General features: G+C 51.8%; 1 protein-coding gene across 1 annotated transcript; it reads left to right on the top strand.

Annotated features, from left to right (window-relative positions):
• Positions 1–21,847: 21,847 nt before the first annotated feature.
• Positions 21,848–69,587, top strand: LOC140729826 (polyunsaturated fatty acid 5-lipoxygenase-like). The gene is made up of 14 exons (XM_073050038.1): positions 21,848–21,979; positions 24,339–24,522; positions 42,375–42,456; positions 43,627–43,749; positions 44,909–44,958; positions 45,178–45,350; positions 52,919–53,059; positions 56,382–56,585; positions 57,424–57,510; positions 61,126–61,295; positions 64,261–64,382; positions 66,131–66,231; positions 67,602–67,772; positions 68,761–69,587. Exons 1-14 carry the CDS (start codon positions 21,848–21,850, stop codon positions 68,938–68,940), a joined length of 1,920 nt encoding a protein of 639 aa, XP_072906139.1. The 3' UTR covers positions 68,941–69,587.
• Positions 69,588–70,738: the final 1,151 nt, after the last annotated feature.

Below are 70,738 nucleotides of genomic sequence, written 5' to 3'. Positions count from 1 at the left end.
GACCCTGCCTGGAGCCTTGCCTCGCCCCTGCCTGGAGCATTGACTCACCCCTGCCTGGAGCCTTGCCTCGCCTTGCCTCTGCCTGAAGCCTTGCCTCGCCTCGCCTCGCCTCGCCTCGCCTCGACTCTGCCTGGATCCTAACCTTGCCTCGCCCTGCCTGGAGCCTTGCCTCGCCTCACCCCTGCCTGGAGCCTAGCCTCGCCTCGCCTCTGCCTGGAGCCTAGCCTCGCCCCTGTCTGGAGCCTAGCCTCATCACTGCCTGGAGCCTAGCCTCGCCTCGCCTCTGCCTGGAGCCTTGCCTCGCCTCGCCTCTGCCTGGAGCCTAGCCTCGCCTCGCCTCTGCCTGGAGCCTTGCCTTGCCTCGGCCTGGAGCCTCGCCTCGCCTCTGCCTGGAGCCTAGCCTCGCCTCGCCTCGGCCTGGATCCTAACCTTGCCTCGACCCTGCCTGGTGCATTGACTCACCCCTGCCTGGAGCCCAGCCTCGACCCTGCCTGGAGCCTTGCCTTGCCCCTGCCTGGAGCCTAGCCTCGCCTCGCATCGGCCTGGATCCTAACCTTGCCTCGACCCTGCCTGGAGCCTAGCCTTGCCTCGCCTCTGCCTGGAGCCTTGCCTCGCCTTGCCTCGGCCTGGAGCCTAACCTCGCCCCTGCCTGGAGCCTAGCCTCGCCCCTGCCTGGAGCCTAGCCTCGCCTCTGCCTGGAGCCTTGCCTCGCCTTGCCTCTGCCTGAAGCCTTGCCTCGCCTCGCCTCGCCTCGCCTCGCCTCTGCCTGGATCCTAACCTTGCCTCGCCCTGCCTGGAGCCTTGCCTCGCCTCACCCCTGCCTGGAGCCTCGCCTCGCCCCTGGCTGGAGCCTCGCCTCACCTCTGCCTGGAGCCTCGCCTCGCCCCTGCCTGGAGCCTCACCTCGCCTCTGCCTGGAGCCTTGCCTCACCCCTGCCTGGAGCCTTGCCTCACCTCGCCCCTGCCTGGAGCCTCACCTCGCCTCTGCCTGGAGCCTTGCCTCACCCCTGCCTGGAGCCTTGCCTCGCCTCGCCTCTGCCTGGAGCCTTGCCTCGCCTCTGCCTGGAGCCTTGCCTCGCCCCTGCCTGGAGCCTTGCCTCACCCCTGCCTGGAGCCTTGCCTCACCTCGCCTCTGCCTGGAGCCTAGCCTCGCCTCGGCCTGGAGCCTTGCCTCGCCTTGCCTCTGCCTGGAGCCTATCCTCGCCCCTGCCTGGAGCCTAGCCTCACCTTTCCTCTGCCTGGAGCCTAGCCTCGCCACGCCTCTGCCTGGAGCCTCACCTCGTCTCTGCCTGAAGCCTCGCCTCACCTCTGCCTGGAGCCTAGCCTCACCTCGCCTCTGCCTGGAGCCTAGCCTCGCCTCGCCTCTGCCTGGAGCCTCACCTCGCCTCTGCCTGGAGACTTGCCTCACCTCTGCCTGGAACCTCGCCTCACCTCTGCATGGAGCCTAGACTCGCCTCGCCTCTGCCTGGAGCCTAGCCTCGCCTCGCCTCTGCCTAAAGCCTCGCCTCGCCTCTGCCTGGAGCCTCACCTCGCCTCTGCCTGGAGCGTAGCCTCGCCTCGCCTCTGCCTGGAGCCTAGCCTCGCCTCGCCTCTGCCTGGAACCTTGCCTTGCCTCGCTTCTGCCTGGAGCCTAGCCTCGCCCCTGCCTGGAGCCTCGCCTCGCCTCTGCCTGGAGCCTCGCCTCGCCTCTGCCTGGAGCCTTGCCTCGCCTCGCCTCTGCCTGGAGCCTAGCCTCGCCCCTGCCTGGAGCCTCGCCTCGCCTCTGCCTGGAGCCTAGCCTCGCCTCGCCTCTGCCTGGAGCCTTGCCTCGCCTCACCTCTGCCTGGAGCCTAGCCTCGCCTCGCCTCTGCCTGGAGCCTAGCCTCGCCCCTGCCTGGAGCCTAGCCTCGCCTCGCCTCGCCTCTGCCTGGAGCCTCGCCTCGCCTCTGCCTGGAGCCTTGCTTCGCCCCTGCCTGGAGCCTTGCCTCGCCTCGGCCTGGAGCCTCGCCTTGCCTCTGCCTGGAGCCTAGCCTCGCTTCGCCTCGGCCTGGATCCTAACCTTGCCTCGACCCTGCCTGGAGCCTTGCCTCGCCTCGCCTCGGCCTGGATCCTAACCTTGCCTCGCCATGCCTGGAGCCTTGCCTCGCCTCGCCTCTGCCTGGAGCATTGACTCACCTCTGCCTGGAGCCCAGCCTCACCCCTGCCTGGAGCCTCGACTCGCCCCTGCCTGGAGCCTCGCTTCGCCGTATCTCGCCTCTGCCTGGAGCCTCGCCTCGCCTCTGCCTGGAGCCTTGCTTCGCCTCGCCTCTACCTGGAGCCTCGCCTCGCCGCGCCCCTGCCTGGAGCCTTGCCTCGCCCCTGCCTGGAGCCTAGCCTCGCCTCGCCTCGGCCTGGATCCTAACCTTGCCTCGACCCTGCCTGGAGCCTTGCCTCGCCTCGGCCTGGAGCATTGACTCGCCTCGGACTGGAGCCTCGCCTCGCCCCTGCCTGGAGCCTTGCTTCACCTCGCCGCGGCCTGGAGCATTGACTCGCCTCGGCCTGGAGCCTTGCCTCGCCTCGGCCTGGAGCATTGACTCACCTCGGCCTGGAGCATTGACTCACCTCGGCCTGGAGCCTCACCTCGCCTCTGCCTGGATCCTTGCCTCGCCTCACCTCGCCTCGGCCTGGAGCCTTCCCTCGCCTCGTCTCTGCCTGGAGCCTTGCCTCGCCCCTGCCTGGAGCCTTGCCTCGCCTCGGCCTGGAGCCTCGCCTCGCCTCTGCCTGGAGACTTGCTTCGCCTCGCCTCGGCCTGGAACATTGACACGCCTCGGCCTGGAGCCTCACCTCGCCTTTGCCTGGAGCCTTGCCTCGCCACACCTCGCCTCTGCCTGGAGCCTTGCCTCGCCTCACCTCGCCTCTGCCTGGAGCCTCGCCTCGCCTTGGCCTGGAGCATTGACATGCCTCGGCCTGGAGCCTCACCTCGCCTGTGCCTGGAGCCTTCCCTCGCCTTGCCTCTGCCTGGAGCCTAGCCTCGCCTCGCCTCTGCCTGGAGCCTCGCCTCGCCTCTGCCTGGAGCCTCACCTCGCCTCTGCCTGGAGCCTTGCCTCGCCTCTGCCTGGAGCCTTGCCTCGCCTCACCTCACCTCGTCCTGGAGCCTTGCCTTGCCTCGCGTCTTCCTGGAGCCTTGCCTCGCCTCGCCTCTGCCTGGAGCCTAGCCTCGCCCCTGCCTGGAGCCTCGCCTCGCCTCTGCCTGGAGCCTAGCCTCACCTCGCCTCTGCCTGGAGCCTAGCCTCGCCTCACCTCGGCCTGGATCTTAACCTTGCCTCGACCCTGCCTGGAGCCTTGCTTCGCCTCGGCCTGGAGCATTGACTCGCCTCGGCCTGGAGCCTCGCCTCGCCCCTGCCTGGAGCCTTGCTTCACCTCGCCTCGGCCTGGAGCATTGACTCTCCTCGGCCTGGAGCATTGACTCGCCTCGGCCTGGAGCCTCACCTCGCCTCGGCCTGGAGCCTTCCCTCGCCTCGTCTCTGCCTGGAGCCTTGCCTCGCCCCTGCCTGGAGCCTTGCCTCGCCTCGGCCTGGAGCCTCGCCTCGCCTCTGCCTGGAGCCTAGCCTCGCCCCTGCCTGGAGCCTCGCCTCGCCTCTGCCTGGAGCCTAGCCTCACCTCGCCTCTGCCTGGAGCCTAGCCTCGCCTCACCTCGGCCTGGATCTTAACCTTGCCTCGACCCTGCCTGGAGCCTTGCTTCGCCTCGGCCTGGAGCATTGACTCGCCTCGGCCTGGAGCCTCGCCTCGCCCCTGCCTGGAGCCTTGCTTCACCTCGCCTCGGCCTGGAGCATTGACTCTCCTCGGCCTGGAGCATTGACTCGCCTCGGCCTGGAGCCTCACCTCGCCTCGGCCTGGAGCCTTCCCTCGCCTCGTCTCTGCCTGGAGCCTTGCCTCGCCCCTGCCTGGAGCCTTGCCTCGCCTCGGCCTGGAGCCTCGCCTCGCCTCTGCCTGGAGCCTAGCCTCGCCTCGCCTCTGCCTGGAGCCTTGCTTCGCCTCGCCTCGGCCTGGAGCATTGACACGCCTCGGCCTGGAGCCTCACCTCGCCTGTGCCTGGAGCCTTGCCTCGCCTCACCTCGCCTCTGCCTGGAGCCTTGCCTCGCCTCACCTCGCCTCTGCCTGGAGCCTCGCCTCGCCTCGGCCTGGAGCATTGACATGCCTCGGCCTGGAGCCTCACGTCTCCCCTGCCTGGAGCCTTGCCTCGACCCTGCCTGGAGCCTTGCCTCACCCCTGCCTGGAGCCTTGCCTCGCCTCACCCCTGCCTGGAACCTCGCCTCACCCCTGCCTGGAGCCTCGCCTCGCCCCTGCCTGGAGCCTCGCCTCGCCTCTGCCTGGAGCCTCGCCTCGCCCCTGCCTGGAGCCTCGCCTCGCCTCTGCCTGGAGCCTCGCCTCACCCCTGCCTGGAGCCTCGCCTCGCCCCTGCCTGGAGCCTCGCCTCGCCCTGCCTGGAGCCTCACCTCGCCTCTGCCTGGAGCCTCGCTTTGCTCGCCCCTGCCTGTAGCCTCGCTTCGCGTCGCCTTGGCCTGGAGCCTCGTCTCGCCTCTGCCTGGAGCCTAGCCTTGCCTCGCCTCTGCCTGGAGCCTACCCTCGCCTCGCCTCTGCCTGGAGACTTGCCTCGCCTCGCCTCTGCCTGGAGCCTAGCCTCGCCTCGCCCCTGCCTGGAGCCTAGCCTCGCCTCGCCTCTGCCTGGAGCCTTCCCTCGCCTCGTCTCTGCCTGGAGCCTTGCCTCGCCCCTGCCTGGAGCCTTGCCTCGCCTCGGCCTGGAGCCTCGCCTCGCCTCTGCCTGGAGCCTAGCCTCGCCTCGCCTCTGCCTGGAGCCTTGCTTCGCCTCGCCTCGGCCTGGAGCATTGACACGCCTCGGCCTGGAGCCTCACCTCGCCTGTGCCTGGAGCCTTGCCTCGCCTCACCTCGCCTCTGCCTGGAGCCTTGCCTCGCCTCACCTCGCCTCTGCCTGGAGCCTCGCCTCGCCTCGGCCTGGAGCATTGACATGCCTCGGCCTGGAGCCTCACGTCTCCCCTGCCTGGAGCCTTGCCTCGACCCTGCCTGGAGCCTTGCCTCACCCCTGCCTGGAGCCTTGCCTCGCCTCACCCCTGCCTGGAACCTCGCCTCACCCCTGCCTGGAGCCTCGCCTCGCCCCTGCCTGGAGCCTCGCCTCGCCTCTGCCTGGAGCCTCGCCTCGCCCCTGCCTGGAGCCTCGCCTCGCCTCTGCCTGGAGCCTCGCCTCACCCCTGCCTGGAGCCTCGCCTCGCCCCTGCCTGGAGCCTCGCCTCGCCCTGCCTGGAGCCTCACCTCGCCTCTGCCTGGAGCCTCGCTTTGCTCGCCCCTGCCTGTAGCCTCGCTTCGCGTCGCCTTGGCCTGGAGCCTCGTCTCGCCTCTGCCTGGAGCCTAGCCTTGCCTCGCCTCTGCCTGGAGCCTACCCTCGCCTCGCCTCTGCCTGGAGACTTGCCTCGCCTCGCCTCTGCCTGGAGCCTAGCCTCGCCTCGCCCCTGCCTGGAGCCTAGCCTCGCCTCGCCTCTGCCTGGAGCCTTGCCTCGCCTCGGCCTGGAGCCTCGCCTCGCCTCTGCCTGGAGCCTTGCTTCGCCTCGCCTCGGCCTGGAGCCTTGCTTCGCCTCGCCTCGGCCTGGAGCATTGACACGCCTCGGCCTGGAGCCTCACCTCGCCTGTGCCTGGACCCTTGCCTCGCCTCACCTCGCCTCTGCCTGTAGCCTTGCCTTGCCTCGCCTCGCCTCTGCCTGGAGCCTAGCCTCGCCTCGCCTCTGCCTGGAGCCTCGCCTCGCCTCTGCCTGGAGCCTCACCTCGCCTCGGCCTGGAGCCTTGCCTTGCCTCGCGTCTTCCTGGAGCCTTGCCTCGCCTCGCCTCTGCCTGGAGCCTAGCCTCGCCTCGCCTCTGCCTGGATCTTAACCTTGCCTCGACCCTGCCTGGAGCCTTGCCTTTGCCTCGGCCTGGAGCCTCGCCTCGCCCCTGCCTGGAGCCTTGCTTCACCTCGCCTCGGCCTGGAGCCTTGCCTCGCCTCGGCCTGGAGCATTGACTCACCTCGGCCTGGAGCATTGACTCGCCTCGGACTGGAGCCTCGCCTCGCCCCTGCGTGGAGCCTTGCTTCACCTCGCCTCGGCCTGGAGCATTGACTCGCCTCGGCCTGGAGCCTTGCCTCGCCTCTGCCTGGATCCTTGCCTCGCCTCACCTCGCCTCTGCCTGGAGCCTTCCCTCGCCTCGTCTCTGCCTGGAGCCTTGCCTCGCCCCTGCCTGGAGCCTTGCCTCGCCTCGGCCTGGAGCCTCGCCTCGCCTCTGCCTGGAGCCTTGCTTCGCCTCGCCTCGGCCTGGAACATTGACACGCCTCGGCCTGGAGCCTCACCTCGCCTGTGCCTGGAGCCTTGCCTCGCCTCACCTCGCCTCTGCCTGGAGCCTTGCCTCGCCTCACCTCGCCTCTGCCTGGAGCCTCGCCTCGCCTCGGCCTGGAGCATTGACATGCCTCGGCCTGGAGCCTCACCTCGCCTGTGCCTGGAGCCTTCCCTCGCCTCGCCTCTGCCAGGAGCCTAGCCTCGCCTCGCCTCTGCCTGGAGCCTCGCCTCGCCTCTGCCTGGAGCCTCACCTCGCCTCTGCCTGGAGCCTTGCCTCGCCTCTGCCTGGAGCCTTGCCTCGCCTCACCTCGCCTCGGCCTGGAGCCTTGCCTTGCCTCGCGTCTTCCTGGAGCCTTGCCTCGCCTCGCCTCTGCCTGGAGCCTAGCCTCGCCCCTGCCTGGAGCCTCGCCTCGCCTCTGCCTGGAGCCTAACCTCGCCTCGCCTCTGCCTGGAGCCTAGCCTCGCCTCACCTCGGCCTGGATCTTAACCTTGCCTCGCCTCGGCCTGGAGCCTCGCCTCGCCTCTGCCTGGAGCCTAGCCTCGCCTCGCCTCTGCCTGGAGCCTTGCTTCGCCTCGCCTCGGCCTGGAGCATTGACACGCCTCGGCCTGGAGTCTCACCTCGCCTGTGCCTGGAGCCTTGCCTCGCCTCACCTCGCCTCTGCCTGGAGCCTTGCCTCGCCTCACCTCGCCTCTGCCTGGAGCCTCGCCTCGCCTCGGCCTGGAGCATTGACATGCCTCGGCCTGGAGCCTCACCTCGCCCCTGCCTGGAGCCTTGCCTCGACCCTGCCTGGAGCCTTGCCTCGCCTCACCCCTGCCTGGAACCTCGCCTCACCCCTGCCTGAAGCCTCGCCTCGCCCCTGCCTGGAGCCTCGCCTCGCCTCTGCCTGGAGCCTCGCCTCACCCCTGCCTGGAGCCTCGCCTCGCCTCTGCCTGGAGCCTCGCCTCACCCCTGCCTGGAGCCTCGCCTCGCCTCGGCCTGGAGCATTGACATGCCTCGGCCTGGAGCCTCACGTCTCCCCTGCCTGGAGCCTTGCCTCGACCCTGCCTGGAGCCTTGCCTCACCCCTGCCTGGAGCCTTGCCTCGCCTCACCCCTGCCTGGAACCTCGCCTCACCCCTGCCTGGAGCCTCGCCTCGCCCCTGCCTGGAGCCTCGCCTCGCCTCTGCCTGGAGCCTCGCCTCGCCCCTGCCTGGAGCCTCGCCTCGCCTCTGCCTGGAGCCTCGCCTCACCCCTGCCTGGAGCCTCGCCTCGCCCCTGCCTGGAGCCTCGCCTCGCCCTGCCTGGAGCCTCACCTCGCCTCTGCCTGGAGCCTCGCTTTGCTCGCCCCTGCCTGTAGCCTCGCTTCGCGTCGCCTTGGCCTGGAGCCAAGTCTCGCCTCTGCCTGGAGCCTAGCCTCGCCTCGCCTCTGCCTGGAGCCTAGCCTCGCCTCGCCTCTGCCTGGAGCCTTGCCTCGCCTCACCTCTGCCTGGAGCCTAGCCTCGCCTCGCCTCTGCCTGGAGCCTAGCCTCGCCCCTGCCTGGAGCCTAGCCTCACCACTGCCTGGAGCCTAGCCTCGCCTCGCCTCGACTCGGCCTGGAGCCTCGCCTCGCCCCTGCCTGGAGCCTAGCCTCACCACTGCCTGGAGCCTAGCCTCGCCTCGCCTCGCCTCGGCCTGGAGCCTCGCCTCGCCCCTGCCTGGAGCCTAGCCTCACCACTGCCTGGAGCCTAGCCTCGCCTCGCCTCGCCTCGGCCTGGAGCCTCGCCTTGCCTCTGCCTGGAGCCTAGCCTCGCTTCGCCTCGGCCTGGATCCTAACCTTGCCTCGACCCTGCCTGGAGCCTTGCCTCGCCCCTGCCTGGAGCATTGACTCACCCCTGCCTGGAGCCCAGCCTCGACCCTGCCTGGAGCCTAGCCTCGCCTCGCCTCGGCCTGGATCCTAACCTTGCCTCGCCCTGCCTGGAGCCTTGCCTCGCCTCGCCTCTGCCTGGAGCATTGACTCACCTCTGCCTGGAGCCCAGCCTCACCCCTGCCTGGAGCCTCGACTCGCCCCTGCCTGGAGCCTCGCTTCGCCTCATCTCGCCTCTGCCTGGAGCCTCGCCTCGCCTCTGCCTGGAGCCTTGCTTCGCCTCGCCTCTACCTGGAGCCTCGCCTCGCCGCGCCCCTGCCTGGAGCCTTGCCTCGCCTCTGCCTGGAGCCTAGCCTCGCCTCGCCTCGGCCTGGATCCTAACCTTGCCTCGACCCTGCCTGGAGCCTTGCCTCGCCTCGGCCTGGAGCATTGACTCGCCTCGGACTGGAGCCTCGCCTCGCCCCTGCGTGGAGCCTTGCTTCACCTCGCCTCGGCCTGGAGCATTGACTCGCCTCGGCCTGGAGCCTTGCCTCGCCTCTGCCTGGATCCTTGCCTCGCCTCACCTCGCCTCTGCCTGGAGCCTTCCCTCGCCTCGTCTCTGCCTGGAGCCTTGCCTCGCCCCTGCCTGGAGCCTTGCCTCGCCTCGGCCTGGAGCCTCGCCTCGCCTCTGCCTGGAGCCTTGCTTCGCCTCGCCTCGGCCTGGAACATTGACACGCCTCGGCCTGGAGCCTCACCTCGCCTGTGCCTGGAGCCTTGCCTCGCCTCACCTCGCCTCTGCCTGGAGCCTTGCCTCGCCTCACCTCGCCTCTGCCTGGAGCCTCGCCTCGCCTCGCCTCTGCCTGGAGCCTCGCCTCGCCTCTGCCTGGAGCCTCACCTCGCCTCTGCCTGGAGCCTTGCCTCGCCTCTGCCTGGAGCCTTGCCTCGCCTCACCTCGCCTCGGCCTGGAGCCTTGCCTTGCCTCGCGTCTTCCTGGAGCCTTGCCTCGCCTCGCCTCTGCCTGGAGCCTAGCCTCGCCCCTGCCTGGAGCCTCGCCTCGCCTCTGCCTGGAGCCTAGCCTCGCCTCGCCTCTGCCTGGAGCCTAGCTTCGCCTCACCTCGGCCTGGATCTTAACCTTGCCTCGACCCTGCCTGGAGCCTTGCCTCGCCTCGGCCTGGAGCATTGACTCGCCTCGGCCTGGAGCCTCGCCTCGCCCCTGCCTGGAGCCTTGCTTCACCTCGCCTCGGCCTGGAGCCTCACCTCGCCTGTGCCTGGACCCTTGCCTCGCCTCACCTCGCCTCTGCCTGTAGCCTTGCCTTGCCTCGCCTCGCCTCTGCCTGGAGCCTAGCCTCGCCTCGCCTCTGCCTGGAGCCTCGCCTCGCCTCTGCCTGGAGCCTCACCTCGCCTCGGCCTGGAGCCTTGCCTTGCCTCGCGTCTTCCTGGAGCCTTGCCTCGCCTCGCCTCTGCCTGGAGCCTAGCCTCGCCTCGCCTCTGCCTGGATCTTAACCTTGCCTCGACCCTGCCTGGAGCCTTGCCTCGCCTCGGCCTGGAGCATTGACTCGCCTCAGCCTGGAGCCTCGCCTCGCCCCTGCCTGGAGCCTTGCTTCACCTCGCCTCGGCCTGGAGCATTGACTCGTGTCGGCCTGGAGCCTTGCCTCGCCTCGGCCTGGAGCATTGACTCACCTCGGCCTGGAGCATTGACTCGCCTCACCTCGCCTCAGCCTGGAGCCTCACCTCGCCTCGGCCTGGAGCCTTCCCTCGCCTCGTCTCTGCCTGGAGCCTTGCCTCGCCCCTGCCTGGAGCCTTGCCTCGCCTCGGCCTGGAGCCTCGCCTCGCCTCTGCCTGGAGCCTTGCCTCGCCTCGGCCTGGAGCCTCGCCTCGCCCCTGCCTGGAGCCTTGCCTCGCCTCGGCCTGGAGCCTCGCCTCGCCTCTGCCTGGAGCCTAGCCTCGCCTCGCCTCTGCCTGGAGCCTTGCTTCGCCTCGCCTCGGCCTGGAGCATTGACACGCCTCGGCCTGGAGCCTCACCTCGCCTGTGCCTGGAGCCTTGCCTCGCCTCACCTCGCCTCTGCCTGGAGCCTTGCCTCGCCTCACCTCGCCTCTGCCTGGAGCCTCGCCTCGCCTCGGCCTGGAGCATTGACATGCCTCGGCCTGGAGCCTCACCTCGCCCCTGCCTGGAGCCTTGCCTCGACCCTACCTGGAGCCTTGCCTCACCCCTGCCTGGAGCCTTGCCTCGCCTCACCCCTGCCTGGAACCTCGCCTCACCCCTGCCTGGAGCCTCGCCTCGCCCCTGCCTGGAGCCTCGCCTCGCCTCTGCCTGGAGCCTCGCCTCACCCCTGCCTGGAGCCTCGCCTCGCCTCTGCCTGGAGCCTCGCCTCACCCCTGCCTGGAGCCTCGCCTCGCCTCGGCCTGGAGCATTGACATGCCTCGGCCTGGAGCCTCACGTCTCCCCTGCCTGGAGCCTTGCCTCGACCCTGCCTGGAGCCTTGCCTCACCCCTGCCTGGAGCCTTGCCTCGCCTCACCCCTGCCTGGAACCTCGCCTCACCCCTGCCTGGAGCCTCGCCTCGCCCCTGCCTGGAGCCTCGCCTCGCCTCTGCCTGGAGCCTCGCCTCGCCCCTGCCTGGAGCCTCGCCTCGCCTCTGCCTGGAGCCTCGCCTCACCCCTGCCTGGAGCCTCGCCTCGCCCCTGCCTGGAGCCTCGCCTCGCCCTGCCTGGAGCCTCACCTCGCCTCTGCCTGGAGCCTCGCTTTGCTCGCCCCTGCCTGTAGCCTCGCTTCGCGTCGCCTTGGCCTGGAGCCAGGTCTCGCCTCTGCCTGGAGCCTAGCCTCGCCTCGCCTCTGCCTGGAGCCTACCCTCGCCTCGCCTCTGCCTGGAGACTTGCCTCGCCTCGCCTCTGCCTGGAGCCTAGCCTCGCCTCGCCCCTGCCTGGAGCCTAGCCTCGCCTCGCCTCTGCCTGGAGCCTTGCCTTGCCCCTGCCTGGAGCCTTGCCTCGCCTCGGCCTGGAGCCTCGCCTCGCCTCTGCCTGGAGCCTTGCTTCGCCTCGCCTCGGCCTGGAGCATTGACACGCCTCGGCCTGGAGCCTCACCTCGCCTGTGCCTGGACCCTTGCCTCGCCTCACCTCGCCTCTGCCTGTAGCCTTGCCTTGCCTCGCCTCGCCTCTGCCTGGAGCCTAGCCTCGCCTCGCCTCTGCCTGGAGCCTCGCCTCGCCTCTGCCTGGAGCCTCACCTCGCCTCTGCCTGGAGCCTTGCCTCGCCTCTGCCTGGAGCCTTGCCTCGCCTCACCTCGCCTCGGCCTGGAGCCTTGCCTTGCCTCGCGTCTTCCTGGAGCCTTGCCTCGCCTCGCCTCTGCCTGGAGCATAGCCTCGCCCCTGCCTGGAGCCTCGCCTCGCCTCTGCCTGGAGCCTAGCCTCGCCTCGCCTCTGCCTGGATCTTAACCTTGCCTCGACCCTGCCTGGAGCCTTGCCTCGCCTCGGCCTGGAGCATTGACTCGCCTCAGCCTGGAGCCTCGCCTCGCCCCTGCCTGGAGCCTTGCTTCACCTCGCCTCGGCCTGGAGCATTGACTCGCCTCGGCCTGGAGCCTTGCCTCGCCTCGGCCTGGAGCATTGACTTGCCTCACCTCGCCTCAGCCTGGAGCCTCACCTCGCCTCGGCCTGGAGCCTTCCCTCGCCTCGTCTCTGCCTGGAGCCTTGCCTCGCCCCTGCCTGGAGCCTTGCCTCGCCTCGGCCTGGAGCCTCGCCTCGCCTCTGCCTGGAGCCTAGCCTCGCCTCGCCTCTGCCTGGAGCCTTGCTTCGCCTCGCCTCGGCCTGGAGCATTGACACGCCTCGGCCTGGAGCCTCACCTCGCCTGTGCCTGGAGCCTTGCCTCGCCTCACCTCGCCTCTGCCTGGAGCCTTGCCTCGCCTCACCTCGCCTCTGCCTGGAGCCTCGCCTCGCCTCGGCCTGGAGCATTGACATGCCTCGGCCTGGAGCCTCACCTCGCCCCTGCCTGGAGCCTTGCCTCGACCCTGCCTGGAGCCTTGCCTCACCCCTGCCTGGAGCCTTACCTCGCCTCACCCCTGCCTGGAACCTTGCCTCACCCCTGCCTGGAGCCTCGCCTCGCCCCTGCCTGGAGCCTCGCCTCGCCTCTGCCTGGAGCCTCGCCTCACCCCTGCCTGGAGCCTCGCCTCGCCTCTGCCTGGAGCCTCGCCTCACCCCTGCCTGGTGCCTCGCCTCGCCCCTGCCTGGAGCCTCGCCTCGCCCTGTCTGGAGCTTCACCTCGCCTCGGCCTGGAGCATTGACTCGCCTCGGCCTGGAGCCTTGCCTCGCCTCGGCCTGGAGCATTGACTCACCTCGGCCTGGAGCATTGACTCGCCTCACCTCGCCTCAGCCTGGAGCCTCACCTCGCCTCGGCCTGGAGCCTTCCCTCGCCTCGTCTCTGCCTGGAGCCTTGCCTCGCCCCTGCCTGGAGCCTTGCCTCGCCTCGGCCTGGAGCCTCGCCTCGCCTGTGCCTGGAGCCTTGCCTCGCCTCACCTCGCATCTGCCTGGAGCCTTGCCTCGCCTCACCTCGCCTCTGCCTGGAGCCTCGCCTCGCCTCGGCCTGGAGCATTGACATGCCTCGGCCTGGAGCCTCACCTCGCCCCTGCCTGGAGCCTTGCCTCGCCTCGGCCTGGAGCCTCGCCTCGCCTCTGCCTGGAGCCTAGCCTCGCCTCGCCTCTGCCTGGAGCCTTGCTTCGCCTCGCCTCGGCCTGGAGCATTGACACGCCTCGGCCTGGAGCCTCACCTCGCCTGTGCCTGGAGCCTTGCCTCGCCTCACCTCGCCTCTGCCTGGAGCCTTGCCTCGCCTCACCTCGCCTCTGCCTGGAGCCTCGCCTCGCCTCGGCCTGGAGCATTGACATGCCTCGGCCTGGAGCCTCACCTCGCCCCTGCCTGGAGCCTTGCCTCGACCCTGCCTGGAGCCTTGCCTCACCCCTGCCTGGAGCCTTACCTCGCCTCACCCCTGCCTGGAACCTCGCCTCACCCCTGCCTGGAGCCTCGCCTCGCCCCTGCCTGGAGCCTCGCCTCGCCTCTGCCTGGAGCCTCGCCTCACCCCTGCCTGGAGCCTCGCCTCGCCTCTGCCTGGAGCCTCGCCTCACCCCTGCCTGGTGCCTCGCCTCGCCCCTGCCTGGAGCCTCGCCTCGCCCTGTCTGGAGCCTCACCTCACCTCTGCCTGGAGCCTCGCCTCGCCCCTGCCTGGAGCCTCGCTTCGCCCTGCCTGGAGCCTCACCTCGCCTCTGCCTGGAGCCTCGCTTTGCCTCGCCCCTGCCTGGAGCCTCGCTTCACGTCGCCTTGGCCTGGAGCCTCGTCTCGCCTCTGCCTGGAGCCTAGCCTCGCCTCGCCTCCCCCTGGAGCCTACCCTCGCCTCGCCTCTGCCTGGAGCCTTGCCTCGCCTCGCCTCTGCCTGGAGCCTAGCCTCGCCTCGCCCCTGCCTGGAGCCTAGCCTCGCCTCGCCTCTGCCTGGTGCCTTGCCTCGCCTCGCCTCGGCCTGGAGCCTAACCTTGCCTCGCCTCTGCCTGGAGCTTTGCCTCGCCTCGCCTCTGCCTGGAGCCTAGCCTCGCCTCGCCCCTGCCTGGAGCCTAGCCTCGCCTCGCCTCTGCCTGGAGCCTAGCCTCGCCTCGCCTCTGCTTGGAGCCTCGCCTCGCCTCTGCCTGGAGCCTTGCCTCGCCCCTGCCTGGAGCCTTGCCTCGCCTCGCCTCTGCCTTGTGCCTCGCTTCACCTCGGCCTGGAGCCTCGCCTCGCCTCTGCCTGGAGCCTCGCCTCGCCTCTGCCTGGAGCCTTGCCTCGCCTCACCTCGCCTCGGCCTGGAGCCTTGCCTCGCCTCACCTCTGCCTGGAGCCTTGCCTCGCCTCGCCTCTGCCTGAAGCCTTGCCTCGCCTCGCCTCTGCCTGTAGCCTTGCCTCGCCTCGCCTTGGCCTGGATCCTAACCTCGCCTCACCCTGCCTGGAGCCTTGCCTCGCCTCGCCTCTGCCTGAAGCCTTGCCTCGCCTCGCCTCTGCCTGTAGCCTTGCCTCGCCTCGCCTTGGCCTGGATCCTAACCTCGCCTCACCCTGCCTGGAGCCTTGCCTCGCCCCTGCCTGGATTCTTGCTTCGCCTCGCCGCTGCCTGGAGCCTCACCTCACCTCTGCCTGGAGCCTTGCCTCGCCTCACCTTGCCCCTGCCTGGAGCCTCGCCTCGCCTCTGCCTGGAGCCTAGCCTCGCCTCGCCCCTGCCTGGAGCCTAGCCTCGCCTCGCCTCTGCCTGGTGCCTTGCCTCGCCTCGCCTCGGCCTGGAGCCTAACCTTGCCTCGCCTCTGCCTGGAGCTTTGCCTCGCCTCGCCTCTGCCTGGAGCCTAGCCTCGCCTCGCCCCTGCCTGGAGCCTAGCCTCGCCTCGCCTCTGCCTGGAGCCTAGCCTCGCCTCGCCCCTGCCTGGAGCCTTGCCTCGCCTCGCCTCTGCCTTGTGCCTCGCTTCACCTCGGCCTGGAGCCTCGCCTCGCCTCTGCCTGGAGCCTCGCCTCGCCTCTGCCTGGAGCCTCGCCTCACCCCTGCCTGGAGCCTCGCCTCGCCTCTGCCTGGAGCCTCGCCTCACCCCTGCCTGGTGCCTCGCCTCGCCCCTGCCTGGAGCCTCGCCTCGCCCTGTCTGGAGCCTCACCTCACCTCTGCCTGGAGCCTCGCCTCGCCCCTGCCTGGAGCCTCGCTTCGCCCTGCCTGGAGCCTCACCTCGCCTCTGCCTGGAGCCTCGCTTTGCCTCGCCCCTGCCTGGAGCCTCGCTTCACGTCGCCTTGGCCTGGAGCCTCGTCTCGCCTCTGCCTGGAGCCTAGCCTCGCCTCGCCTCCCCCTGGAGCCTACCCTCGCCTCGCCTCTGCCTGGAGCCTTGCCTCGCCTCGCCTCTGCCTGGAGCCTAGCCTCGCCTCGCCCCTGCCTGGAGCCTAGCCTCGCCTCGCCTCTGCCTGGTGCCTTGCCTCGCCTCGCCTCGGCCTGGAGCCTAACCTTGCCTCGCCTCTGCCTGGAGCTTTGCCTCGCCTCGCCTCTGCCTGGAGCCTAGCCTCGCCTCGCCCCTGCCTGGAGCCTAGCCTCGCCTCGCCTCTGCCTGGAGCCTAGCCTCGCCTCGCCTCTGCTTGGAGCCTCGCCTCGCCTCTGCCTGGAGCCTTGCCTCGCCCCTGCCTGGAGCCTTGCCTCGCCTCGCCTCTGCCTTGTGCCTCGCTTCACCTCGGCCTGGAGCCTCGCCTCGCCTCTGCCTGGAGCCTCGCCTCGCCTCTGCCTGGAGCCTTGCCTCGCCTCACCTCGCCTCGGCCTGGAGCCTTGCCTCGCCTCACCTCTGCCTGGAGCCTTGCCTCGCCTCGCCTCTGCCTGAAGCCTTGCCTCGCCTCGCCTCTGCCTGTAGCCTTGCCTCGCCTCGCCTTGGCCTGGATCCTAACCTCGCCTCACCCTGCCTGGAGCCTTGCCTCGCCCCTGCCTGGATTCTTGCTTCGCCTCGCCGCTGCCTGGAGCCTCACCTCACCTCTGCCTGGAGCCTTGCCTCGCCTCACCTTGCCCCTGCCTGGAGCCTCGCCTCGCCTCTGCCTGGAGCCTCGCCTCGCCTCTGCCTGGAGCCTAGCTTCGCCTCGCCTCTACCTGGAGCCTCGCTTAGCCTCGCCCCTGCCTGGAGCCTCGCCTCGCCCCTGCCTGGAGCCTCGCCTCGCCTCTGCCTGGAGCCTCGCCTCACCCCTGCCTGGAGCCTCGCCTCGCCTCTGCCTGGAGCCTCGCCTCACCCCTGCCTGGTGCCTCGCCTCGCCCCTGCCTGGAGCCTCGCCTCGCCCTGTCTGGAGCCTCACCTCACCTCTGCCTGGAGCCTCGCCTCGCCTCTGCCTGGAGCCTCGCCTCACCCCTGCCTGGAGCCTCGCCTCGCCTCTGCCTGGAGCCTCGCCTCACCCCTGCCTGGTGCCTCGCCTCGCCCCTGCCTGGAGCCTCGCCTCGCCCTGTCTGGAGCCTCACCTCACCTCTGCCTGGAGCCTCGCCTCACCCCTGCCTGGAGCCTCGCTTCGCCCTGCCTGGAGCCTCACCTCGCCTCTGCCTGGAGCCTCGCTTTGCCTCGCCCCTGCCTGGAGCCTCGCTTCACGTCGCCTTGGCCTGGAGCCTCGTCTCGCCTCTGCCTGGAGCCTAGCCTCGCCTCGCCTCCCCCTGGAGCCTACCCTCGCCTCGCCTCTGCCTGGAGCCTTGCCTCGCCTCGCCTCTGCCTGGAGCCTAGCCTCGCCTCGCCCCTGCCTGGAGCCTAGCCTCGCCTCGCCTCTGCCTGGTGCCTTGCCTCGCCTCGCCTCGGCCTGGAGCCTAACCTTGCCTCGCCTCTGCCTGGAGCTTTGCCTCGCCTCGCCTCTGCCTGGAGCCTAGCCTCGCCTCGCCCCTGCCTGGAGCCTAGCCTCGCCTCGCCTCTGCCTGGAGCCTAGCCTCGCCTCTGCCTGGAGCCTTGCCTCGCCCCTGCCTGGAGCCTTGCCTCGCCTCGCCTCTGCCTTGTGCCTCGCTTCACCTCGGCCTGGAGCCTCGCCTCGCCTCTGCCTGGAGCCTTGCCTCGCCTCACCTCGCCTCGGACTGGAGCCTTGCCTCGCCTCACCTCTGCCTGGAGCCTTGCCTCGCCTCGCCTCTGCCTGAAGCCTTGCCTCGCCTCGCCTCTGCCTGTAGCCTTGCCTCGCCTCGCCTTGGCCTGGATCCTAACCTCGCCTCACCCTGCCTGGAGCCTTGCCTCGCCCCTGCCTGGATTCTTGCTTCGCCTCGCCGCTGCCTGGAGCCTCACCTCACCTCTGCCTGGAGCCTTGCCTCGCCTCACCTTGCCCCTGCCTGGAGCCTCGCCTCGCCTCTGCCTGGAGCCTCGCCTCGCCTCTGCCTGGAGCCTAGCTTCGCCTCGCCTCTACCTGGAGCCTCGCTTAGCCTCGCCCCTGCCTGGAGCCTCGCCTCGCCTCGGCCTGGAGCATTGACTCGCCTCGGCCTGGAGCATTGACTCGCCTCGGCCTGGAGCCTCACCTCGCCTCTGCCTGGAGCCTTGCCTCGCCTCACCTCGCCTCGGCCTGGAGCCTTGCCTCGCCTCGTCTCTGCCTGAAGCCTTGCCTTGCCTCACCTCTGCCTGGAGTCTTGCCTCGCCTCTGCCTGGAGCCTTGCCTCGCCTCACCTCTGCCTGGAGCCTCGCCTCGCCTCTGCCTGAAGCCTTGCCTTACCTCACCTCTGCCTGGAGCCTTGCCTCGCCTCGCCTCTGCATGGATCCTAACCTTGCCTCGCTCTGCCTGGAGCCTAGCCTCGACTCTGCCTGGAGCCTTGCCTCGCCTCGCCTTGGCCTGGATCCTAACCTTGCCTCGCCCCTGCCTGGAGCCTCGCCTCGCCTCTGCCTGGAGCCTTGCTTCGCCTCTGCTCGCCTTTGCCTGGAGCCTCGCCTCACCTTGCCTCACCTCACCTTGCCTGTGCCTGGAGCTTTGCCTCGCTTCGCCTCTGCCTGGGGCCTTGCCTCGCCTCGCCTCGGCCTGGAGCCTCGCCTCGCCTCTCTTCGCCTCGCCTCGGCCTGGAGCCTTGCCTCACCTCACCTTGCCTGTGCCTGAAGCTTTGCCCTGTTTGGAACTGTCTGTCTGTGTCCACACCTTCGCTAGGAAGGACCGGCCATTTGCCACTTCCTTGCGTTGGGAACTGTCTGTGTCCATGCCTCGCTAGGTAGTTCTGGCCGTTTTGCCGCTACCTAACGTTGGGAACTGTCTCATCATGTTTAGCATTCTGAGTAATGAGTCCTGGTCCTACGTCCTGTACCCAAGGAGGGGTCCCAACTCGGTGTTCCATGATCCAGTTTCTCCCTCAACCTAGGCTCTGGGTTCTCATCAAGTTCATGTGCCTCGCCCAGCACAGGAGTACCTTGCCCAACCCGGTGCTGGGATTCCCTTGTCCAGGAGTCTCACGTCCAGCCCTGTGTCTCTCCTCGTCCTGTAGCCACGTCTTGTCCTCGCTGGGTTCTGGAGTCCAAGCCCAAATCAAGACCCAGGTTCTGGGTCGTTGTCCAGTCTCTGGTTCGGAGTCCAAGCCCAGGCTCCTAGTCCCCAGTTCCCTGTCCTGGTTCCCTATCCTTGTCAAGTCCTAGCCCAGGTCCAGAATCCTTGTCTGTTCCCCAGCCTGTTTCATGTCCAGCGTCCTTTCTTCCCCACTTTCCTTGCTTCCTTCTCATGTCTAGTTCTGTTCCTGGTAGATCAGTGTCTGTGTCTTGTTTTAGGGTCCTCTCCCTATGCCCCCATTATGACACAAGATTGTATAATTTATACATTCTTTGATAATAAATGTACTTGAATCTTTTATCATTGTTAATGTGCAATAGTTGAATAGTTCCATTTGATATCAGAGAATGTATACAATATACAACCTGAAATTCTTTCTCTTGAACAACTACCTCGAAACAGAAGAAAACCCTCCAAAGAATCAATGACAGAAGAAAGACGTGAGAATCCCAAAGCCTCGTACGTCCTTCCCACGCACAAACAGCAGTAAGCAGCATCAACCAGACCCTTCTCCCTCCTCTAAATTATTCCAGCATAAAGCATCAGCATTCCCACCACCCACCCTGCAAGACACAGCAAAGCCCCCAAAGAGAGACCATGGTCTATAGTCCATCAAAAACTAACTGTTCACTCCAACATTTCAACATCCTGCAGGCTCTCTCTCACCAACAAGGAAAAGACAGATATCGCCCTTCTACAGCGACAGGGGAGACAACACTCGCTATTTTGATGTTTCAGTCACTCTGAAACATTGCTTTTTTATTTCAGGTTCCCTGTTTCTAGAGTAGCTTACATGGTCAGCACAACATTGTGGACCCAAGTGCCTGTAATGTGCTGTAGATTTCTATGAAAGTTTCTCCCTCTCTCCCTCCCTCTCCCCCCTCACCTTCTTGCTCTGTTCCTCTCCCCCCTCTCCCCCTCTCTTTTCCCCATCCCTCACTCTCCCCCCTCTCTTCCTGTCTCTGGTCACTAGCCTAAGATTCCCACTGGCATAACAAAATTATCCCTTTTTATAAGCTTTGGGATCCCTTTAAACATCTAAAATGACTTTTACCCCAGTACTTTTCCATCTCCTAGTATACTTTCCTGTTGCTAGTGAGCTTCGGTCTTGATGCATCACTTAGAATCAAACACGATATGTATTCAAGGAGAAAAACATTCTTTGCCAGTATCTAATTTCAGGCCTGTACATTCATTCACATCTCCAGCCTGTCACAACTTTCCAAGCTGACACCATCTTGGCTTGCAATCATTGATTTTGTGATATACCCTTAGCAAAAACCAAGGAGGAAACTAAATGTAACTCTTTCCTTACAGTGGTGTTACTTGCACTTGGTTGTTGTGCATCTCAGATTTCACAATGTGAATTATCCAGATTACAGGAACAGAATCCAGGAGGAGGAAATGGAGGTTCATAAACCAGTCCCAATCAGGCATCAGGAATGAAGAAGGTCAGCAACTTTAAATTCCTTGGCATTATCATATCAGTGGATCGGTCCTGGATCCTGCATTGTGAAAACAACATGGCAGCACCTCTACTTTTTCAGAAGTCTGCGAAGGTTTGGCATGACTTCTAAAACTTTGACAAACTTCTATAGATGCGTGGTGGGGTATAGGACTGGTCGTATCGTGGCCCGTTTTGAAAACATCAATGCCCTTGAACAGAGAAACCTACAGAGAGTGGATAGAGCCTAGTTTATTTTGGGTAAAACCCTCCCTAAAACTGAGCACATTTACAAGGAGCACTGTCAGAGGGAAGCGGCATCCAGCAATAATGACCCCTACCATCCAAGCCATGCTCTCTTCCTGCTGCTGCCATCACGAAGGAGGTACCGAGCCTCAGGACCTGTTCCACCAGGTTCAGGAGCATTTATTAGCTCTCAGCCAACAGGCTCTTGAACCAGAGGAAAAACTTCACAAAATTTCAATCATCACTACACTGAACTGTTCCCATACCTATGGACTCACTTCCATTAACTCTTCATCTCATGTTCTCTGTGTTTATTTATTATTATTTTGTGGGTTTTTTTTCTTTCTTTTTGTATCAACACAGCTTGTTGCCTTTGTTCATTGTTTTTGTATGTATGGAACCAGAGGAGATAGCAGAGGAACTTAATGAATACTTTGCTTCACTATTCACTACAGAAAAGGATCTTGGTGATTGTAGTGATGACTTACAGTGGACTGAAAAGCTTGAGCATATAGACATTACGAAAGAGGATGTGATGGAGATTTTGGAAAACATCAAGTTGGATAAGTCATTGTGACCGGATGAGATAGACTGCAGGCTACTGTGGGTCAGAGAAAGGGAAGCGGAAATTCGGTCCACCTGCTCCCTGACCTTCCGTACATTCGTGGACAGCGTCCGAAGGTTTTCCATGACCTCCTTAAATAGTTGGTCCTGTGCTTCCAGTAGGGAGCCCTGACTGGCAAGGGCTAGTTGTATGGGATCTATGTCCACTGGGTTCATTATGGCCAGTTCGTTCTATTACACAAGCATGGATGTGGGAGAACCCAAGTGCAGAACATGGGCACGGAGTCAGAGTCGGGAGGCGTTATTGACGTAGTGAGCGTGGAATCAGTATCCAGGAATGATGCTAGACTTAGAACTGCTAGTCCTAAGAACCATGAAACGAGTTTACTCACACCAGAGTTGACCAACGAACTGGCAGCTCCTTGTTGTGATCACAGGGTCTTTATCCTGCATTTTCTGGTGGAAAGCAGGTGTGTGTAGTTAGTGGAACCTGGGAGTGATTGGTAACTAAACGAGGGGATTGAGGCCCAATTCCTGAGGTAAATAGCCAGGTGGGGGATTGCCAGAAGGGACCATGACAGTACCCCTCCCTCAATGGGAACCTCCAGGCCTGTCTGGATGGGCCCGATGAATAATAAATAAACTGAAATATGAACTGCAGAGTCTTTGAAAGTGAGTCCATAGGTTGTGTCCAATGCTCAATTCAGTGTTGATGTGAGTGACATTACTGATGCTGGTTCAGGAGCCTGATGCTTGTCACATATAACTGTTCCTGAAACTGGCTGTGTGGGACCTAAGGCTCTTTACCTTCTAGCCAAGTGGGGTTGAGCAGAATACCCTGGCCTCCATATTCCTTGTGTGTGCTTTCAGAGGGAGGGAGAGCTCTTAAAACAGGGGTAGACATTCCTTGTATTCAGAGTGAGCCCCTGTGAAACTGAGCCCTGACCCAAGCCCTCACTCGCAGTCTTTGAGGGGCTGTGTCCGGCGGGAAAGCCCGTCAGCTGGAGTCTGAATTGGCCAGGAATCTGTTAGCCCCTGTTCTTGCGTCAACTGAAACGTTTTTAGTTATTTTAAAACAGACTTTATTCAGATGATGAATTATTTACGAGAATTATTTTCATTCTGACATTCACAGTCAATGTTGTCAGTACTGTTGTATTAGTTTTGGTAAAACCAACAGGATTATTGCCACTCCTTGGTCCCCTGGGGTGGTTCACGACTATAATAATCGAGGGGCTTACTCACCCAACCCGGCCACACCATCTGCAGCTGCGGAAGAACATGTATCGTGGTGTTTTCCCACCGAGTCCTTGCAGTGGCGACACGACTTTCTCCGGCCTGGAATGTGCCAGTTGGCAGCATTTCCTGACGGATATCTCGAAGTGCTGACAGACCAGGGTGGCTCCACCCCCTATTCTATCCAATATAAAGAAGCAGAGCCACCTCCACACCCCGTCGTCTTCACCTCAGTGTCGAGATGTCCATCAGTTACCACGTTACCCTGCGCTTCGCAGGCACAATCACTAAAATTTCCCTGTCTTTAGTGGGGTCGCTTCGGGGCTCGAAAACATTTCGTTTCTGGAGCCTGACTCCGTTTAAAAGAGGGGGCGTGAGTATCTCCTTACTTTCGAATACTTTCTTTGATTGATAATGAAAGAACTGCCGAGGACGGAGTGCTGGGGTGGAGTCGCAGACCTCGCTCTGTGTGGTACAGAGCACAGCTCACGTACGCAGCTACTCCGGTTGGGTCTGTGCTCAGTGTTCCCGGTGCCGGACACAGTCGCGTTGGTATCTTCCCCTCCAGAGATTCCTGGCTAATTCTGCCTCCTAGTGACGGACTTTCCCACCGGGCACAGCCCCTCGAAGACCGCGAGTGAGGGTTTGGGTCAGGACTCAGCGTATGGCGTACAGTGGTTAGCGTATGGTGAGGGTGAGGGTTTGTGGTCACCGTACAGTGAGTTCAGTGCTCAGCGTAGCTGAGGCTCGGGGTCAGTGTACAATCATAGACCACTACAGCACATAAACAGATTCACCAGCCCAACTAGTCTGTGCCTAGTACCACCAAGCCGCAGCTACTGCAGCCTCACTCAGGGTCACGTACTTATCGAAACTTTACTTAAATGTTGCAATCGAACCCACATCCATCAATTCCACCGGCAGCTCGTTTCACATTCACACCACCTTCTGAGTGAAGATGTTCCTCCTCATTTTCCCTTAAATATTTCATCCTCTACCCTTAACCTGCGTCACTAACGTCTTATCCAACTTCAACATAGCGCCCCGACCCCTGTACTCAGTACTTTGATTAATAAAAGCCAACGAGCCCACAGCTCTTCCCATGACCCTATGTACCCGTGACACCGTTTTTAAGGAATTATAGATCTGTATTCCTGGACCCCTCCGTCCTATCTCACTCCTCAGCACCCTCCCATAGACTGTGTACGCCATAGAGTGGCTCGTTCTCCCAGAAGGGGAGACACGACAGTGTAACGGTTAGCATAACGCTTTAGTGCGACAGTGAACCGGATTCAACACTTGATGCTCTCTGTAAGTAGTTGATACGTTATCCCCATGACTATGTGGGTTTCCTCCGGGTGCTCCGAATTCCTCCTCAATTCTAAAAACTTTCGGGTTAGGATAAGTAAATTGTAAACATCCAATGTTGAACCCGGAAGTGTCGTTACACTGGGGTCTGTCCCCAGCTTAATCCTCGCTGACTTGACAGAGGTATTTTGCTATGTACATGTGACAAATAAAGCTGATCTTTATCAAAGAGCGACACTGAACAGTGAGGGCTCAGCAGACTTCGCAATGTGAAGGTCGGTATAGAGTGAGGGTGGAGAACACAGCACAGTGCAGGCGTTTCACACACTGTCTTGTACCGATCTTTTAAATGACTCTAAGGTCAGTCTAACCTGCCCTCCTATATTGCACTCCATTGTCCTGTCACCCATGTGCCTATCCAAGAGTTTCTTAAATGTCCATATTGTATCTACCTCAAACCACCACCCCCGGCAGCACGTTCCATGTACCTGTCACTCTCTGTATTAAAACACTTACCCCTATAATTCCAACATTCAACGTTTAAAGTAATTTATTATTAAAGTAAATACACATATATCGAATCATATACAACCCTGAGGTTTATTTCCTGCGGGCAATCACAACAAATACAAACAAATTGAATCAATGAAAGACCTCGGCCAACTGAATGGACAACAGCCAACGTGCAAATAAGAACAAATGTGCAAATACAAAATGTAATAATAACAAAGAAATAAGTAATAAATATCGAGAAGACGAGATGAAGAGTCCTTCAAAGTGAGTTTGAAGGCCGTGGGTACAGTTCAGTGATGGTGCCAGTGAAGTTATCCCGTCTAGTTGTTGAGGGGCTGATGACTGAGGGATAATAACTCTTCCTGAACATGGTGGTGTGCGTCCTGAGGCTCCTGCACCTTCTCACTGATGGCAGCAGTGAGAAGAGAGTCTGGCCTGGATGGTGGTGTCACTGATGATGAATGCTGCTTTCCTGTGATAGCTCTCTGTACAGAAATGCTCATTAGTGGGGAGGGCGTTACCCATGATGGACTGGGCCATATCATTACTTATTGTAGGCTATTCCATGCAAGAGCATTGGTGTTTCCTTACCAGGATAATGATGCATCACAGTAGATGTAAGCGCCCCCTGGACGGTAGACGTTGAGGCAGGTTACTGCAATCTTCTTAGGCACCGCTATCATTGCACGCTGCTCGAAGCAGGTGGGTTCCTCAGACTGCCGAAGCGAGAGGGTACGGATATCGGTGATCACTCCCGCAGTTGATCGTTGGCCTCAAAAACTGAAATCACTGGGCCATCAGGGGCAGTTGCAGTCGTGAACGTTCCTCCATGTTTTGATGGTCAACATGTCTTGAACTTACCTGGGAGCAAAACCTTGCTGTCACCTCTGTTGTTCGATTTCACTTTATAGGACGTGATAGAATTCAAGACCTACCACGGCTGTTTAGCATCCTTCAGTGGTTCAGGTTTGCTCCGGATTTGTCCCATCGCAAGTCTGATGACTTTCCAGCGATCGTACCTGGATCTCTTGTACTTCAGTGGGTCGCCAGATCTGAATGCCTCTGATCTCTACCCAGCAGACAGCCGATCTCAAGGTTCATCCAAGGAATCTCGTTAGGGAAAACTCTGAATAATTTTGTGGGGACACGCTTGTCTACGACTGTTTTCATAAAATAGGTGACAACAATGAACCCTTGAACACAGCCCTGTCTACCAACCCGAGGCCATCCCGTGCCACTCCTTAGCCTCCCGCAACTCTCTCTATGCTGTCCTTAACAAGAGTGCAGAAGACAAAAACTGTGCAAATAGAATTAAAAAGAATACATAAATAAATCAACAAACAAATAGATAGATAAATAAGCCTGATGGTTAAGGGGTAGTAACTGTTCTGAATCTGGTGGTGTGAATCCTGAGGCTGCTGTACCTTCTTCCAGGGAGTAGCAGCCAGAAGAGTACATGTCCCAGGAGTACAGGTCTCTGATGATGGATGCTACTTTCCTGCGACAACATTTTGTGTATATTTACTCTTGATAGACTGGGACGTATCCACTAATTTTGGTAGGATTTCCCGTTGAAAGGCATTGGTGGCTCCATACCAGGCTGTGATGGAGCCAGAAAATATTCTCTCCACTACATATCTATAGAAGCTAATCAAAGATTTAGGTGTCATTCCGATTATATCGTTAAAATTTAACAGGATGTAAATGTAAATGTTTTAAAGTTTTTTCCTTGTTTCTTACTGATTCAGCAACAGGAAGTATGCGCAAACAGATGAGGCGCTGTACGCTGTTGAACGTTATAAGTAATGACCTTCTAAGCAACGTTCCTCAAATTTTTAGCAATCTTGTGTTGTGCAATTATTTTCCTGTGACAAAAGTATGTGCACACTGAATGCATACATGGCAGAGTTTATGTAGGTTTACAAAACATTTGACATAAAACTGCACAGAATAAGAGCAAAATAACATAAATATTTAAGTCAATCAGTTAATGTTTCTCTCTCCTGTCTTTGGCATTTACCCATTCTTTGTAAACTCTATCTAGACTAATAGAACTTCCATCATTTGCCACCATTTGAGCAAAGTTTGAAATCAGTTTCTACGTAATAAGTTAATGGAACAGTAAATCGTCGTACAGACCCTTCGGCCAACTATGTATTGCCGACTCTAACCGGTTTATATAAAGAGTAAAATAGAGAAAGAAAATGTTAATAAAGTAATAAATAGACAAAATAAAAATTACGAATCAATCACTAAACCACGTCACACAATATACAGCCGGAGAACCAGAAGTGTCCCAAAAATCTTTCTCGCTCTCTCTCTCTATCTATCTCTCTGTCTGTCTGTCTGTCTGTCTATCTATTGTTATGCCGTCGGCCCCCTCCTTTGTGAGAATCTCAAGAACCCTAGTCAAAGGGGGGTCAACTGACCCAAAAGAGGAAGAGACGTGCTGAATAGACACCGGAAAATGGGAGAGAGAGAGAGAGACCACGTTCTCCCAAGAAGCAGAATAAAGGTGACCTTGACTATTGTCTCATGGAGACCACGTGAGAAGCCCTCGGGCAAAGTGGGCTGGTTGAGAGAGAGATCGCATTACCTGCAACTTGATTGACACCTGCAATCCCGTGAAGAAGTATAAAGGAGGGTCGGGGGGGGGGGGGGGGAACCCTCAGACGCACCCAGGAGACACCAAGGAAGCACGATACCGATTCCCGTGGGAGCGGGAAGCCATTTTGAAGGAAGCCACGTGCGTTAGATTCCAACTTTTGAATCTGTGGCTAGAACCAACGAAAGACTGCTTTTAGCTAACAACGGGGAAGTCTGCTCCCCTGATTCCAAGGATTTGCTCTGCCAAGACGACGGGCAAGTGTTTATCTTTTCCAAATCATCTCTTTCTCTCTACAACGTGAAAACCCCAGCGGTTCCCAAAAGGGAAAAGCCTGCAAACTGCTGAGTGACTCTTTATATTTCCATTGGACTCAGTATTACCCCCAGACAACTGTAGAGCTTATTTCTGATTGATTATGGTTACACCGGTGTTTTAGATTGAGTTTTGACGATGTATATGATCTGAATGTTTTGTATTAACCATACGTTTGTGCCCTTGTTGAATAAAACGTTTGAAAATAGTAGCATCCAACTCAGCTGATCCATCTATCTTTGCTGGTATGTTACCTAGTTACGAGGTTACGTAACAAGTGGGGTTCTCGTCCCGGATTTGAAACCAAACGGGAGGGTCAGTGAATCGGGCTGTAAGTCCAAACTTAAATCTGGTTACGCAGGTAGCCAGACGGGAAACCAGCAAAGATGGATGTGGGTGAATTTATGAGAAACCCGACGGTAGAGGCGCTAGAGAAGGCTACCAAATCAGACTTGGTAAATTTGGCGCAGGCGTTAGACCTCAGAGCGGTGAAGCCAGCAATGAAAAAGCAGGAAGTGCGAAGGGTCATACAACAGCATTACGTTGGGAAGAAGGTGTTTGCAGCTGAGGATTTGGAAAATATTCCCGAAAGGAGATTAGCGAGTGGGACAGATCAGGCAGAGTTGGAGAAAGCAAGGCTGGCCCATGAGCTTAAAGTAAAGCAGCTAGAAGTAGAAGCAGCTGAGAAGGCTGCAGAGAGAGCTGCGAGGGAAAAGGATGCAGAGAGAGCTGCGAGGGAAAAGGATGCAGAGAGAGCTGAAAGGGAAAAGGCTGCGGAAAGAGAGCATGTGTTCAAACTAAAGCAGCTAGAAGTAGAAGCAGAAGCAGAAGAGAAAGAGAAACAAAGGAGCCATGAATTGGAGCTGAACAGGCGAAGGCAGGAGCGAAGAGCTCAAGGGGAAGAGAGAGAGGAGGGGTTTGATGTTAGTCGGGCGTTGAGGTTGGTCCCCCCGTTCGAGGAGACGGATGTTGATAGTTATTTCTTGCTTTTTGAAAAGGTGGCAGGGAATCAGCAGTGGCCCAGAGAGCAATGGGTGGCGTTATTACAAAGTGTGTTACGAGGGAAAGCACAGCGGGCATATGCCGCGCTGCCCCCAGAAAGGGACGGGAATTATGATCAAGTAAAGGAGGCCATTCTCCGAGGTTACGAGTTAGTACCTGAGGCGTATAGACAAAGGTTCCGAAATTTAAGAAGCGGGTGGAATCTGGCCAGTTTTGATTTGGCCGAAACTTTTTTACCGACTCTGTACCAGCGAGAGTCCGAGGAAGGGAAACCGGAGAGTAGGGAGGAACGAGTGGGAAATCGGGAAGAGGTAGACCGGTCCTTAGCCATAAGAGAGTTTGTACGGGAACAGAACGGTGACGAGGAGCTGGTAGCCTTGAGAGAGTCGGTTCTCTCTGAGACTGAACTGGAGGCAGAGCCAGAGGGTTATTATCTCCAGGAGGGGGTGTTGATGAGGAAGTGGAGACCCCCTGCGGTGCAGGCCAATGAGGACTGGGCGGTGCTACATCTGATAGTAGTCCCGGCAGTATATCGGGACGAAATTCTTGACTTAGCCCATAAGGGACCTTTAGGTGGGCATTTAGGAATAAAGAAGACCGTGGAGCGGGTTCAGAGAGAGTTCTATTGGCAAAACCTGAGAAAAGATATTACTGAGTATTGTAAAAGATGTCATACATGCCAGGTGGTGGGTAAGCCGAATCAAGTTATCCTTAAGGCCCCCCTCCGACCTATTCCCGCATGTGAGGAGCCTTTCTCCCGAGTCATTGTGGATTTTGTGGGACCCTTACCTAAAACTGCGAGTGGGCGGCAGTATATCATGACCCTGATGTGTGCCGCTACACGATTTCCCGAGGCCGTGCCTCTGGGTAGTATTAGGACCTCTGCGGTGGTGAAGGCCCTTATCAAATTCTTTACCACCGTGGGGCTGCCTAAGGAGATACAATCAGACCAGGGAAGTACATTCACGTCGAGCACATTTCGGCAGATGATGACCCAGCTCGGGGTGAGGCAGATTCTGGCCTCTGCGTATCACCCGGAGTCACAGGGAGCGTTGGAAAGGTTCCACGCTACCCTAAAGACCATGCTTAAAGCTTATTGCCAGGAGAACGTTCGAGACTGGGATGAGGCTTTACCCCTTTTGTTATTTGCCGTACGAGATACAGTCCAGTGTTCCCTGGGGTTCAGTCCGTTCGAGCTGGTTTTCGGTCACAGGCCCAGGGGACCTCTAACCCTACTGAAAGAAAAGTGGTCTAGCCCGACCGTCCAAGTCAGTGTGATCGACTATGTGCTGAAATTCCGGGAAAGGCTGCATAAAGTATGCGCCTTGGCAAACGAAAACCTTAAAGCCTCCCAGGAAAAAATGGGTCAGTGGTATAACCGGAGAGCGAGAGAACGAGAGTTTCATGTGGGCGACCGGGTCTTGGTCCTATTCCCGGTAGCTACCCACTCCCTGGGGGCGAGGTTTCAAGGACCATATACAGTGCGTAAAAAAATAGACTCTCTGAATTACGTGATTGAAACCCCCGACCGGCGAAAGCCGACCCAGTTAGTTCACGTGAACATGATAAAAGGGTATCACGAACCCACCCCCCCCGGTTGTTGGCGCGGCTATGAAAGCCGATGAAGTAGAGGGGGATGGTAAGGAGGGACCAGAACGGTTTGACAAGATAGGTATAGTCCCTACCAGATTGGAGAACTCTGTCGTATTGGCGAACCTTGCGGGTAAAGTTGGCCACTTAAAGCCTGAACAGCGGGAGCAGGTAATACAGCTCGTTAACCGGCACGCAGACTTATGCCCAGATGTTCCCCGAAGGTGTAGTGGGACGCAACATGATATGATAGTTACCTCAACCCAACCTATTAAACAAGCCCATCGGATGAATTCTGAAAAGAGCCAGCTAGTAGAGAAGGAGATTGAACATATGCTAGCTGCTGGGATAATCCGCGAATCCTCTTCCGCGTGGGCTTCTCCTTGCGTGGTTGTCCCAAAGCCGGACGGGACCATAAGATTCTGTACCGATTACCGGAAGGTCAACGCGGTTACCCAGACCGATGCTTACCGTCTTCCCCGGGTGGATGATTGCATTGATCAACTGGGGAAGGCAAGGTACATCACAAAAATTGACTTGTTAAAGGGGTACTGGTGCGTTCCGTTAACGGACAGGGCTCGAGAGATTTCAGCCTTTGTCACCCCGTCCGGGTTGTACGAGTACAACGTTATGCCGTTAGGGATGAAAAATGCCCCAGGGACATTTCAGCGGATGATAGACGCTGTGATAAAGGGGTTAACCCACACCAAGGCTTATCTTGACGATGTGGTAGTTTGGAATGACACCTGGGAGGAGCATCTGGGGGCTGTAGAAAGTTTGTTTACCCGAATGTCGGCAGCCCACCTTACAGTAAACCTTGCCAAGAGTGAGTTTGGTCATGCCACGATCACCTATCTGGGGTATGTGGTGGGAGACGGGCAGTTGGCCCCTGTGCAGGCGAAGGTCCAGGCTATTTCCGAGGTCCCTGTACCCTACAATAAAAGGGCCCTGAGGAGGTTTCTGGGCTTGGTGGGATACTATCGGAAATTCTGTAAAAATTTCGCGGACATTGCGCTCCCCCTTACAAAATTACTGCGGAAGGAGGAAAAATTTGAGTGGGGTCATTCTTGTCAGAATGCCTTTGAAAAGTTAAAAGCCGTATTGTGCCATGACCCGGTGTTAAAAGCGCCCGATCTGTTAACCCCCTTCTCCTTGGCCACGGACGCCAGCGATGAGGCGGCAGGAGCAGTCCTATTGCAGCAAGCGGGGGATGGAGTGGAGCACCCGGTAGCATATTTCTCTCGGAAGTTCAATAGACACCAGAGGAATTACTCTACCGTGGAAAAGGAATTGTTAGCGCTTGTGTTAGCGATACAACATTTCGAAGTGTACATTTGTCCGGCGCAAAGACCCCTAGTGGTCTATACCGATCACAACCCGCTGGTATTCCTGGACAATATGAAAAATAAAAACAGGAGGTTATTAAGCTGGAGTCTGATGCTGCAGGAATTCGATATTAAGATCCAGCACATAAAGGGGAGTGATAATGTGCTAGCGGATTGTTTATCCAGGTGCTGAATTAAATGTAAGATGTATGGCTCTGTAGTTCAAACGAAAAGCTTGCGTGTTGTATTAAAAAAAAAACCCATAAGACTCATGGAGCTGAAGTCTGATGCTACCAGGCGTTAGTATGGCACGTGAGGTTAAGGTATTAAAGAAAAGGGGCACTGTACTTGTTACCTGTTTAGATCCTGACTTGAATGTATAACGGTAGTACTCTGTGAAGAGAAAAGCTTGTGTGGTATCTAGATACAAAAAAAAAAATTCCTGTACCAACCTGTTTTTAACCGCTGGTTAAAAACCCGTTATGGGGGGAGGTGTTATGCCGTCGGCCCCCTCCTTTGTGAGAATCTCAAGAACCCTAGTCAAAGGGGGGGTCAACTGACCCAAAAGAGGAAGAGACGTGCTGAATAGACACAGGAAAATGGGAGAGAGAGAGAGAGACCACGTTCTCCCAAGAAGCAGAATAAAGGTGACCTTGACTATTGTCTCATGGAGACCACGTGAGAAGCCCTCGGGCAAAGTGGGCTGGTTGAGAGAGAGATCGCATTACCTGCAACTTGATTGACACCTGCGATCCCGTGAAGAAGTATAAAGGAGGGTCTGAGGGGGGGAACCCTCAGACGCACCAAGGAGACACCAAGGAAGCACGATACCGATTCCCGTGGGAGCGGGAAGCCATTCTGAAGGAAGCCACGTGCGTTAGATTCCAACTTTTGAATCTGTGGCTAGAACCAACGAAAGACTGCTTTTAACTAACAACGGGGAAGTCTGCGCCCCTGATTCCAAGGATTTGCTCTGCCAAGACGACGGGCAAGTGTTTATCTTTTCCAAATCATCTCTTTCTCTCTACAACGTGAAAACCCCAGCGGTTCCCAAAAGGGAAAAGCCTGCAAACTGCTGAGTGACTCTTTATATTTCCATTGGACTCAGTATTACCCCTAGACAACTGTAGAGCTTATTTCTGATTGATTATGGTTACACCGGTGTTTTAGATTGAGTTTTGACGATGTATATGATCTGAATGTTTTGTATTAACCATACGTTTGTGCCCTTGTTGAATAAAACGTTTGAAAATAGTAGCATCCGACTCAGCTGATCCATCTATCTTTGCTGGTAAGTTACCTGGTTACGGGGTTACGTAACACTATCTATCTATCTCTCTGTCTGTCTGTTTGTCTGTCTGTCTATCTATCTATCTCTTCCTCTCACCCTCTCTCTCTCAGTGTTCTTGTCTGTCTCGTGTCTTGTCCAGCTCTTTACACCAGTCATGACCCTGCCTAGGATTCGCACTCGCAGAGACCGCTTCTGTCTGTCGATGGAGTAGCACTGATTCTCTGCTGCTCTTAGTTTTCTCTCCCTCCCCCCAGCTTAAATTTTGAAGTAAACATTTCTAATAGCTGATTCTAGAAGGGGAGTAATATGTCTATGTCTACGAGAAGTGGGAAGAATCCGCATGAACCTACTGACAAAGGTAATGGAAAAGGAAAGATGGCGAAGGAAAGATCTGATTAAATGCCAGCATGGGCTGAAGATATCGTTCGGACACTGAAATCAATTCCAGATTAGAATAAGGCAATTAAAGATCAACTGGAAAAGAATAATAATGAAATGAAGTTATTTCAGGGAAAACTTAAAGATGTGGAAACTCAAGTTACTAAACATGAAGAGGATTTGAAGTCAACTAAGCAAAAACTGTCTGAAACTACAACAGTTTGGAAAAATATCGCAATGAGATTATTGATTTGGAAACTAAGTCTCGCCGAAACAACATATGAATTGTTAGATTGCAAGAAGGAGCTGAAAATGGAGACTTAACGGTTTACTTTGGTAAGCTCTTTCATGATCTATTTCCGACTATTTTATCACAGCCGCCTGCTATTGAAAGAGCACAATTTGGTTTGTTTTCATCACTTTTAAATTAAAGATCAAATAATGCGACAGGCAAGAAAACAGAGTTTTCAGATTCAGTCAGTCTGAGCTCCGTTTTTATGAAGATTATCTGAAAGAAGTAATGAAACAAAGAGCAAGATTTGCTTTGGTAATGAAATAAGCATATGATAAGAAACAATTCCCCTCTGAGTTACCCGACAAGAATGAAAGTTTTTCCTCCTAATTCTTCCCCATGTACTTTCTTTGACCCAAAAGTCGCGCGGGATTTTGTCCAGGCTATACCTGTCATCGCCACTGACGTTACTACCAAAAGAACTATCTGAAAAGCTGTTTGATTATCTGTATCTTACTTGCATTTCGAAAAGAAGATAGATGAAGGCTATTTGGATATTTCATTGACAGATTAATAAAAGAAGAAAAGAAAACCTGCTCATTATTACATCCTGTTGGATTTTTTTTGGAAAGAAGATTTACAGTTCAAGTTTGACTGTTTAAATGGTTAATTACATATTTGACTGAGAAGAGGATAAAAGTATTTGTTCCTTTTATCTAATATTTGCTTTGTTTTTTTTTGTTGTTTCTTAAATTACTAACTGGTAGTTTTTTTCCCTACCAATAGGGTTTCTTTTATATATATCTCTGGGAGGGTTTAGTTACTATGATATTACTAATTAATATTTTACATGATGGAATGTAAACACTCTCCTTTGTTGAGACGTTACTGTCTTTCTTACAAGGTCATTTTTTTTTGTGTGTACTGGCTGGGGGAGGGAGAGACGAGTCTGACAGAGCGGCCCATGACTTCGCACCTATCTTAGTTTGCTTGCCTTTTTTTCGGACTTTTGGGAGGGTGGGTGGGTTTAGAGTTAGGAGTTTTTTCCCCATTGGTTGGTTTCGGAACATGCGTGTTTTCTATATGGCTGTATTCTTCATCACCGCCATCTTTGATAATCCCGTAATGGTATGTGTTCTGCGCATGTATAAAGTAAATTGGAATAAAATTATAGTATGGCAGTTAAACAGATTAATGTAATAAGTTGGAATGTACTTGGTTGGAATCATCCTATTAAATGAAAATAGACTTTTAAAATTATTAATCGATTCCAACCTGATATAATTTTTGCTCAGGAGACGCATATCAGGGCGGGAGATCAAAATAGATTTTTTCGCTGGTGGAAGGGAATACAACTCCATGCTACCTCTCAGAGCAAAACTAAGGGCGTGTCTATCTTTATTAAATCTAATATATTTACTCAAGAGGATATTGCATCAGATTCTAATGGTAGATTTTTAATTGTTAAAGGAGTAATTTGTAATAGAAAGGTTGTTTTGGTTAATTTGTATGATCCTAATTTAGATGATCCTTCATTAAAAAAAAAATTAGCTTTACAGCCAGATGTAAATGAGTATATGTTGATAATGGTTTAACTGTTCTTTAACTCCTATGATTGATAAGAGCCCAACTAATCAACGACTTCCAAATCATTCTGCGTCAGTTATTAACTCCTTATTGACCGATTTTGGGTTGATCGAATTATGGAGGCATTTACACCCTGATAACAGAGAATATTCTTATTTTCAAATGTTTATAAAAATATTCGAGGATTGATTATATTATAGTTGATCGCCGTCTTTTGCCTAATGTTAAAAACTGTGTAAATGACGCTATTGCTATATCTGATCATGCACCTTTGAGTTTGTTCTTTGAATTTGACAATGTCATTTTTGGCCGTCCACTATGGTGCATGTCTCAGACTTTATTGCAAAACTCTGACTTTATCAGTTTTATCGAAAGCCAGATAATTTTTTTTTCTTTTTAATGATATAGGAGGTATGTCCAAATTAATTATATGGGATACATTCCAAGCATTTTTACGTGGTCAGATTATTTCTTATTCAACTAAACTTAAAAAACAGACTAAAGCAGAATTAGATAAAATTTGAAAACAAATTAAAGATTTAGATAATATCAATGCAACTTCCCCTAAAACTGACTTATTTAAAAAAAGGGTGGAACTTCAATCACAATACAACCTACAACTCATCCAATTGAAGGTTATCTACTTAAGTTAAAGAGCCAATTTTATATGTTTGGAGATAAAAATAATAAACTACTTGCATCTCAATTAAAATCAGCTGGAGCCAAGAAGCAAATTTTGAAAATTCGTAGAAAAGATGGTACCCTGGCTCGGGATTATGAAGAAATTAATAAGATTTTTCAAGATTTTTATACTGAACTTTATAAATCTCAATGTCCAGTAGACTCTTCTGAAATGAACGCTCTTTTTTTTTTTTTTACAAAAGATTGCTTTTCTTAAAATTTCTGCTGAAGATAAAAAAAACTCTTGATGCCCTAATTACTGAATCCAAAATTCATAAAGCTATTTTCTCAATGCAATCTGGTAAGGTCCCGGGACTTGATGGTTATCCTGTAGAATTTTATAAAAATTTGGAAAATTGCTTTCTCCATATATGTTGGAGATGTTTAAAGATTCTTTTGTGAAAAGTGATTTACCCTCTACTTTTTATGAGGCTTCTATTTCTTTAATTCTCAAAAAGGATAAAGATCCTACTGATTGTGCCTCATACAGACCTATTTCATTATTGAATGTTGATGCTAAGATTCTCTCAAAGATAATGGCCAATTGGTTGGAGAGTTATTTGGGTAAAATAATTTTTTAAAGATCAAACAGGCTTTATAAAAGGTCGTTACTCTTTCTCAAATGTTCGGAGATCATTTAACATTATATATTCACCTTCTTCTAAAACTCTACAATGCGTTATATCTTTGGATGCTGAAAAAGCATTTGATCGAGTCGAATGGAGATATTTATTTAATGTTTTAGAAAAAATTTGGTTTTGGTATCGATTTTAATAATTGGATTAAAATGATATATAAAGCTCCTATTGCTGCTGTTGTCACTAATAACTGTAGGTCTCCTTTTCTTCAGCTATCATGGGGTACAAGACAAGGTTGTCCATTAAGTCCTTTGTTATTTAACTTAATATTAGAACCCCTTGCTATTGCTCTTCGTGAAGCCGAAAATATTCATGGGATTCTTGTGAATGAGACCATGCACAAGATCTCTCTTTACGCTGATGATTTATTGGTATATATATCTAAGCCCGAAGAATCTATTCCTGCTTTGCTAAATTTATTTGAGAAATTCAGAGCCTTTCAGGATATAAAATAAATTTTAGTAAAAGTGAATTACTTCCTTTAAATGAATCTGTCTCTATATACGATAATATTCCTTTTAAAGTTACGGACACTTAGATATTTAGGTGTCATAATTACTAAAAAATATAAGGATCTTTATAAAGCCAATTTTTCTCCTTTAGTGGACTCTATGAAGTATTCCTTTAGTAGATGGAGCCCACTTACATTTTCACTTGTTGGTCGTATTCATGTAGTTAAAATGATGATTTTACCAAATTTTTTACATTTATTTCAGAATATTCCTGTTTTTTGACTAAGAAGTTTTTTGATCAGATTGATTCTATTATCCTATCTTTTATTTGGGATAATATAAGACCAAGAATTGGTAAATGTCATTTGCAAAAGTTGAAAAAGGACGGAGACCTCACTTTGCCTAATCTAAGATTGTATTATTGGGCTGTTAATTTGTGATATATGTCCTTTTGGTTATATTGAGGTGATAGGAATGATCGGCCAATCTGGGTAGACCTGGAACTGAGAGCTGTGGAATAGTTTTATTTAACTTCATTAGTAGGAGCTGCTCTACCTATACAATTAGCTAAAGTTGTTAATTTAAACCTATATCCTATGGTTAAGCACTCTTTACAAATTTGGATCCAGTTCCATAATTTTTTTAATCTTAAAAAATTTAAACTTTGTAGTTTAATTTATTGTAATTACTTTTTTAAACCTTCTTGGAGTGATCCAATTTTTTACTTTGGAAAAATAAAGGTATTAATTCTTCTTTGGATTTATTTTAAGAAGGCAGATTGATGTCTTTTGAACAATTAGTTGATAAGTATTCTCTCTCATATTCACACTTTTTACAATATCTTCAAGTTAGACATTTTTTACAAAAATATTTAAGTAATTTTCCCTACAGATTGGAGGCTGACTTGCTAGATACTATTATGAATATGAACCCCTCGTTGAAAGGTTCTATTGGAAGAATTTATAATTTATTATTACAATGGGATAAGCGTCCTTTACTTAAGATTAAACAGGATTGGGAGAAGGAACTCAATTTGACTTTTATATGGGAGGATTGGACACGGATTCTGAAGCTGGTTAACTCTTCTTCAATCTGTGCTAGTCATTCACTGATTCAATTCAAAATTGTAGATCGTTACCATTTGACAAAGGTGAGACTTTATAAAATATTTCCCAATGTTGACAAGTATTGTGATAGATGTAAAACTGAGATAGCCACACTGACACTTATGTTCTGGCCATGTTCTATATTAAAACAGTTTTGGAAGTCAGTATTTTTGACAATTTCTAAAGCACTCAGAATCAATTTACAACCTAATAAATTGACTGTGCTTTTTGGAATAATTCCTCAAAATATCAATGGTTTTTCTGTGTCTGACCAACATGTTATTGCGTTTGGTACATTGATAGCTAGGAGGGCCATTTTGTTGAAATGGAAGGATATATCAGCTCCTACTTTGTCACAATGGTTCTCTCAAGTGATGCTGTGTCTCAGTTTGGAGAAAATTAGAAGTCCAACCTTTGAACCTTTATTTGATTTTGAGAAGAGATGGGGCTCATTTGCTCGTTATTATCATTTCAGTTAACTGATAGATTTCCTCCACGATCTAAATGTAAATTTTTTGATACATCTTTTTTTTCTTGATGGCAGTTTGATATTTATTTTTAGAAGCTTTTTGTATGACGCATGGCTCTGGGGTTGTACCTCCAATGGGTTTCTTATTTTTCTGTCACTTTTCTTGCTTAGTAGGGTTTTTTTAATTCACAAAATTTTCAATCCTGAAGATAATTTCCTCTTTTATGAGGCATTGTAAGTGTTGTTACTTCGATGTACTTGTGATATTTTTGAATAATAATAATAATAATAATAATAATAATAAAAAGATTTGAAAAAGATTTGCACTCACATCTGCAGACCATCACCACATTCCAAGCTGACACCATCTTGTCTTCCAGTCTGTGTTACACATCTTAGCATATGCCAAAGAGGAATTGGAATTTAACCCATTCCTTACAATGGTGTAATTTCCACTTGGTTATTGTGCATCACAGATTTCACAATCTGCTTTATTCAAATTACTTGAACAGAACACTTACAAATAACCAAAAGGTGCAGAAAAACCAACCACGTCATTCAGTAACATGTACCGTCCTCCCAGCCAGACTGCAGTTTGGTTTTACTGTTGAAGGGCCGAGGAAAGAAGCTGCAGAAAGTTGTGAACTCAGTCAGTTCCATCAGAGGCACTAGTCTCTGTATCATCCAGAATATTCAGTGATTCAAAAAGGCATGATTAAGGACCCCATCACCCATGACATGCCCTCTTCTCATTGCTACCATTAGGAAGGAGGTACATGAGCCTGAAGGCACACACTCAGTGATTCAAAAACAGCTTCTTCCCCTCTGCCATCAGACATAAGACTTCTGAATTAACATGAAGTCATGAACACTACCTCACTACTTTTTTGCACTACTTATTTATCACACACACTCACATGCATATGCCTACACACACTTACACATGCACATACATACATATGCACAGACATGCGCGCACGCACACACACACAAGTATATACTCGCTGCACTTCACAGTTTTTATTATTATGTATTCCAATGTTCCGCTACCGCAAAAACAAAAACACAAGAAGGGCTGAGAGTGAACTGCTGACTTTTTCGGGATGAAGGAAGATTTTTACTACTCGGGTAAAGAGAGGCGAGACTGTGCAGGCGTGTGACGTCAGCCAGTGGAGCGCAAAAGGTTTAAACAGAAAGCAGCCATGTCCAGCAGGCAGCGTCAAGCAGGCTTTGGCTCAACAGGCTTAGGAGGTGACAAGGCGAGGTAGGAAGTATGTGTGTGAGGCCAGTTTTCTGTGCTCCGTGTCAGATGTGGGGCGTGCTGGAGTCTCCCAGCTTCCCGGACGGCCATATCTGTACCAGGTGTGTCGAGCTGCAGCTCCTTAAGGGAAAGTGTTAAGGAACTGTTAAGGAAGTGTTAAGCTCGATTACCTTCGTCTGGTCAGGGAGAGCGAGGAGGTGACAGAGTGGAGTTACAGGAAGGTGGGGTCACACTGGGGACACGGGAGGCAGACAGGTAGGTCACAGTCAGGAGGGGGAAGGGGAAGAGTCAGGTACTAGATCCTGGAAAGTGTAATAATAACAGAGTTGTCGTGATGGGAGATTTTAATTTCCCAAATATCGATTGGCATCTCCCTAGAGCGAGGGGTTTAGATGGGGTGGAGTTTGTTAGGTGTGTTCAGGAAGGTTTCTTGACACAGTATGTAGATAAGTCTACAAGAGGAGAGGCTGGACTTGATTTGGTAATGGGTAATGAACCTGGTCAGGTGTCAGATCTCTCAGTGAGAGAGCATTTAGGAGATAGTGATCATAATTCTGTCTCTTTTACAATAGCATTGGGGAGAGATAGGAACAGACAAGTTAGAAAAATGTTTAATTGGAGTCAGGGGAATTATGAGGCTATCAGGCAGGAAACTGAAGCTTAAATTGGAAACAGATGTTCTTAGGGAAATTTATGGAAGAAATGTGGCAAATATTCAGGGGATATTTCTGTTGAGTTCTGCATAGGTACGTTCCAATCAGACAGGGAAGTTATGGTAGGGTACAGGAAACATGGTGTACAAAGGCTGTAATAAATCTAGTCAAGAAGAAAAGAAAAGCTTACAAAAGGTTCAGAGAGCTAGGTAATGTTAGAGATCTAGACGATTATAAGGCTACTAGGAAGGAGCTTAAGACGGAAATTAGGAGAGCCAGAAGGGACCATGAGAAGGCCTTGGCAGGCAGAATTAAGGAAAACCCTAAGGTATTCTACAAGTATGTGAAGAGCAAGAGGATAAGATGTGAAAGAATGGGACCTATCAAGTGTGACAGTGGGAATGTGTGTATGGAACTGGAGGAAATAGCAGGGGTACTTAATGAATACTTTACTTCAGTATTCACTATGGAAAAGGATCTTGGTGATTGTAGTGATGACTTACAGCAGACTGAAAAGCTTGAGCATGTAGGTATTAAGAAAGAGGATGTGCTGGAGCTTTTGGAAAGCATCAAGTTGAATAAGTCGCCGGGACTGGATGAAATGTACTCTAGACTACTGTGGGAGGCGAGGATCTTTGCATCATCAATGAGGATGGGAGAGGTTCTGGAGGATTGGAGGGTTGTGGATGTTGTTCCTTTATTCAAGAAAGGGAGTAGGGATAGCCCAGGAAATTATAGACCAGTGAGTCTTAACACAGAGTTTGGTAAGTTTATGGAGAAGATCCTGAGAGGCAGGATTTATGAAAACTTGGAGAAGTATTATATGATTAGGAATAGTCAGCATGGCTTTGTAAAGGGCAGGTCGTGCTTTACGAGCCTGATTGATTTTTTTTTAAAGACGTGACTAAACACATTGATGAAGGAGGAGCAGTAGATGTAGTGTATATGGATTTCAGCAAGGCATTTGATAAGGTACCCTATGCAAGGTTTACTGAGAAAGTAAGGAGGCATGGGATTCAAGAGGACATTGCTTTGTGGATTCAGAACTGACTTGCCCACAGAAGGCAAAGAGTGGATGTAGACAGGTCATGGAGGCTGGTGACCAGTGGAGAATCTCAGGGAACAACACACACAAAATGCTGGTGGAACACAGCAGGCCAGGCAGCATCTATAGGGAGAAGCGCTGTCGAAGTTTTGGGCCGAGACCCTTCGTCAGAGAATCTCAGGGATCTGTTCTGGGACCCTTACTCTTCGTGATTTTTATAAATGACCTGGATAAGGAAGTGGAGGGATGGATCAGTAAGTTTGCTGATGACTCAAAGGTTGGAGGTGTTGTGGATAGTATGTAGGGCTGTCAGGGGTTATAGCGGGATATTCATAGGATGCAAAACTGGGCTGAGAAGTGGCAGATGGCGTTCAACCCATATAAGTGTGAAGTGGTTCAGTTATTATGTCAAATATGATGGCAGAATATAGTAATAATTGTAAGACTCTTGGCAGTATGGAGGATCAGAGGGATCTTGGGGTCCGAGTCCATAGGATGCTCTAAGCAGCTGCGCAGGTTGACTCTGTGGTTAAGAAGGTGTATGATGTATTGGCCTTCATCAATCATGGAATTGAACTTTGTAGCCTGGAGGTAATGTTGCAGATTTTTTGGACCCTAGTCAGACCCCACTTGGAGTACTGTGCTCAGTTCTGGTTGCCTCACTACTGGAAGAATGTGGAAGCCATAGAAAAGGTGCAGAGGAGATTTACAAGGATGTTGCCTGGATTGGGGAGCATGCCTTATGAGAATAGGTTGAGTGAACTCGGCCTTTTCTCCTTGGAGCGAAGGAGGATGAGAGGTGACCTGATAGAGGTGTACAAGATGATGAGAAGTATTGATTCAATGGATAGTCAGAGGCTTTTTTCCCAGGGCTGAACTGGTTGCCACAAGAGGACACAGGTTTAAGGTGCTGGGGAGTAGGTAAAGAGGAGATGTCAGAGGTAAGATTTTTACTCAGAGAGTGGTGAGTGCATGGAATGGGCTGCCAGCAACAGTCCTGGAGGCAGGTACGATAGGTTCTTTTAAGAGGCTTTTATATATGTACATGGAGCTTCGCTCCTGAATTTCTGAATGAGGCTACCATGGGGAACTTTGTCAAACATCTTACTAACATCCACGCACACGACATCCATTGTTCCACCTTTGTTAATGTGCTCTGTCACATCCTCAATCAATTCAATCAGGCTAGTGAGATATGACTTATCCATCACAACGCCTTGCTGGCTATCCCTAACCCCGCCCATTAGATCCCTAATCGGTCCAAATGCTCGTAAATCCTGTCTCTAAAAATCTTCTCCAATAATTTGCCCACCATTTATTAAGACTTACTGGTGTATAATTCAAAGGATTATCCCTACTCCTTTTCTTGAAGAAAGGAATAATATTTGCCACTCAAACTTTACACTGGGTTTCACACAACCCAAAAACCTTACAGTTTAGTGTGACTGAGTGATTCGACCAGTTTACCTTCATAAACTTTCCTTCAGTGTTGTTTGCAGGGATCTACAGAGGCACCAGGAACCAGCATTGGCATGATACCCCGTGACCCAGCTGTAGAGATTCTGTTCCACTGGCCCCTCTCCGGACGGTGACTGGGTGAACTGGCCACCAAGCTGTTGGCTGCTTTAAGAACATTGGTCACTGGTTTCATTTCCCTGTGGGGGCAGACCAGGGGAGAGAGGTGGGGTGTTGGGTGGAACTAGAAGGGTAGTTCCTGTTCCTGCTACCTTACATCTCCAGTGAAGGGCTTTGGTTTTCTTGAGGCATTGAAAGTGTGTGTTTGTATGTGGGCAGCTGGTAGGATGCTCTTGGTCTCTGCCAACATCATGCTGAGCTCTACACTCTGGCACTTGTGCATGGCCTGGCCCTCATCCATGCCCAACCAGGAGCTACAGCCTTTGGTGAGCTTCCCACTCATGGGCTGGTAGTGAGCCACAGCCCTCAGTGAGCTCTACACGAATGCCGTGGCTGTGACCCACGTCTCTCATTGAGCTTCAGACACATGACCTGGAGGTGACCCAAAGCTGGCGATGAGCTCCATGCCTGTGGCAAGGTGGTGACCCACAGCCCAAGGCTTGGCAGTGTCAGAAGGTTGAAATAAATTGGCAGAATCTGAAAATGCTCAATACATTGGGCAGCATTCTTGGGGAGAGAACCTTTCAGGCACCAGGTTGGTTGGGATGACCCACGAAGTTCTAACTGCAGGTCCAGCAACCAACTTTGAGACGGTAGACCAGAGAATGGGAAATTTCTGGAAAGACTTGATGTGATGCTCCGTTATTAGTGTTCCCTGATCTTTGACTCTGTTCTTGGCCAGCCTGGAAACAACATGATTACAATTCGGCCATCCTGAAGGAATATCGGAAAAAGGAAATGCAGAAGAGACAAGACATGTACCAGTGAGTATAAAGCCATCAGTCTCTCGGGAAACAGGTCAAAATCCAGTGGTGTAGAGGAACTGTTATAACAAGGGTCATAGAATACAAGCAGGGTCTCTGTACAACCTCCTTCAAGTGATCACCCTTCCACGATGCCCTCTTTCTGGGCACAGGGTGCACCCGCCTCTGATAAGGAGGGAAAGACTGGCCTTGATGACCAGTGGTCAACGTGTGAACTCTCTGCTGTTACACGGACAGTTCAAGCTTCTGAATAAACGATCATCCCTTTAGAATAGAAATAAGTAGAATTTTTTTCAGCCAGAGAGTGGTGAATCTATCAAATTCATTGCCACAGACGGCTGTGCAAGCCGTGTCATTGGGTACATTTAAAGTGGAGTTTGATAGATTATTGATTAGTTGTGGCATCAAAGTTTACATGGATAAGGCAAAAATTGGGTTGAAAGAGATAATAAATGAGCCATGACAGAATGGCTGAGCAGACTCGATGGGACGTATGTCCTAATTCTGCTCCCTATATATTATCGTCTTATGGTATTATGGAAAGAATCACAGTAGGTCACCGTGGACCATACTGAACCACACTGATCACAATGGACCACACTGGATCATACAGGTCCAGTGGATCCTACTGCATCACAGTGGATCATACAGAAACAACAATGTACAGTATCATACTGAACCAGACTGGATGACACTGGACCACAATGGGTCATAATGAACCACATTGGATCATACTGAACCTCCGTGGATCAGACAGAATCACGGTGGATTACACTGAACCAACTGCATCACACTGGACTACAGTGGGTCAGACTAGACCACATTGGACCATACTGAACCTCCGTGGATCATAATGGACCACTGTGAAACACACAGCTGAACAATCTCTCCAATGCCAATTTCCTCAGTTTCTTTCCTCGTAGTCTATACATTCCCATGAACTCCTCACAGCTTCTACATCCCACCAACGTAGAGACAGGGTGGGTGTTGCGGGGGACTTACAGTGGCCAGTCTCAGATCAACGACCCATTGTCAGATGTACACTGTGACTAGGCTGTATTGTACCTGAACTGGTGGTGCAGACTGTGACTGTAAACATCAAATTGAACATTGTTCGTATTTCCAATTACTTCCACGAAGAGTTTGAGGAATTTTTATCTTGTGTTTTAGTTGGAGAACTTTTGCAAAAGGAATTCCAAAAAGCATTAACTGTGAAAAGAGCAGTGACTTACCGAGAGACGCAGTGATGCCATTTGGCAGGAAGGTCCGCACCTTCTATAACATAGATGCTGCGTAAGTATTGGAACAGAATGGGCCAATGTTCAAACCCACTAAGTCTTTGTTTGGGTTGTGTGGTAAATGGGTGCCTGCAGTTTGCTCAGAGTTAGAGTCATACAGTACAGAAGCAGGCCCTTTGCCCCAACTTATCCGTGCCAACCAAGACGTCTACCACAGTTCGTGCTATTTCTCAGATTTTGGCCCATATCCCTCCAAACTTTTTCTATCCATGTACCTATCCAACTGCCTCATAAACATTGTAATTGTCCCTAATTCAACCGCCTCCTCTGGCCACATACGGGCCACCCTCTGTTTGTTAAAATTGATCTTCAGATCTTTTCCCTCTTGCCATATACCTGTGCCTTCTAGTGTTAGACTCCCTAACCTGGGGAGGGACTGTGACCATCCAGCATATCTGCACCCCAACCTCCTACACTCTCCTGTGTCAGATTGTGCCTGACGATCACACTGGTAAGTGAGTTACTTGACCTTTCTGAGTCCCTGAACAGGAACAGGGAACATTTATCTCCCCGTCCTCACCCGAATGATGTTGATTTTTGATGGTTCAACTTCCCAGTTATCCCACTTTCCTCTTCATTCACTACACTCTGGTTATAGCACAGCCCTATGTCAACCAGGATATCAGTATCTGCTCCCTGTTCTTCTCTTAATGTCACCCCTCAGCCTCCTTCACTCCAGGGGAAGGTTGCAACCTTATCACTCAGGCCCTCTAATCCAGACCACACCAATGTGGATACCTTCTGTACCCCTCCAGCTCAATCCCATCCTTCCCGTAGTGTAAGGACCGGAAACTGCCCGCAGGACTCCGGTGCAGCCTGACTAACGTTCAGTACAGCTCAAATGGAACCTCCCAACTTTAATGCTCAGTGCCTCAGACAACACTGGCAAGCACGTCGTACACCCTCCACACTATCCTGTCTTCCTGTGTTCCCATTTTTACCAAACCAGATCCTTGTATCCCGTGTTCAGCAGCAATCTACGGGATCCGGCCATTCACTGAGTATACCCAACCCCGACTTAACTCATGTCTCCACGTTGGAGTAATGATAAAGCAGGGCACAGACTTTGTCCCTTCCTGTGGAATGATGTGAGGTGCCTAATGAGTGTTAGTCCAACAGTCTAGATTCACTGTGATGTGTTTTTGTTGATGTAGCATTGTGGAGCTCGGACTGCAGCCACTGAAGATGTGCCATGAGGTGTGGAGTACGCTGAGTGAATTACAAACCCTCTGAGATCAACAGAGATCCAGTGTCAGGTGAGTTCACCAGTTGCTTCATTGTCACTGTCGGAATCAGAGAGGTTCCTGTGATAAACAGAGATGTTTAGCTGGCAATCTACTTCCAATAGGAAGGGTCTGGTGCAAGAAGATTATGACCCAGCTGTGACAGATGTGATCAACAGTGTGTCTCCTCTGTTCCCTAGAATATGTGAAGAAACATTGGAAAGAAGACAGATTCTTTGGCTATCAGTACCTGAATGGATCAAACCCTGTTCTCATCGAACAATGCAGCGAGACCCCAGCAAAGTTCCCTGTTACGGATGAAATGGTCGCCCCCACCCTGGCGAAAGGCACCACTCTCCAGCAGGAGGTCCAGGTCAGACTCTGGGTTGCATGGTGTGGGAAGTGGGAATGATACAGAGACGTGAGATATGGTAGTGTTGGGGCATTACAGAAGGAGGAGTGATGTAGAGTCCCAGACCATCTCACACCGTCTCACACCTTGCCGCACTGTCCCACAGTGAAACACACATGATCCTCCACTACCTGCACCATCCCATACCCAAGTGCACCATGGGAGACTTTAATTTCCCAAATATTGTGTGGGAAAATCCAGTGACGAATGGATTACTGGAAAGTGAATTAATTGTGTTGTTGAATGATTGTTTTTTGACCCAGTGTGCTAATACAGCAACAAGACAGAAGGTCTGTCTAGATTTCATATTCTGTAACAATCAAGATAGAAGTTTGAGTAAGGAAGTCGTTCAGCCTTTAGGAGCAAGTGACCATAACATTCTAAGTAAAAAACTTTGTAGTTGGATAGCTCAGGGGCATGAATGGTTACTTAGAGAGCCAGACTTTAGATGTTTCAGAAAGGACAGGGAGGGAGGCAAAAGAGGTGGGGTATGGCACTGCTGATCAGAGATAGTGTCTTGGCTGCAGAAAAGGAGGAAGACATGGAGGGATTGTCTACAGAGTCTCTGTGGGTGCAAGTTTGGAACAGGAAGGGTCAATAACACTACTGGGGGTTTTTTACAGACCATCAGTAGTAAGAGGGACACAAGGAGCAGATAGGGAGACAGATTCTGGGAAGGTGTAATATTAGCAGGGATGTTGTGGTGGGAGATTTTAATTTCCCAAATATGATTGGCATCTCCCTACAGCAAGGGGTTTAGATGGAGTGGAGTTAGTTAGGTGTATTCAGGAAGTTTTCCTGACACAATATGTCGATAAGTCTACAGGAGGAGAGGCTGTACTTTACTTATTTTACTTTATTACTTTATTGTCACCAAACAATTGATACTAGAGCTTACAATCATCACAGTGATATTTGATTCTGCGCTTCGCATCAATAGTGAACAAATAAAAATTTAAATTATAAATCATAAATAAAACCGAGAGGCAGGTCCGAGATTTTATGAACGTACAGCCCTGATCAGGGTCAGGATCCATTCAGCAGTCTTCTCACAGTTGGAAAGAAGCTGTTCCCAAATCTGGTACTTGATCAGGTATTGGGAAATGAACCTGGTCAGGTGTCAGATCTCTCAATGGGAGAGCACTTTGGAGATAGTGATCACAATTCTATCTCCTTTCCCACAGCACTGGAGTGGGATAGGAACAGATAAGTTAAGAAAGTGTTTAATTGGAGTAAGGGGAAATATAAGGTTATCAGGCAGGATCTTGGAAGCATAAATTGGGAACAGATATTCTCAGGGAAACGTATGGCAGAGATGTGGCAAATGTTGAGGGGATACTTGCATGGAGTTCTGCATAGGTACATTCCAATGCAATATGGAAAGGATGGTAGGGTACAGGAACCGTGGTGTAAAAAGGTTGTTGAATATCTAGTCAAGAAGAAAAGAAAAGGTTATTAAGGGTCCAAAAAACTAGGCAATGATAGAGATTTTGAGGCTGAAAGGCTAGCAGGAAGGAGCTTAAGAATGAAATTAGGAGTTTCAGAAGGGGCCATGAGAAGGCATTGGCAGACAGTATTCAGGAGAACTCCAAGGAATTCTACAAGTATGAGAAGAGCAAGAGGATAAGACGTGAGGGAATAGGACTAATCAAGTGTGACGGTGGAAAAACGTGTATGGAACTGGAGGAGATAGCAGGGGTACCTAATGAATGCTTTACTTAAGTACTCACTACAGAAAAGGATCTTGGCAAATGTAAGGATGACTTACAGCAGACCGAAAAGCTTGAGCATATAGATATTAAGAAATAGGATGTTCTGGAGATTTTGGAAAACATCAAGTTGGATAAGTCACTGGGACTGGACGAGATGTACCCCAGGCTAATGTGGAAGGCAAGGGAGGTGATTGCTGAGTCTCTGGCGATGATCTTTGCATCATCAATGGGGACGGGAGAGGTTGTGGAGGATTGGAGGGTTGTGGATGTTGTTCCATTATTCAAGAAAGGGAGTAGAGATAGAGGAAATTATAGACTAGTGAGTCTTTCTTCAGTTGATGTAAGTTGATGGAAAAGATCCTGAGAGGCAGGATTTGTGAACATTTAGAGAGGCATGATATGATTAGGAATAGTCAGCATGGCTTTGTCAAAGGCAGGTCATGCCTTACAAGCCTGACTGAATTTTTTCAGGATGTGACTAAACACATTGATGAGGGTAAAGCCATAGATGTCATATATATGGATTTCAGCAAGGCATTTGATAAGGTACTCCATGCAAGGCTTATTGAGAAAGTAAGGAGGCATTGAATCCACGGTGACATTGCTTTGTAGATCCAGAATTGACTTGCCCACAGAAGGCAAAGAGTGGTTGTAGAAGGGTCATATTCTGCATGGAGGTCGGTGACCAGTGGTGTGCCTCAAGGATCTGTTCTGGGACCCTTACTCTTCGTGATTTTTATAAATGACCTAGATAAGGAAGTGGAGGGATAAATTAGTAAATTTGCTGATGACACGAATTGGGGGTATTGTGGATAGTGTGGAGGGTTGTCAGAGGTTACAGTGCAATATCGATAGGATGTAAAGCTGGGCTGAGAAGTGGCAGATGGAGTTCAACCCAGGTAAGTGTGAGGTGGTTTATTTTGGTAGGTCAAATATGATGGCAGAATATAGTATTAATGGTAAGACTCTTTGCAGTGTGGAGGATCAGAGGGATCTTGGTTACAAGTCCATAGGACACTCAAAGATGCCTCGTAGGTTGACTCTGTGGTTAAGAACGCATACGGTGCATTGGCCTTCATCAATCATGGGATTGAGTTTAGGAGCCGAGAGGTAATGTTGTAGCTATATAGGACCTTGGTCAGACCCCACTTGGAGTACTGTGCTCAGTTCTGGTTGCCTCACTACAGGAAGGATGTGGAAACCATATAAAGGGTGCAGAGGAGATTTACAAAGATGTTTCCTGGATTGGGGAGCATGCGTTATGAGAATAAGTTGACTAATCTTAATCTTTTCTCCTGGGAGCAACAAAGGATGAGAGGTGACCTGATAGAGGTGTATAAGATGACGAGACATTGATCGTGTGGATAGTCAGAGGCCTTTTCCCAGGGCTGAAATGGCTGACATGAGAGGGTGTGGTGACCCACTTCCCAGCGCATTCGAACCGGCTCACAAAGTGGCGCGCACCGGCATAGAGGCCGGTCCCAAAGAGGGTGCCAAGTCTGCTTCACCAGCAAGGGGAAAAGCCCGCGCGCCGGACGGGACTGTGAATACGTGCCCCCTACAGTATTCCCGCCCAGGGAGGGCGGGATCAGGAAGGCTTTAAAGCGAGGCCGCAAAGTTTGAATAAATCTCTTTTGCAACTGCAGCTCACCGACTACGTGTGGTTACTTCAGCGCTGCGTGTAGCACACCGCTACAGCTGGTGACCCCGATGGCCCAAATGATATTTGGGCCGAAGATGAACGACGCCGCATCTGTTCATGCAATTTCGTTAAAACTGCCAAGCTTCTGGACGCTGCGACCTCACCTACGGTTCCAGCAAGCAGAAGCCCAATTCCACATTCGGCAGATAACCTCGGATGCCACACGTTACTACTACATGGTGCGCTCCCTCGACCAGGAGACAGCGGCCCAGGTTGAGGAGTTCATACAGTCTCCCCCAGAGGATGGCAAATACACAGAATTCAAAGCCCTGCTCATAAGGACTTTCGGACTCTCACAGCGCGAACGAGCTGCCCGCTTACTGCACCTGGATGGTTTGGGAGACAAGCCGCCGTCGGCTTTGATGAACGAGATGCTCTCCCTGGCGGGAGGACACAAGCCCTGCCTCATGTTTGAGCAGGCATTCCTGGAGCAGCTGCCCGAGGACATTCACCTGCTGCTGTCCGTCGCGGATTTCAGCGACCCCCGGAAGGTGGCGGCCCGGGCGGAAGTGCTGTGGAAAGCCAAGAAGGAGAGTGGGGCGTCCATCGCACAGATCACCAGGCCACGCTCCCAGCAGCAAACCAGACCAGGCCCGGCCACAGAGCCCGCTAACCCCAGGGGGAGGGGTGAGGAGACCAATGAACAATGGTGTTTCTACCACCAGCGTGGGGCGCAGAAGCCTGCCGCTGTAGCCCGCCCTGCAAGTTCCCGGGAAACACCAGGGCCAGCCGCCACTGATGGCTACGGCGGCTGGCCATCGGGATAGCTTCCTGTATGTGTGGGACAAGCAGTCGGGACGCCGCTTTTTGGTCGACACCGGAGCCGAGATCAGCATCTTACCTCCGACGAGTTACGACACCCGCAACAGGGCACCGGGTCCCACCCTGAGGGCCGCGAACGGCAGCACAGTAAGGACCTATGGCACTCGTACGGTGCAGCTACAGTTCAGCTCCGGCCAGTTCACGTGGGACTTCACTCTGGCCGCCGTAGCCCAACCGCTCCTGGGAGCGGATTTTTTGCGAGCGCACAGCCTACTGGTCGACCTGCCCAGGAAGAGACTGGTTCACGCCGAGACCTTTCAAACGTTCTCCCTGGGAGAAGCCCAGTTGCCGGCCCCACACCTGGACTCCATCACGATGTCCGACAACGACTTCACCTGGTGGATTTCCCATCGGTTCTGGCACCGCAGTTCACGGCAGCCATGCCCAGACACGGCGTACAGCACCACATCCCGACACAGGGACCACCCCTCCACCCCTGTGCTCGAAGGCTTCCCCCGGATAAGCTCCGACTGCCAAAGGAGGAGTTCAAGAGGGTGGAGGAATTGGGGATCATATGGCGGTCCGACAGCCCATGGGCCTCCCCCCTGCACATGGTGCCCAAAGCGACAGGGGGCTGGAGACCATGCGGCGACTACCACAGGCTGAACGAGGCTACAACACCAGACCGCTACCCTGTGCCGCACATTCAGAACTTTGCAGCAAACCTGCACGGCGCACGGATCTTCTCCAAGGTAGACCTCGTCCGAGGATACCATCAAATCCTGATGCATCCTGACGACATCCCCAAAACAGCACTCATCACCCCGTTCGGCCTTTTCGAGTTCCTCTGCATGCCGTTCGGCCTAAAGAATGCAGCAAGGACGTTTCAGCGGTTAATGGACGCGGTGGGATGCGACCTGGACTTCGCTTTCATCTATTTGGACGACATCCTCATAGCCAGCAGCAGTCGTCAGGAGCATCTGTCCCACCTCCGTCAACTCTACGCCCAACTGAGTGAATATGGCCTGACAATCAACCCGGCCAAATGCCAGTTCGGGCTCGACACCATCGACTTCCTGGGCCACAGGATTACTAAAGATGGGGCAACCCCTCTGCCCGCCAAGGTAGACGCAGTCCGCCATTTACCCCGACCCGACACAATCAAAGGCCTTCAAGAATTCGTGGGTATGGTAAATTTCTACCACCGCTTCCTCCCTTCAGCTGCCCGAATCATATGCCCCCTGTTCGCCCTGATGTCCGGTAAGGTCAAGGACATTACCTGGGACGAGGAGTCCGCCACCGCTTTCATTAAAACCAAAGAAGCCTTGGCAAACGCCACGATGCTAGTGCACCCCAGAATGGACGTCCCTACCGCCCTCACAGTGGACGCATCCAACACGGCAGTTGGTGGAGTGCTGGAACAACTCATCGAGGGTCACTGGCAACCCCTGGTGTTTTTCAGCAAACACCTGCGACCACCCGAGCTCAAATACAGTGCTTTCGACTGGGAACTGTTGGCGCTATACCTGGCAATCCGGCATTTCAGGTACTTCTTAGAAGGAAGGCCCTTCACCGCGTTCACGGACCACAAACCACTTACCTTCGCGTTCACGAAGGCATCCGACCCCTGGTCGTCCCGCCAGCAGCGACATCTGTCCTTCATCTCCGAATACACGAAGGATGTCCGGCATGTCTCGGGAAAGGACAATGTCTTGGCAGATGCCCTCTTCCGCCCTAACATCCAGGCCCTGTCCCAGGGGGTAGACTATGAAGCGCTGGCGGAGGCGCAGCAGGCAGACGAGGAGATCCCTAGTTACAGGACTGCAGTCTCTGGTTTGCAGCTCCAGGACCTCCCCGTAGGCCCAGGTGAGAGGACCCTACTCTGTGACGTCACCACCGGCCAACCCTGTCCCGTCGTCCCGGCTGCGGCGCGTTTTCGACTCCATTCACAACTTAGCACACCCCTCCATCAGGTCAACCATCCGGATGGTCTCCAGCAGGTTCATTTGGCACAGACTCCGCAAGCAGGTCAGTGAATGGACCAAGACGTGCATACACTGCCAAACAGCCAAGGTGCAGCGGCACACCAAAGCTCTGCTGCAGCAGTTCCACCCCACCCGCCGGCGTTTCAACCACATTCATGTGGATATCGTGGGCCCCCTGCCAGTGTCGCGAGGAGTGCGGCACCTCCTGACTATCGTGGACCGATTCACAAGATGGCCAGAGGCGATCCCGCTCACGGACACCACCTCTGAATCTTGCGCCCAGGCACTGATTGCCACCTGGGTATCTCGCTTTGGGGTACCGGCCCACATTACCTCCGACAGAGGCGCCCAGTTCACCTCCAGCCTGTGGTCAGCTATGGCCAGCCTTTTGGGGACACAGCTGCACCACACAACTGCCTACCACCCACAGTCAAACGGCCTGGTGGAGCATTTCCACCATCACCTAAAGTCGGCTCTCATGGCCCGCCTCAAAGGGCCGAACTGGGTGGACGAGCTTCCCTGGGTCCTGCTCGGAATCCGCACGGCGCCCAAAGACGATCTGCACGCCTCGTCGGCCGAGTTGGTGTATGGCGCACCCCTGGTCGTCCCAGGGGAGTTCATACCAGCCCCAAGGGGGCAAGAGGAAGAACCCGCAGCAGTCCTGGGCAGACTACGTGAGAGGCTCGGTAACCTGGCCCCTATACCCACTTCGCAGCATGGGCAGAACCCGACCTGCGTACCCAAAGACCTGCGAAACTGTAAGTTCGTTTTTGTATGACGGGGCGGACATCGGGCACCACTACAGCAGCCCTACGAGGGGCAGTCAGAACATAACGGGTCCACATTCGTACTGAACATTGAGGGGAAAGAGGAGGTTTTCACGGTGGACCGACTCAAACCGGTCCATTTGGACGTGGCGCAGCCGGTCGAGATTCCGGCACCGCAGCACAGAGGCAGACCTCCCAGAGTCCGACCCAGACTGTGGACATTGGGGGGTGTATCGCTGGTTCTGGGGGGGTGGTTTATGTGGCGAAAATAGAGTGTTATTGGTAGCTCTAGGTAATTTCTATAGTAATGACATGTTCGGCACAGCTTTGTGGGCCGAAGGGCCTGCATTGTGTTGTAGGCTTTCTAGGTTTCTATGTTTCGATAACAAATAAACTAGCCAAGTTTTGCAGATGACACAAAATTACGGGGGTGAGCTGATAACATTCAGACAGCAGAATCAATGCAGTTAGATCTGAACAAAATCCAGTTATGCCTTCCTCTGAAGGACTTTGAGAATTAGACAGGGAGTGTCAAGGATACCTCCTCTTGTAAGATTCCTTTACACAGACACTGAAGCGACCGTTCCTCGTTCTCTTCCAGAATGGCAATATCTTCATCGTTGACTACGTGTTACTGAATGGAATTGCAGCCAACACAAAGCCAAATCAGCAATACCTCGAAGCACCGATGTGTCTCTTGTACCTGAATCCAAGAAATGAATTAGTTCCCATTGCAATCCAGGTATGGACTCTAATCCTCCTCTTCCCTTTCCCTCTGCAACCCTCCTTTTCTCATTCTCCCTTCTCCACCTCTTTCCCTCACACGCTACTCGCCATTCATCTCCCACCACCCTCAACCTCCATCTCCCTCCCTCTCCCTCACCCCCGTCTTGCATACACCCCTCATCATGCACATACCCCAACTATCACCTGCCCCCATCTATCAACCCATGTCCATCACCCACCCATCTATCACATCCCCTGTCTGTCACATCCTCCAGTTATCACCTTTTCCCCCAACTATGACACCCCACCACGTCTATCACCCTCCCCCATCTATCAGCACCCCCTGTCTGTCACCCTTCTGTGTCTCACACCCTATCTCTCGCCCACCCCATCCCTCACACAACCCCAGTCTCTGATCCCCACTCATCAGTCTTTCACACAACTCTCGTCTCTCACACCCCACCATCTTTCACAGTATGTCTCACCTCTTATAGCCCCCACCCACCCTGTCACTCTCCCATGTCTCTCACTCCCAACTTCTCTCATCCCCATTTCTCACCCCTCCCAGGTCTTACAAACCCCACCCCATCAACACTACTTCTCCTCCTACAGAAGCCACTCCAGTTTCCCAGCAGGTAGTTTGCAGAAAGCTTGATGACCCTCGGCCCTCCCAATCACTAGAGCCTCCTGTCGTAGGATCTCCAAACTGGACCTTCTGAGCAATTCTGTGTTCCCTACTTGGCTGAAGCATTCAGTCTTACTCGCTGCAGTTTCCAGCCCTGATGTCTGTCTTTCCTTCCTCACGGCCCACCCCATCATGTTACTGGAAGCTGCACAGCAAATCTTTCAGTGAAGGGAATTATTGCTGCTAGAAAGTTTTAATAGGAGTCACCCACTCCCATCAGCTCGATCAAATGCCCTACTGAGCCAATCCCTTCTGCCCACAAGATATTCCTATCTCTCCATTTCCTGCACCTCCATATGCCTATCCAAGAGCCTCAGACTCCTCTGTCATACTTAACCCCACCACCACCCCTCACAGTGTATTCCAGGTGACCACCAGTCTTTAAAAATATTGAACCGCAATTCCCCTTTGAACTTAAACTCTCTCATCTTAAATGCATGCCTTCTTGGATTGAACATTTCAACCCTGGTGGAAAGATACCATCTGTCTTAAAAATCAACGCATCTCAGAAACTTATAAGCCTCTGTCGGGCCTTCCCTCAACCCCACCGCTGCTTAGGAAACAATTTAAATTTGCCCAGCCTCTCCTTACGGTGCATGCGCTCTAAGACAGGCAGCATCACTGTAAATCTCTACTGTGCCCTCTCCAAAGCCTCTAATCGGTGAAGGGAAAAGGCAAGGCTATATGGGAGGGGAGAGACAGATTGATCTCGGAGTAGGTTAATGGATTAGCAGAATATTGTGGGCCAAAGGGCCAGTAGTGTGTTCCAGAGCTCCATGTTCTATGTACTCTGATGTATCTAGAATTTTATAAAGCTTTCAAAGATTTGTTTTATCTGTCAAGTGTACATCGAAACATACAGAGAAATGCATCTTTTTGCGTTAAATCAAATCAGTGAGGATTGTGCTGGGCAGGCCGCAGTTGTTGTCATCATAGTATGTCCACTACTCAATAGCCCTGACCGTACATCTTTGGAAATGCGTCTTTGAAACGTGGGAGGAAAGCAAAGCACCTGGAGGATACACACACGGTCATGGGGTGAACATACAAACTCCTTCTAGACAACGACGGTGATCGAACCCTAATCAGTGAAAGCTGGTGTTGTGAGTGATTGTGCTACACTACCAACCTGCAACGTAACTTTCTGACTCATGAACTCAGTATCTCGACTAATAAAGGCAAGCATGCCTTCTGAGATCTTTACCACCCGAACAACCTGTGCAGCCACTTTCAGAGAGTTATGGATCTGGACTCCAAAGCCCCTCTGTACAACACTCGTATTAACATTGTGCTGGCTCTTCACATTTGAGCTAGCAAAGTGCAATACTCCACATTAGCTCGGGTTAAACTCTATCCGCCTTTTCTCCACACATCTCTACAAGTGATCTATATGCTGCTGTATTCTTTGCCAGTCTTACACACTATTTACAACACACCAATCTTCAGATCATCTGCAAACCTAATCACCTACCAACATATTCATCCAGATCACTTATAAACATTCAAACAGCAGAGGTCCCTGCATGGATCCCTGCAAAGCACCACTATTCACAGAGTTCCAGTCATTGCAAGTCCGATCAATCACTACGCTCTGTCTTCTGTGGACAAGCCAGTTTTGAATCCAAATAGTCAAGTCACTGTGGATACCATGACTCTTAATCTTCTGGATGAGCCTTTCCTGAGGAACCTTGTCAAAGGCCTGACTAAAATCCACGTAGACAATCTTCATCACACTCCACCTTCATCACCCACCCTCGTCACCTTGTCAAAAATCCAATCAAGGTAGTAAGACACAACTCGTCCTGCACAAAGCCAAGCTGACTGTCCCAAATTAGGCCACACTTTTCCAATTGCTGGCACATCCAAGCCCTAAGAATTCTCTGCAATAACTTCCCCACCACTGATGTGAGATTTCCTCTAGAGGGGTATATAGTTTCCAGGATTATCTCTGGTTACCTTATAAAATATAGGAACAACCTTAGCTACTGACCAGTCCAACAGTATCTTGCCTGTGGCCAGAGAGGACACCAAGGTGACACATGGATAAAAGGAAAACGGAGGGCTATGTGTGAGGGAAGCATTAGATTGATCTTAGTCAAGGTGTAGAGGTCAACACCACTTCATGGGCCAAGGCACACGGTACTGCCATACCAGAGACACGTGGTGCATGCAGCAGGAATATTCCATGTTCTGAGCTCTTGATCAAGGCTCCAGCATTCTCAGCTCTTTCCTCTCAATAATCTGGGGTATAACTCATCAGACTCTGGGACCTAGCCACTGTAATGTTCTTTAGACTGTATTTCCTCATGATAACTGGCCCTTTGAGTGTAAAATTCTCTCCCTCCATCTTTTCGGGAGGGACCACCTCAACATAGTTCATAACTCTGCAGTGTGGGACATGAGGTTCTCAATCACCTGGGATTCACCACCACCCTGGGTAGCTGTTAACAACAGATGCAGGAAATCAGGCACAATACAACAAACTGCCGAAAGGACTCAGCAGGTCAGGTGGCATCTATTGAGAATCTCTTGTGTTTCTGATCTGTGTACATTGCTCTGTTAACGGAGGGATTCAGTTGGCCCTGTCCCTCAATTTTCTTCAAAATCCTTTCGGCTCACAGCAAATATCATCTGTAAATTGTGTGTTTGACAGCTCAAACAGGAGCCGGGTCCAGAGAACCCCATCTTCCTTCCGACGGACAGCAAATACGACTGGCTGCTGGCCAAGGTCTGGGTTCGTCACGCTGATACACAGGTCCACCAGCTCGTCTCACACCTGCTGAACACTCATCTGTTTGCCGAAGTCTTCTGCATCGCCACCCTCCTGAAGCTTCCGAGCGCACACCCGATCTTTAAGGTATTTTCAGATGGTCTATTGTACTGAACAGGGGAGCCTTTCCAGTGACAGAAGCATTGCCGGGATTCGCCAGAGTTCGATCTCCTCCGCGTATAGAGGTGTCCACGGTGATTTCTGTTGTGTGTGGAGATTAGAATGTGCAAGAAGAACCGGCCGACCGTGGCAGATGTCTGACGAATCCCATTTGCTTGTCCAGTCCATGTCCCTCCATCTCCTGCCTGTCTGAAGGCTTCGCAAAGACCTGTGTTGTATCTGCCTCCACCACCACCCCAGCCAGCGCATTCCAGATACCCACCATTCGTTGTTTGAAAACCTGCCTGGCAAATGTTACTTTTGCCTTCCCCCTCTCACCTTAAATCAATGCTCATTAGTATTTCACATCTTATCTCCGGGAAAATTGTGTGTGTGTGTGTGTGTGTGTGTGTGTGTGTGTGTGTGTGTGTGTGTGTGTGTGTGTGTGTGTGTGTGTGTGTGTGTGTGTGTGTGTGTGTGTGTGTGTGTGTGTGTGTGTGTGTGTGTGTGTGTGTGTGTGTGTGTGTGTGTGTGTGTGTGTGTGTGTGTGTGTTTTTGCCTTCTGCTTTAACGAAAGCTGGTGATGCACCTCAGAGACGAGCAATGGAAACACGCGTGTGAGACGTTCCATCAGTGACAAGGATGAGCTGAAGATCTTGCTCACATCCCGTTAACTAATGTACACCGTAGCCACTTACTTAAAGTGTTTGAATTATGGGGCAGACTTGCCGCCTCTCAATGTGCAGCAGAAATGGCCGATGACATTGCTTGTGTCTTTATCTTGGGTAAAGTTACTCAAAATGTGCTCAAACCTTTAATATTACAGCTTCTGATGCCTCACCTGAAATTCACTTTACACATCAACACCGAAGCAAGAGGTCTCCTGATCTCAGAGGGTGGGATCTTTGATCAGGTGAGCATCTTATTTCAATACTTTTTTTAATTGAAAGAGTTTTTTTGTAACTTCCACACCAGGACTACCAGACTCAAAGGTAATTACCTTCCTCAAGTAGTGAAGCTGACTGACGTCACCAACCACTAACCCACCCCTCCACAACCCCACCATCACTACCTCTGCCACTGTGGTTCCACAGTGAGCGTCCAGTAATCCAAGAGTCTGGAGGCTGATGTACTGGACTGTCAGTCACCTTATGTACAGACACTCCTGTGCCCAGCATCACTCTGCGGACATGCAATCAATCGGTGTACTGTACATAAGCTATCTTATATATTTATATTTATTGTGTGCTTTTATTATTGTGTTCTTTATCTCATTGCATGTTTTTGTCCTGCATTGGATCTGGAGTAACAATCATTTCATTCTCATTTACACTTGAGTCTTGGAAATGACATTAAACAATTTTGAATCTTGAGGGTTCAAAGTCACATAGTCGCGCACCACAGAAACAGGCCATTCGGCCCACCACGACCATACTGACACACACTAATTCCCTTGGCCAGGACTTTGTCTGTAGTCTTTTATCACTGACCCGAGAGCTTGTCCTGATATTTCTTAAACACTGTGATCACCTTCGCCTCTGGCACTGTGTTCCTGATTCCAACATCCTTCCAGGTTAAAAACAATGTTCCTTGCAACCCCGTAACCATTTCACCCCTGAAGTTAATACTTGTCCCTGGGTCTTAGACGCAATAACCACCGAGAAAAATTCACCCAGTCGATCTCTTCCCTCAAACCTCTCCATGGCCTGCCTCGGCCTCCTCCACTCCGAGGAAAACGGATCCACAACTCTTGTCTCTCCTCATAACTCAATCCCTCCATTCCAGGCTACGTCCTGGGTAATCCCTCAGCTTCCTCTTCCATTCAGTGTACTGAGCTGACCAGAACTCCACACGATCCACCATCTGTGTTTGCACCTCCCTGCTCCTGTGTTCATGTGTTCTGTCTAATGAAAACAAGTTTCCCATCTGCCTTCACCACCAGTCTATCTACGTGTGCTTCCACCTTCCACATTCCTGACAAGTGTTCCACCACCACCCTCCCCCCCCGATCCTTGGCCCTCCTGTGCAACCACATACCAACAGCCCCACATTATCATGTTGTGTCTACCCATGAGCTACCAAGACTGAACTCTGTTTGATTTTACCCTACCCGGTCACACTCTGACCTTCACCATCCTGTTGTCATGACAACATCACCACCATCAGTTCTGTCCCGTGTAACCTGTGAGCTTATTGAACTTCCCAAATTCCCATTCAAGTTCTCCGACAACTCTGATTCATAGTGTGAGCTCACATCAGCAAAGTGACCATGTTGGGGTCCTGGATTGTGGCAGTAGTGTAGGTGACTCTGGTTGGGATTACCAGGTTTGTGAATATGGGGAGGACTGAGTCCAGATCTGGGATCTGGAGTGCTCGTGTGCTTCCAGCTCCCTTTAATCTCACTGGCTGACTGGGAAAACTTACGCCACTGTATTACATGTTCAGAAATCCCAGCGACATCCTTGTAAATGTTGTCTGTGCTCTTTCAACCTTATTTAGATCTTTCCTGTAGGTAGGCAACCAAATCTGCACACAATACTCCAAATTAGGCCTGCACAACATCTTATATGACTTCATCATAACACCCAATCTCCAAAACTCAGTACTTTGATTGATGAAGGCCAATGTGCCAAAAGCTTTCTTTATGGCCTTATCTACTTGTGACACCACTTTCAATGAATAATAGACCTATAGTGGCAGATCCCTTTGTTCTGCCACACTCCTCAGTGCCCGACCGTTCACTGTGTCAGCCCTTCTCTGGCTGGTCCTACCGGTGCAAACTCATACTTGTCTGTATTAAATCCCATCTGCCATTTTCCAGCTGGTCCAGGTCCCACCCCAAGCTTTGATAATCTTCCTCGCTGTTCACTACACCCCCAGTCTTGGTGTCATCTGCAAATTTGTTGATCCACTTTACCACATTATCATCCAGATCATTGATATAGATGACTAACAACAAAGAACCCAGCACCAATCCCCACGGTACTCCACTAGTCACAGGCCTCCAGTCAGAGAGGTAAACCATCTGCTTCCACTCTCTGGCTTTTGCCACAAAGCCAATGTCTACTCCAATTTACTACCTCATCTTGAATGCCGAGCGACTGAACCTTTTTGACAAGCCTCCATGTGGGACCTTGTCAAATGCCCTGCTAAAGTCCATGTAGACAACATCCACTGCCTTACCTGCATTCACTTTCCTAGTAGTTTCCTCGAAAAACTCTATAAGATTGGTTAGACATGACCAACCATGCACAAAGCCATGCTGACTATCCTTTATCAGTCCATGTCTATCCAAACCCCTGTAATCTGCATACGGTTCAGGAAGCTGATGTCGCCTTGCTTCACTTTTATAAGCTCTGTGACTGTCTCCTGAGTAGACACAAATGCAAAAATATAATTTAACATCTCCCCCATCTCTTTAGCTTCCATACATGGATAACCATTCTGATCTTCCACAGGACCAATTTTATCCCTTGCAATCCTTTTGCTCTGAACATATCTGTAGAATCCCTTAGGATTCTCCTTCACCTTGTCTGGTAGCGCAATCCAATGCTCTCTTTTAGCCCTCCTGATTCCTTTTTTAAGTGTTCTCTGTATTTCCTATACCCCATAAGCACCTCATTTATTCCTAGTTGCCAATACCTGCAATGCACTTTCGTTTGTTTCTTAACCAGGGCCTCAATACCTCTTGAAACCCAAGGTTCCCTACACTTGTTATCTTTACTGTTTATTCTGATAGGCATAAAGCTTTGTACTCTCAAAATTTCACTTTTGAAGGTCTCCCACCTACCAAGTGCAGCTTTGCTAGAAAGCAGCCTGTCCCGATCCACACTTGCCAGATAATTTCTGATACCATCAAAATCAACGGTTTCAACATAGAACTTCTGAAAGTCCATTTACTGTTTCCTCATTCATGACAAGGTGTCCCAGGGGGCATGTTTAGAAAATGCCTCTTCACACTCCCACTGCTCAATGTCTTGCAGGTAGAGGTAGGGCAATGAGTGGGCTTCGGTAACAGGTCTCCCAGTGTCTGCTACCAGGTACTGTGTTCCGCATGTGTTCAAAGGATGCTCCCGGAGAGTTCCTGTAGTGTTCTGCACCGGTATGGGCAGCAGGTCTTCAGCTGGACAGGAGACTCTGCAGATGCTGGAAATCCAGAGCAACAGACACAAAATGCTGGAGGAACTCAGGAGGCCAGGCAGAGCATCTATCGAGGGGGATAAAGATTAGACGTTTCAGGCAAAGACACTTAATCAGCACTGGAAATGAAGGGGCAAGAAGCCAGGATAAGAAGCTCTCACCTGGTCTCACCTGTCACCTGCCATCTTGTAGTCATTCCCCTCCCCCACCTTACTCTGCATTCTTCCCACTTCCTTTCCCAGTCTGATGAAGGGTTTTCACCTGATTATTGTTTATTCCCCTCCATAGATGCTGTGGGTTACTCTGGGTTTCAGCTACTTTGGTTCCTGGCTGACTCATTCCCCTCCCAGTGTCGTGCCAGGTCAAACACTCCGATCTGTCATTCCAGGCTTTTTCTACGGGAGGAACGGCCAAACTGAAAATCCTGCAGCGTGCTCTGGCGAACACGACCTACTCATCTCTGTGCCTCCCGGACAATGTAGCCTCTCGAAGAGTGGACAAGATCCCCAACTACTATTACAGAGATGACGCTCTGAAGATCTGGCACGCCATCAACAAGTGAGAGAGTCTATCGCTAAATGTTCTCCCTCTCCGATATCTCTCCCATTTTACACAGCACTGGCCATTAAATCCCTCATGGGAAAGGAACACAGGTCACTCCACTGGGCACCAATGTCACAGCTTCCATCACCATCATGGATGATAACTGGAGCTCTCCACGTAGGAGGTGCTGGGACCACTTACCAGGAGTTCCCCGGTGTGGGCAGGCAGCCACTTTATCACAGTGCCTCTGTAGAGTTACTATGAATGGTGTTAACAACAGGGAGGAGGAGGATGATGGTGCCAGAGGTTGGAGCATCAAACAGTACAGTTCAGAAACAGGCCATTCGGCCGTCATCTCTGTGCTGACCACAATAGAAAGTTACCCATAAGAACATTAGAGTATAAAATAGGAGCAGAAGTAGGCCATTCCATCATCACTGATTTATGTTCCCTCTCAATCACATTCTTCTATCTTCTCCCTTTATGACTGACACCCTTACTAATGAGGAACCAATCAATCTCGGCTTGAAATAAAGTACATTCTGGTTAACTGGGACACATCAGGAACAGTACATTTTGGCCCAATTAAGCAGCTGTTTCATCGAAATAGTTAAAAAGGTAGAAAAATGATAAACTTCTATATAACTAAGAAATTATATATGTAAATAAAACAGAAAAAAATTAGAACATTACAGCATTATAAACCTGTGTCTTAGTTCCTGATTGTTTTCGATGGTGGAATCTGTCCAGTGTATGTAAGCTGTCACAATCTTTTGATTGACTGTGATTGATTAAATTCAGTGCAAGCACCTAGTGCAGACTCTAAACTCCCTTCAAATAATGCTGTCGATGATTTTATCACATAATTCTTCAATTTCATTGTAACCTTCAAAGTGATTGCCAATACATTTCAATTATTTGTAGTACATAACCTGTTGACAAACTGAAATCATTTCATATGCACTTCCAGCTGTTTCTGGCATCTCCAAGTCTGAATGTTTGAAATCGCAGAGAGCAACACAATTCTGAATTGTCTTACTGATTATTTCTCACCAACTGTCAGTGACAAAATCCATTGCTTGGTGAACAGAAACACAAGCAACTGACACTATTTAAAAACCATTTGCTCTAAGTACGGTGGAGTGTCTAACAGTCAGAAAATTCCAGGTGACAGATGTGAGTTACAAGCTGTTTGGCAACAGCCTCCTGTCCCAATTAACTAGCAGATTGTCCCAAATAAATGGAGGGAATCCTGGTTATTTTCTCTATTAGTTTTTGTTTTTCAAGAAATAAGCAGCTGCCTCGATTAACCGATGGCTCAATTAACCAGAATCCAATGACGTGGCCTTGCCAACTGTCTGTGGCATTGAATTCCACAGATTCACCATTTGACACTCAGTATAAAAACTGTCAAGTCAGGTTGCAGCTGCATCTCATTTTGATTAGCAGAACATCACCAGGGGTGCAAGTCTGCCATCTGCCCTCTTTACCACCTGTTACATCTTTCGGGTAGCTGTAGACTTGCACCCCCCCTCCCCCACGATCCGTCTGCCCCTCACCATGCTCCCGTGGATCCTGCCCTTCAATGTGAATGGCCAGGAGGCCTATTCTGCCCTCCTCTGTAATGTGTTTATTAATGTACTGATGACGGCTGGGGGACTCCACTCAGCGGCTGGTTGTGCTTGTGGGATAACCACCCCTCACCCACACAAACTGTGCAGCTGTTCACAGCTGGACTTGACAGCTGCTGAACCCCGACACCTTATCCTGCACCCAGAACCCTTCACCAGCCAGCTGGTCAGTGCTCACTATCTACGTCAGATTCACAAAAACATCGACCAAGCCCTCTCGGGGTAAACTGCTCCAAACGATGAAGGCATGTGGGGGCAGATGTGAACGGTGGGAGTGTGTGATGCGGAACTGGTGTTCTTCTGGCATCAGTGCTGGGAGCTCTGTTATCAAGTCAGAGTGTTGTGGCAGAGAGTCCCTTTGGCCCATCTAGTCCATTCTACCTTGATTTCTGTCTCATCCCATCCAACTGCACCTGGATACCTGCCCTCATATCCCTCCCATCCGTCCCTGTCCAAATTTCTGTCAAAGATATTGCAATCAAGCTGACATTCACCACGTCACGAGCAGCTCATTCCCCACTCACACTGCCCTCTAAGTGAAGAAATTCCCTCTCACGTTCCCTTTAAATATTTCACCTTTAACCCATGACCTCTATTTCTGATCGCAGCCCTCAGTGGAAAAACAAACCTACTTCCATTAATTGTAGCTCTGACTCTCAAATTTTGTACACCTCTATCAAATCTTCCCTCATTTTCCTACACTTCAGGAAATAAAGTCCCAACCAGTTCAACCTTTCCCTATAACCAAAGTCTTCCTATTCACAGTAAAATCCTTGTAAATGTCTCCTGCTCTGATTTGGGCAAAGATGTCAGTGTTTTTGTAATTGTCCTGAAATTCTCTGCACTACCCTTCAGCTCTCTCCACACTGCTCTGTGCCTCCCTCTGGGGGGAAATTCACCGTCTGAATGTCATCTGATTTTCAATTCCAGGAAAGTGATGTCCCAACCTGCGCGACCAGCAACAACTCGACCATCCTGCCCGACCACTTCCGTAGTGGCCCTTCCCTTCCTCATCCCCTTCTCTCCCACCCTCCCTCCCTCCTAATTCCCACCTGTGTTCACTTCAAAACTCTCTCCTTCACTTACTTCCTCGCACACTTCCTCCAACCCACTCTCAATCTCTCCCTCTCCATCACTCTCATCCCCACTCCTTTCCTCCCTCTCCCACCCTTCCTGTTTCACTCCATTCATTGTCTCTCTCCCTCTGTCCCTCTCTCCCTAAATCACTCCTTTCATTGTCCCCTCACTCACATCCTCTCTCCAGTATTGTTTGTCGGTTTTCTGGTGTTAAACCAGTGCGGCCTCGGTTTCTCCTCCATTTCCAGCAGTTTGCTCTCCTTCTCTCAAAGGTTCGTGGCAAACATCATTGACATTTACTACAAGAGCGATGAATCCGTCCAGGAGGATGAGGAAATTCATGAATGGGCAAAGGAAATCTTCACTGAAGGATTCCTGGCTGAACAATCCTCAGGTTCCACTTCCAATTATCTGAATGATCTCCCTATCACTGTGCACTGTCTTCACCCCTCTTGATTTAATAAATTATGTATTGTGTGTCTTCTGCTCTGGGCCTACTGTCGGTTCACTGATTATGGGCAGCACACTGATCTCGGATTGTTATTGCGTCCTGGGACTCGGAATACTGACCCTCGGGTGACTGGTGAGGCCCGCGCGGAACTGGTGGACTCTGACACAGATGGAGGGAGCAGGGTTCTGGTGGGGTTGGGAGTACGTAATTTGCGTGTTACAGCCCGATGCAGTAAGCCAAGGTTCTGAGTGCTGTCCTATCAGGGCCAGAAGTTCAGAGGAGTTGGTGGGACGTTATCTTACAGTTGTGCAAGACTTTGGCGAGGTGCTTTGGGAATATTGTGTTCAGTTTTCCTCGTCCTGCAATACAAAACATGCCATTAATCTGGGAAGAATGCAGAGGAGATTTACAGAGATGTTGCCTGGTCTTGAGGGACTGAGTTATGAGAAGTTGAACAGGTTGTGTCTTTTTTATTGACTCATAATAGAATGTGTTTCTTCGTATTTATTGTGATTGCCAGCAAGGAAATAAATATGCTGGCATATATTTACTTAGAACTTTGAATGATGGGAGTACTTATAGAGCCGTCTAAAGGTGTAAAGAGGTTTTTGTGCAGTCGTTTTCACAGAGTGGGAGAGCAAGAACTAGAGAACATTGGTTTAAGGTGAAAGGGGAAAGATTTAAGAGCGACCCGAGGGGCAACTTCTTTGCCCCGAGTGTGGCCCATATGTGGAATGAGATGACAGAGGGAGTGGTTGAGGTAGGTATAGTGACAACCTTTAAAAAGCAATTGGACAAGTATGGATAGGAATGGTTTAGAGTGATAAAAGAAGGCAAGTGGAACTAGCATCAATGGGAATATTGGATATCATCCATTAGTTGGACTGAACAGCCTGTTTCTGTTCTGTGTGCCTGTATGACTCTGACATTAGAAGTCACGGGATCAGAATTAATCCACTGAGTCTGCTCACCATTGCATTGAGACTGATTTACTATTCCTCACAAACCCATTCTCCTGTCTTCATAGCATTTGACACCATCACTAATCAAGAGTCTATCAATCTCTGCTTTAAATGAACCCAAATGACTTGACCTCCACATCTGTCTGTGGCAATGTATTCCACTGAATCACCACCCTCTGGCTCAAGAAATCCCGTGTTCTCTGTTCGAAAGGGACGTCTTGTTCTGATCCACTGCCCTTTGGTCCTAGATTCCCCCAGTTTAGGAAACATATTCTCCATGTCTTCTCTATCTAGCCCCCAACCCCATTCTTGTAACCTCCAGCAGGTTCAGGCCCAGAGCAATCAAACGCTCCTCATACATGAACCCCTGCATCCCTGGGATCATTTTCTCGAACTACCTTTGGTCTCTTTCCAATGCCAGCACACCCTTTCTCAGATAAATGGTTCAGAACTGCTCACAATATGAGGTGAGGCTTGGTGTTATTTTCTAGACTGATAAAGTTGGAGGACTTTGGTTAATGTTTGTTTAGTAGTCCTCGAAACACAGGGACATGGACAGAGCAGTGTGAGGACCTCCACTCCCCGAACACTTTGACGGAGCAGAGGAAAGATTATTGGTGGGACAGGACCGTGAGATGACGCGCTCATGTCCACACATTGCGTACTCTGTGCTGAGTGATTGTTTGTCTCCCGTTAATTTCACTGATGGCTTCAATATTCTCTCTTTAGGTTTCCCCACGTCATTCTCCACCAAGGGCGATCTCGTCAAGTACCTGACCATGGTCATATTCACTTGTTCTGCCCAGCACTCTGCAGTGAATGTCGGACAGGTCAGCTCAGGTTTCATTGAATTTACACTCCACTGCATCAAGTAGAGCATGACTGGTCAGAAACAGACCTCACACAAACAGAGACATTCCGAGCAGTGTCTGGTGACTGAACACAATTTTCAGACCGTTAAGAATTCAGTCTGAGCTGGATATTACTCAGTAACGCACACAAGTAGCTGCAGGAACTCAACAGGTCAGATGCATCCACCAAGGGGAATAAACAGTTAACATTTCAGGCCGAGTCCTTTCATCAGGACTGGAAAGAAAGCTGACAGAGACCGGAATTAGATGCTGGGGGAAGGGAAAATAGTACAAGGTGCCAGGAGACAGGTGAGGATAGGTGACTGGGAGAGAGAGGAGAGCTGAACTGAGAAGCTGGGAGCAGATAGATAAAAGGTAAAGGGCTGGAGAAGAAGTCAATCACAGTGGAAAAGAAATAAGGAGACATACCTATCAAGAGGGAAGAGATGGGCAGTTGAGAAGGAGGGATTATAGGGGAGAGGATTTCTCAACCGTTTACTCCCAGCAGTCCTCTCCCTCACCAAAACGTCATTCCCTGCTCAATCAAAGCAATCAGAATGATGGGATGCACAGGAGCTCTCTTCTCTGATCCCAATCGTAGCATACAGTAAATAAGGCCATTCAGTCCATAATGCTCTGCTAGCCAAGAGTGTGGCTGACCATAATTTTATTACCAGTTTCCAACTGTTCTTTGCAGGAACTAATGTAATCTTTGGTTTCACAATTCCAAACACATTACATTCTGCCGTGGCTCAACAGGATTCATATGAGAAGCAATTTAAATGACTCTTGTTTATCTTTCCCCATTTCTAGCTCCATCCAAACTCCCAAGGTTATCCTGCTGAGCCAGATATTTCAGATGGTTCCCCAATCAAATATTTCTGGTATGATGACATGAAGATTGGTGGAGTTGTGGATAGTGTAGTAGATTGTCACGGGTTGAAAAGGACATTGACAGAATGCAGACCTTAGCTGAAAAGAGGCAGATAGAATTTAATCCAGAAATGTATGAAGTGATTCACTTTGGAAGGATCGATTTGAAGCAAAATACAAGTAGTGCGGAGGAACTGATGGATCTTAGGAGTAATGGAGGGTGAGATGTGTCTTAATGATAGTATAGGAGATTGTGAAAGACAATAAGGTATTTGATTGTGAGCTTTCACAGTAGAACAGAGAAGTACAATAGAATCAATTACAGTCTGTATGCTGAATGTGTGGCAAAGGGCCTATGCTACGATGCCATGTTCTGTTCCATGTTCTATGCACTTAGGTTGCTGTTACGAGACCGTGGTACAGCAAAACCTCAGGTAAGAGTAAGCATTGTATCTAACACCTGACTTATTTCACAGTTTGACTGGGGATCCTGGGTCCCAAACAGTCCTTCGACCATGCAGAAACCAGCACCCACAGAAAAGGGGAAAGTCACTGAGGAAGACATCTTAAACACTTTGCCGACGAAAAGTGCCTCGGTGCTGGTGCTTGCGACCATCCATCTGCTCAGTCGATCAGCTCCCTCTGAAGTAAGTAGTATAACACCAAAGGACCATAAGACACCTAGACGCCAACTCTGAGATGATGCCTTTCAATTACATGATGTCATTAAACTGGGAAGAGTGAAAAAGAGATTGAGTCTCTGGAGTTATAAGGAGAGGTTGGGCAGGTTAAGACTTTACTCCAGGAGTGTTGGAGACTGATGGGTGACCATATGGAGCTGTATATGATCATCAGGGGAACAGGTAGGTTACAGTCTTGCTCCCAGGGAAAGGAAACTAAAGACAAGGCACAGGTTTAAGGTGAGAGGGGAAAGTTTAGGGACAGAGCTTAGGGACATCTTCTGCACAGAGGGCTTGGAACAAGCTGCCAGACGACGTGGTTGAGGCAGGAACAATAACGATGGTTAAGGGACATCAGGACAGGCCCATGGACAAGTAAGTTTTAGAGGAACATGGGGAAATGGGATTAGCTTAGTTGGCATGGACCAGTTGATCTGAAGAGTCTGTTGCTGCACTCAGTTTTACTAATGGAGAAGAATATGGAACGCGATCTGTGTGGAGGGAGACCTGACTTACCTCAACTTGTAGTGAGTCAAGCCAAGGCTACCCATACATCACCAATGCTGCCGTTGTAAACACCACGTGGCCCGAGCACAGCTCCACCGTATGGAACAGCAAGGGAAGGGTCCGAGGGATTTTTATTCACATCAGTCATGGGGTGAAGGAAGCAGCCAACAGTCTACGTGGAGAGATCAGTGTCCATCGCACCAAGTCAGGATATGGAGAGGGGTATCAGGAAGTGTGTGTGTGTGTGTGTGTGTGTGTGTGTGTGTGTGTGTGTGTGTGTGTGTGTGTGTGTGTGTGTGTGTGTGTGTGTGTGTGTGTGTGTGTGTGTGTGTGTGTGTGTGTGTGTGTGTGTGTGTGTGTGTGTGTGTGTGTGTGTGTGTGTGTGAGTGTGAGTGATTACTGATTATTACCCCCATCCTTCAGGAATAAATCTCTCTACTTCCCGCAGACAAGCTTGGGTACGTACATGGAACAACGCTTCATTGAACCGGAAGCTAAGGAATGCATCGAGAAGTTCCAGAAAGAACTCGTGTACATCGAGAATGAGATAAAGAAGCGCAATGAGGGTCTTGAGCTGAAGTATGCGTACCTTATGCCAAGCGTCATCGAGAACAGTGTGGCGATATGAAGGCCCATCCCACCGCTGGCCATTGCTTCCTCTGTGCTTTATGCTTTGGGGTCAGATGAGAATTCAAGCTGCAAATTTCTATAGCGCTTATTGCCGAACTGACTCCACTTCTTCCTTCCTACCTTCCTCTCTCTGACCTGGATGAGGCAGATTTGACACCTACATCTCCTCAATGAATGCCAAGTCCCCTAATTCGCAATTGCCAGTGAGGGATCCTCCTCGAGACAGAATCCTCATCCAATGAACCTCTTCTGCATCCTCTCTAAAGCCTCCAAACCCTTGTAGTAACAGGGTGATCGGAACTGCTCCTGATACTCCGAGAGTGACCTTACCAAACTTTACTATGGTGCATATTACACTCGTGTACGCAGTGCACTGATCAATAAAGGCAAACGTGCTGTACGCCTTCTCCACCACCCTCTCCACTTGCACAGCAACTTGCAGCTATGGACTTGGACCCCAAGATCACTCTGGACATCTCTTCCCCCATCCCTCTTTCAGAACTGCGCATCATTTTCAGCTTTTTTTGTTATGGCTTCCAATTTCCAGCATATGCAGATTGCTGTGGGTGGCTTTCTGGCAGTGTTCTACCTGAACTTTGCACTCCGGGACTGCTGGGTTTCGCGCTGAATGTGATCATAAGGAGATTGCAATAAATGTGATCGATAAAACTCTGTGTCATTACAATTCTGAAAACTCTGAATGGTGCTTGGGTTACAAACTACCCTCTAAAGTTACTAAGTCATAGAACACCACAGCACACAAACATGCCCTTTGGCCCATTTAAACGTACAGTGAAATATGTTGCTTGCATCACCATCCAAGAAATTGCTGGGGGAAGCCAGTAAGTGTCGCCATGCTTCCAGCACCAACATAGCTTGGAGACAACTTACTAACCCTAACCTGTACATCTTGGGAATCTGATGGAAACCAGAGCACCCAGAGGAAACTGCAGAGGTCATAAAGGGAACGTACAAACTCAGTACACACAGTGGTGGAATTGAACACCAGAGACTGGCAATGTAGAGCATTCTGATGACAACTACACTGTTGTGCCATGAGGTAGATGTGGTATATACCTAATGGCAGTGGTGGGATTCGAACCCATGCCCCCATGGAAACAGGAAGGCACACTACCAACAGAATCCAGGCTTGAAGGGAATTTGGGGAATATTACATTATTCAGTAGGTTTCATCGAACAGTCCCCATTGAAGTCACCAATCGAGTGGGGGGAGCCTCAGTATGACTGGGAAAGGCAACACCCTGGCTGTTTTCCTGGTTTTAAACTGTCTAACCTCAGATGTTAATCGACAGTGCTCTGTACAATTGAAAATCCCATATGAAGAATTCAGTTGGAATTTAACCTGATCAGAATGTGTGTACAGTTTCCTTATTTTGTTCACTTAAAGAAGTCTGTCCACGAGAGAGAAAGTCCAGCATAGTCCCTGGAGCTATGGCTTGTGTTGTGGGGTCTTAAAGGTCGTGGCAGAAGAGATGGCTGTAATTTGCCAAAATACTCTGGATTCTGCAGAAGACATGGAGGAATGGAAGACTGCAGATGTAACACAGGAAAAAGTGCCGGGCTTGTGGGATAAATGCTGAAGTGGCTCCTATAGACTACACTGTGACAGCGGGGTGGTGGTCCCACTCGATGCTCAGCTGCAACACTCATGGGTACACAGTGAATTCTGCTTAATTGGGACTCATCGAGCCAAGAACATCTTGGCGTAATTAAGCGATGGCCCAGTTGTGCTGGGAAGCTGGAGCACCCAGAGGAAACCCACGGTCACGTGGAAG

This window comes from Hemitrygon akajei, chromosome 6 (genome assembly GCF_048418815.1).
Source record: "Hemitrygon akajei chromosome 6, sHemAka1.3, whole genome shotgun sequence".
Taxonomy (NCBI): Eukaryota; Metazoa; Chordata; class Chondrichthyes; order Myliobatiformes; family Dasyatidae; genus Hemitrygon; species Hemitrygon akajei.
This window is presented reverse-complemented; position numbering and strand designations above follow the sequence as displayed.

What these genes read in the sequence shown, in the direction of transcription:
- LOC140729826 (XM_073050038.1), top strand. Translation starts at nt 21,848, where the DNA reads ATGTCCATCAGTTACCACGTTACCCTGCGCTTCGCAGGCACAATCACT. An exon ending in AGCAGACAGCCGATCTCAAG is followed by an intron (nt 24,523 to 42,374) that starts GTTCATCCAAGG and finishes GTTCTTGGCCAG; the next exon opens with CCTGGAAACAACATGATTAC. An exon ending in CTCTCCAGCAGGAGGTCCAG is followed by an intron (nt 45,351 to 52,918) that starts GTCAGACTCTGG and finishes GTTCTCTTCCAG; the next exon opens with AATGGCAATATCTTCATCGT.